The sequence below is a fragment of the Arabidopsis lyrata genome, assembly GCF_000004255.2.
Source record: "Arabidopsis lyrata subsp. lyrata unplaced genomic scaffold ARALYscaffold_4, whole genome shotgun sequence".
Taxonomy (NCBI): domain Eukaryota; kingdom Viridiplantae; phylum Streptophyta; class Magnoliopsida; order Brassicales; family Brassicaceae; genus Arabidopsis; species Arabidopsis lyrata.
In genome coordinates, this window is record NW_003302552.1 from 4,814,503 (window position 1) to 4,886,591 (window position 72,089).

General features: G+C 38.8%; 4 protein-coding genes across 5 annotated transcripts in view; 2 read left to right on the top strand and 2 right to left on the bottom strand.

Annotated features, from left to right (window-relative positions):
• The window catches only part of LOC9316768, a 17,420-nt gene extending 15,101 nt beyond the window's left edge, over positions 1 to 2,319 (bottom strand). For both annotated transcript variants that reach the window (XM_021027366.1, XM_021027367.1), the window contains exons 1-4: positions 1,339 to 2,319; positions 1,059 to 1,203; positions 384 to 662; positions 84 to 251 (exon numbers count right to left, since the gene is read on the bottom strand). In XM_021027366.1, coding sequence (XP_020883025.1) covers positions 84 to 251; positions 384 to 662; positions 1,059 to 1,203; positions 1,339 to 2,165 — 1,419 coding nt within the window. In that variant the 5' untranslated portion in view covers positions 2,166 to 2,319. The remainder of the gene's footprint in view (positions 1 to 83; positions 252 to 383; positions 663 to 1,058; positions 1,204 to 1,338) is intronic.
• A 30,701-nt stretch (positions 2,320 to 33,020) lies between these two features.
• Positions 33,021 to 34,682, top strand: LOC9316769. The gene is made up of 4 exons (XM_021027918.1): positions 33,021 to 33,852; positions 34,184 to 34,211; positions 34,288 to 34,360; positions 34,471 to 34,682. Exons 1-4 carry the CDS (start codon positions 33,788 to 33,790, stop codon positions 34,680 to 34,682), a joined length of 378 nt encoding a protein of 125 aa, XP_020883577.1. The 5' UTR covers positions 33,021 to 33,787.
• Positions 34,683 to 53,545: 18,863 nt separating this feature from the next.
• Positions 53,546 to 55,196, top strand: LOC110229562 (non-functional pseudokinase ZED1-like). The gene has a single exon (XM_021030132.1). It carries the CDS (start codon positions 53,586 to 53,588, stop codon positions 54,642 to 54,644), a length of 1,059 nt encoding a protein of 352 aa, XP_020885791.1. The 5' UTR covers positions 53,546 to 53,585; the 3' UTR covers positions 54,645 to 55,196.
• LOC9314947 lies at positions 55,096 to 55,768 on the bottom strand. The gene has a single exon (XM_002880657.2). The coding sequence runs from the start codon at positions 55,559 to 55,561 to the stop codon at positions 55,208 to 55,210; it is 354 nt and encodes a 117-aa protein (XP_002880703.1). The 5' UTR covers positions 55,562 to 55,768; the 3' UTR covers positions 55,096 to 55,207.
• Between the last annotated feature and the right edge of the window lie 16,321 nt (positions 55,769 to 72,089).

Here is a 72,089-nt window from a genome sequence, read left to right on the forward strand (position 1 = left end):
ATTGTGTCCTGTTAGACTTTCACTGTCATCTTCTAAATATAATAGATCCAAATAGTAGTTTTTGTGAAGGAAAAAAAAGTTACTTCATCTGTCTGGTTTCCATAAAGAGAAGATTCTTCTAACCGAATTGCTTGCGAGTCACTAGTCGAAAGTAGCCGCATCAATTTTCTACGTGTTGCAGTTTTGCCCGGCAACAGATCCCAACCCATGGAGGCTACTAATGGGCGAAGTCGGGGAAACAATGTAAGAACCTGAAACATATGAGCAGAAGAGGTTTCAGATCCCAACAGAAACAGGGAAGTCAAATGGGGTAGCAGCCAATCAACAATACTGCGGTAAGGTAATAAGTACGAAAATATGTAACTTTATTCTATTCCACCTACATCATTAGCCTCCTGAATCTTCTCTTTCTTTACAGACGACAAAGCAGCACACATCACACACTCAAGGACATGTGATCCAGAAATACGAGCATAATGATACATATCTCTGAGACAAGAATTAATCGCCCTCCTCATAGGGGAACTTTTGTCCTCTATATTTCTCTCAGTTTTCAAGTCTACAAGATATCGCTGGAAATACTCAAGAGGGAGTGGAATTTGTTCATTGTCGAGAGATAAATGTAGCTGGCTCTCTGGGAGGAGAATATCATCTTGAATACCCTGCAGAGGAAAACATTGTAATCACATAACAGCTTATAGTACAAAATAACTTAATCAAAGCCATGCATATACATATTTTAATCTGCACATATAAGTAAACCATTCAACGCAGACCGACCACTTAACTAAACTACCTCCAGTGTAAATATTCACAAAGTATATAGAAGAAAAATGCCAATTGAATATACAAGCTTCAAATGCCAGCATAATCAACTAAGTTCCTAATCACAACAAATATTAGCTATAGTACATTTACATATTAGCAGGTTCTGTAAACAACTTGTTTATTTTTGCAGTTCAGCAATCTGTACCAAATATAGTTGTTTCTTACATGTGAAACCTCAGTTTTTAATGAGAACGATCCCCTATATCAGCTTTTATAAAAATTATACCAACCTGGATCATCTGAACAAGATCTCCGCAATTCGATGAGAGAGCTTCTTTATAAATAAACAGCAAGTTCTGGCGCACCATGTGCCAGGAGTCACCATATTCATCCTTTTTCTCCATACCTCGTGAAAGGAGAGCTTTTAGAACAGCACTATCAGAAAAGAAGAAAACAGAATAATTGAAGTAAGTTCTCTTTAGTAATCCTAAACCCTCAGACTTTAGTAAGCAAACAGTTATGATACATAAACTCATGTATTTGCGGACTGAATATAAATCAAGCACATACTGATAATTCTCTTTCTCTACTCCATAATCAAGGTGGAGATAACGTATGCGATCAGCTGCTCCACGCACATCCCCTTCATCCAACTTTGTCTTCATAGCATCCAACTGTGCTAACTGAACATTTCTCTGTATCAAAGCAAACACGTTGATGTTATCCAACTCCGGAGAACCAATGCATGTAGCCTCATTTATCCCCTTTCCCTGTTCTTCTCCCTGAACTTCCTCCACCAAACATGTATCGTAACTCTCGCAACGCGCAAGTTGCCTCTGTATATTACAACATAAAGCATCGAAAACATCGGAGTAGTCTAATACTATACTCCTCAAAGAAACAACAGCATCTTCCTCAATCTTATTACTTCCTTCACTACTACTAGTATCAACATCAAATTTCAACCTCTCAACACCTAACTCCAAAACACCTTGCAAAACCCTTAAACAATTCCCTAATCCACCATTTTCATCCTCACTCTCCTGATCTTCCTTAATCCTCTCTGTAACCCTATCGATCAAAACCTGAACCATCAACAAGAAATCCGCTCGCAAACTAAGAGTCTCCGAATCAAATCCCCAAGGAGAAGTAGGATTTTCGAATCTCAGAAGTTCAATCGTGGAGAGGAACGAGAGAAGAGACGGTGAAGGACAAGAGCGTGACCAAAGGACATTATCGAATCTTCCAGCGTTAGAGACGATGGTTTGGAGAATCGTGAGTGCGAGGTCAGGGTTACGAACCCTGAGAGCGAGTAACGTAGCCTTCAATGGCTCGAATTGAGCCAAATGGAGGTGGTTCGCCGCGAGACGGGAGAGAATCTCCGTTTCTGAATCCATGGCCGTCACGAATTCCGATCACTGAAGCTAGTACATACCGATTAATCTTAAAGCTCTTTGCTCTGAAATTTCCGTAGAATCTGAAATATCTCGTGTGATTTTTCAGATATTTTGTTTGTGAAGAATTTTGGTCTGGAATTGTCAAACTTAGCTGAGAACCGTCGCGTAATCGAGCAGACCATTAAGGCTGGTATAGTAAATAGATTAAACCGCTTGATTAAATCGGTTAGGTTTCCCGTTTCTGACTTGTTAACCAATGGTTTTTGTTTTTCATTTCCTTTTTCTTTCTTTTTTTTGTTTTTGTTTTTGCAAACCAAAAAAAAAAATTAACTTTGGAGTTCCATTTCCACAATCAGCTTCATGGTGGAGACATGTATCAGTAGGCTCTAATATAACTCCAAGGATTGAAGATGATACATTTGGATAGTCCCACGGTATGAATAACAAAGATGGAAAGCAAAAACAAAACGTTCACGATGCCAAAATACGAATATTTTCTAAAACCTCCCAAAAAAGAGATAGTATCACTCTATTAACCTTTATCAAGAAGTTTTAGGATCTTGCATTTGGTAACTGCATGTTAAGAAATGGGTGTAAAATAATAATTTAGAACATTTGTTACGGTTATTTTGTTCTCCGTTTAGGATTCATATTTATGGTTTGTTTCTCTCAACTTTGATTCATAGTTCTTTACAAAATGTTGTCTTAGTGTCTGTATTTAGTATTTACTGGTTTTGTAGCTTCTTTTGGATGGTTTAGTGTTTCGTATCTTTTGATGGTAATATAAATTCTTTTTTTCCGCTAAGTTGATGGTAATATAAATTCATCAGTTGACAAAAATATATATATATATATATATATATATATATATATATATATATATATATATATATATATATATATATCTCTATTATTCAAGTCTTCTCTCGGCCCATAACTCATCCTTGTCCGGCGGCCGGTTCGTTATTTTTGGAGGTTTTAAAGACTTGTTTACCGACCCTACAAATCACCACGTGATTTTTTTTTTCTGTGTTTTGTCCTCACTCAAACGATACCAACAATCACTTTCTGATAGGTCACCAATCATGAACTTGCTCTAGCTCAAGTACGCTTAACTGTAGAGTTCTCTAAGAATGTTAAACGAAAATATATGTGCACTTTGGTGACATAAGACTGTTGTTGGTACCGGATCACACACCCCCGATCATTTTAGTACTTTGGAAGCCCATCTACTTACGAAGCCCATGAATGCCCATTTTGCATAAAGGAGGTGGTCAAATCTTGACATTAATGTGTGATTCAATTCATAGATTAATTGTCATGGTCAAAGGAATAAACTTGCCATTCAAGTTTATATATAAGTGAATATTGTTACAACTATTTTTGTCACAATATATAAATATTTGGTCACAAATTTTTTATTGTGACAAAAATGATACGAATTCTAAAATGTCACAATAAAATGATCACAAATTCATTTAAGTCTCAAAAATGTCACAAAATTTGGTGACATAAGACTGTTGTTGGTACCGGATCACACACCCCCGATCATTTTAGTACTTTGGAAGCCCATCTACTTACGAAGCCCATGAATGCCCATTTTGTATAAAGGAGGTGGTCAAATCTTGACATTAATGTGTGATTCAATTCATGGATTAATTGTCATGGTCAAAGGAATAAACTTGCCATTCAAGTTTATATATAAGTGAATATTGTTACAACTATTTTTGTCACAATATATAAATATTTGGTCACAAATTTTTTATTGTGACAAAAATGATACGAATTCTAAAATGTCACAATAAAATGGTCACAAATTCATTTAAGTCTCAAAAATGTCACAAAATTTTGTGACGATTGACATGGTAACAATTTGTCACTATTTGTGACGTTATGAAAACAGTCACAGAAACGACACAATTCGTGACGAAAAATAATGTAACAAATATGCCACAAATAGTGACAAGATAATCGTCACTTTTCTGTCATAAATTGTTACCACTTGATCCGACTTGTTACCAAAATAATGTCACGATCGATCATTATTAGCGACTGAATTACAGTCACAAAAAGGTCACAATTTGATTTTATTTGTGACGTTTTCCTCCTACTAAATACGTAATAAATTGCTACGAAATTTGGAATATGAAAACCATAAAAATTTAGTCACAAGTTGTTACAAAAATGTTTACCTAACTAGATTTTATCCCGCGGTATACCGCGGATCGATTTTTTAACTAAAAAATAAATTTTAAATTGTATTTTTAATATTGTTTATTTTGTTAAGTGTTTACAATTGTATAATTGTATTTTGATTGTTAATTTTAAGATTTCATCTGTGATATTAATACTGTCTCGTATTATTATCGATCCAAACCCGTCCCACTATATAACCCGTCCCGTAAAATTAAACATCATTTTGTTATTTTTAATAATATTTTATTTAATAGACATATAATTCGAGTCAATTTAAAAGTTTGATTTTATACATATATTTTTAAATTTTAGTTAATAATAATTAATTATATATAATGATTTTATGCTAATATCTTTGATTTAATTTTGAAAATCTAAATAATTAATGTCAATGGCATTTGATCGTAAATAAGTTGGAACTCCATGATTTATTTCATAAATGTCTCCAAAAATGTATATATAGATTGAAGGCACCACGTTTTTTATTTAAAAATGTTAATAATAAAATAAAACATTAAACTGAGATCGATGATGCATATTGAGTATTGACAAATATTTTGCTGTTTACTTAAATTGAAAAATAAAAAGAAATCAAATTTCCAATTCAGGGAACTGTAGAAACATTTTAACAATCATGGATAGCATAAGAATTTAACCTAAATAACAAATCATAATGACTCAATTTGTATACTTTCTAATATGCTTCATCATCCATCCTTGTCACTCATAAGATGAAGAAAGTCAGTAGCATGATTAGCTTCAATGGGCTTTAAGTGACATGATGCATATTGTAATAATCTAATTCATTAATCTCTCCACAATGGATTCTGGATGGGTCATGTCTGATGCCTACCTAAGACAAAGTTGAAGACTTCGTTAATGAGGAAACCAAGCAAGGCAAAAATATGATAGATAGTAGAAGAGCAATTAGTCAATTACCTTTGATATTATTCATGAAAAAATCTTGTCAACGTTAGAGAAAGTACACCACTATGGCAGTATATGAGATTACAATCTATAAAATGATTGACACAAAAAAAAAAAACACAGAGGTAGATGAAGAATATAGGGAGATAAAGAACAACATGTTGCAAAAGATATATATCCTTTATACTATAAAGCAGAAGTCACCTGACCAATAAGACTTTGCCACATAGATTTTTTTGTAATTTTAAATTTCATAAAGAAAATTTTAAAATAAAATTGAGATCGTTCAAAAAAGAAAAAACAAAAACTTCTTAAATATCCCTAAATTTTCTCCCACACCATCACCACGTTTTCACGATCTCTAGATCGTAGAAACTGTCTCATCTTCTTCTATAAATTTAACCCACTGTAAACTGAAAACTCATTTGTTTCATCTCGCAAAATTTTTTAACTTTAACTTCTCGCCAACAGTCGACGTGGTTGCTATTAGAGCATCGCTTATATTTCCAGAAAATCTCAGAGATAGTTGTCTCGACCCACTTCGTCTCCAGCTCTAACACGTCTTCAACCTCCTCCAATTCCTATGCCATCGCTGCCACTGGAGATTGGAGATTGTTAAGGCTAATCTTTCCCTATCCATATTACCTTGTGAATCCATCGGTAGATTTTTCAACGGTTCTTATATATGATAAAGATGCCGACGCAATATCCGGAGATCAGTCAAATGTTATCAATCCATTGGTCGCATATCCCTCGAGCACGTACAAGTCCGACTAATGCGACTTCTATCCTGTGTGTAATTTTTTCCAGTCATCCTACTTTATATCCCGTCTAAAAAGCCTTATTTTTCTATGTCACCATGATTCTCATAAAGTTTATCCTCATCTTATGAACTTAAGTGAGCCACATCAGAGATGACAAAGAGTGAAAGATGTTCAATCATCAAATGCCAAGGAAATGCAAGGTAATCACTAATTCTTCTATCTCTTTCCTTTTTGTTAATATTTTAAGCAAATTTTCAACTTCTATGCATCTAAGACATTTTAACTCTCTGCTTTGTTTTAGGAAGAATAAAACACAATTCAGTGACCAATACCAACGAGCATCACAAAATATTTTTTTGTTCTCATACCATTAGAAGAAGGTGTAATTTTGTCCATGCATGTTCTCATGCGATACAAATCGTGTATGGTCTTTTTTTCATATGAGATCCTTGGTTATTTGAAAGTCTTTGCTAATGATTGAATGTGATTGTAATTGGCGTTGAAAATGCAAGATGTATATCCTTTTATGAGAACAAGAGCTATAATTCTCCCAGAAAATATTTCTTTTGCAATGTTTTTTATGTAAGTATATATATTGTGAACATATGCGTTTATCTTTTTTTTTTTTTTTTTTTTTTTTTTTTTTTTTTGAATCTAATGTTAAATTATATTCAAAAGAAAAAATAAACGGTTTTACAACTTGTGCAACGGTTTGCTTAAAGAGAAAAGTTGAGTGAACAGAAATTTAAAAAAAAAAACCCTTAAGGTTTAGCTTTGATCCAAGTTTGGTAGGCTGCTTCGAATCACATGTCACCTTTGATGCGAATCGCCGAGATCCGATTCCTTACTTGCTTATCAATCCATGCAATTAGGCATTCTTCCGAGTGCGGGCTCTCCCCATGTCGTCTCCCATTCCTTTCCTTCCATATCATGTAGACAGCGACTTGAAGAACGTATCGAATAAGGAATCCTTCTACGCGTTCAAGTCGTTGGTTTGAAATGTAGTCGAGAATGAGTGACCAGTCTGTTGTGTACCTTGCTTTTAGAAGCCCCTTTGCTAGGGCTGCCCAGATTTTTGAACCGTACTGACATGAGAAATAAAGGTGATCTCGAGTCTCCAAATGGTGCTGACAGAGGATGCAATTTCCCGGAGCTCCGTGGTTCCATTTAATCATACGATCCCCCGTTGAAAGTCTATTGTGGGCTGCCAACCACATGCAGAATGAATATTTTGGTGTTGCGTGTGCAAACCAAACTCCTCGATGCCACGAGACTGTGGTGGCTGTTGTTCGAATATGGTTCCAAGTATCCTTTGTTGAGAACTTTGGCCTGAATGTGTCATTTTTTCCCCTCCAAAGAAATCGATCCTCATTTCCATTCCTCTGTTGACGTTGCAGGTGCAATTCATCTTCAATGATGTTTAAAAGGCATGTGCGGTGTCTACGCCGTCTATGGTTTGTCCAAACATTCGCCAGAGAGCTTTTCTTGCTTATTCCCATGTCGATAAAGCCCCGAGATCCTACATTTTCCAGTAGACTGCCCATTGATGACCAATTATCATACCAGAAAAAAGTTTTCTCCCCATTACATACTTCTACTCGACAAAAAGGTTTTGCCATAGTTCTGTATTTGAGAAGCTTTCTCCATATCCATGAACCCACTGTGGTACCATTGGTAAGCGACCATAGAGAATCCTGCTTGAGTATGAATGTCTGAATCCAGTTAACCCATAGAGAATTGCTGTGCGAGACTATACGCCAGATGAGCTTTAAACAACAAACGGTGTTAGCCTCTTTGAGTGATCGCAGTCCCAAACCACCTTCCTGTTTTGGCCTGCAAACTTGTTCCCATGAAATCTTAGCTTTATGTGAATTTAGATCAGTTCCCGACCAAAGAAAAGCAGAACAGAGTTTTTCAACTTCCCGGATACATGCGTTTGGTAGTCGATAGGCTGCTAACCAAAAATTGCAGATGCTCCATAGGATTGAGGAGATTAGATTCAGTCGTCCTGCAAAAGAGAGGAAACGTGAGGTCCACGACTCTATTCTCTTCCGGATTTGTTCAACCAATGGTCTATAATCTGCAGCTGAAAGCCTCTTCGTGACTAATGGAAGTCCAAGATAACGGACAGGGAGATGACCTATTTCAAAAGGGAAGCGTGATGCAATCTGACCAGTAGGTGCAACCGTGCTGCCTGCCAAGTAAAGAGTAGACTTTTCCATACTTATTTTCAATCCCGAGTATTTAGCGAAGTCACCAAAAACCTTAACGATGCCTTCAACAGAGCGAACCTGTCCATCCGATAAAACCATAAGATCATCCGCAAAACTCAAGTGAGTGAGGCCCAACTTTTTACACCGTGGGTGGTATCCAAATTTTTTTTCTTCTGCGGCTCTATCAAGCAGTTTTGAAAGCACATCCATACTGATTACAAATAGGTATGGTGAAAGCGAACAGCCTTGTCTTAAACCTCGAGAACTTCTAAAATATCCTGCTAACTCTCCATTAACTTGAACCGAGAAAGAAGCCGTAGAAACACAAAGCATAATCCAATGAATAAACGTTGGCGGGAAGTTTAGAGCTGAGAGGACCTTACTCAAAAATGACCATTGAACAGAATCAAAGGCTTTTGAAATGTCGATCTTTATGGCACAACGAGAAGAAATGGAGTCCTTATGGTAGTCTTTGACCAGTTCTGTGGCAAGAAGCACATTTTCAATCAAAAGGCGGTCTTGGACAAATGCCGATTGGTTCGCAGCAATAAACCGTGGTAGAACAACCTTGAGCCGGTTTGCAATGATTTTGGAGATCACTTTGTATAGTACATTACAGCAAGAAATAGGCCTAAAATCCTTCATCTCCTTAGCACCTTTCTTTTTAGGAATGAGTGCTAGAATGGTAGAATTAATTCCCTTTGGTAAGAATCCTTTTGCAAAAAAAGATTGGACCGCCAAGATAAATTCTGTACCGATCAGCTCCCAAGCTGCTTTATAAAATTCCGAGGTATAACCGTCCGGGCCAGGAGATTTGTCATTCGGCATTGAAAACAAAACCTTCTTGATTTCTTCCCCTGATACAACACGGGTGAGGTTTTGGTGGTCCAAATCAGAACAGCGGAAATGCAATAGATGTTGAAGCTCCTCAACAGTTGTTCCTTCAAAATCGTGTGGGACGTGTTGCAAGAAATCCCGAAAATGATTTTCAGCCTCAGCTTTTATGTCGTCTTCATGTATAAGGACCCGACCATCCGGACATAGAACTTCCTTTATACTGTTTGTTGCTTCCCGTATGACAGCTGCTCTATGAAACATTTTGTTGTTCTGGTCACCCACATTTAGCCAATGTAGCTTAGATTTCTGCTTGAGATACTTCTCTTCAAGTCCTGCCACTAGTTCCCATCTTTTGTAAGCCTCATTTTCTTCTTCCATCAAAATGGTGCTTGGATTCATCAAGTTTGCTTGCTGCTTTTGACAGAGAATGTCATATGCCTCCTTTGCCTTTTTTACCAAATCTCTGACCCGTTCTTTTGCAAGAATCCACAGCTTCGGTTTGAGTCCTTTTAGTTTCTTGGAAAACCGAAACAGAGTTGATGTAGACAAAAAAAGTTCTTCGGACTCTTTCCAATGATTCTCCACCATTGGTAAAAATTCGGGCATCTCTGTGAGTACATTTACGAATTTGAATGGTTTTCGGCGGCGAGTAACCCTACTTACTTCCCCGATTTGCATTATCCGACCTCGTAAATGATCCGAGCAACCTCCTGCTTCGAATACATTATACGCTTGCGGAAATGCTCTTAACCATGCATCATTCATTAATACTCTATCCAATTTCTTCAAAATTAGATCATTTTCTCGCTTGTTACACCAAGTGTACAAAGGGCCATGAGATGCCATATCGGATATTGAGCAATAATTCACCAACGCCTGAAAGTCCCTCATCCCCAATGTGACCAGCGGGTTATTATCCACTTTAGAATGTTCTGCCATGTCTAGTGTCACGTTAAAATCACCAATAATTAACCAAGGCTTATGGTGAATAATAGGTGAATCTGCATGATCTCTTAGTTCCTGCCATAATACTCTTCTTTCCTCAACTTGATTCGAAGCATACACAAATGAGGCGAAGAACTCCTCCTCTTGGTTCTCCAACTTCACCGAACAAGTAATTACTTGATCACTCTTATAAAAAGGACTTAGTCTCCCATTATGCTGCCATAATACCCATATGCGACCTCTTGCATTATACTCATAGTTTGTTAAAATGGACCAGTCTCGAAATAAATGGTGCCCCAACCTCTGCGCCTTCCCCTCCCTAACTCTCGTTTCCAACAAGCAACCAAACTGAAAGTTATTACCATCAACCCACTTTTTTATTACGGAATGTTTTGAAGTTTTGTTGAGGCCACGAACATTCCATAAGAAACCCGACATTTAAGAGTGCTTGGGGGGAATCCTCTTACTCTGATCTCTAGAGGAGTCTCTAGTCGATGGAGCTTGAAGGTGAGATAGTGTTTTATGGGCTGTTTTCGATTCCCTCGGCAAAGATGGTCGCAAAGATCCCTCCTTTTGAGAACGACTCTTTGCAGCTGCACCTTGTTTTTGAGTAGACACATTGACTATATTTGCTGAAGTTATGGGATTAGTCACAGAATTCTTTCCCACAAGGTCCTCTGTTTTGTCTATCTCTGTTTCTTCTCCTTCCAGATCCAAAACAGAGTATGTATTGGTTAGGAGAGAGACTTCCCCAAATCGTAATCCATCCTTTTTCTTTCCCGGGCTGCTTCTTCCTCCCGACTTTGGAGTGACCCACCCTTCAGTCTCCTCCACAATCTTCTCTACAGCTACCGCCTTGTTTTTTTCCTCCTCAGTAGCACAGTCTATTATAGTCGTAACTGTTTCAGTTTCCGGTATAATAGGGCTAGCATTGGTCTCCTTTTCCTTGATAATCTCTTGAGCTTTGATTGAGTTTGGCACATCTATATCTTTCCTTGCTAGGCAGTTAGAATATAGATGGCCCCATTTCTTACAACAAGTACACCGTGGAGGTAACCACGGGTATGAATATTGGATGATAGTGTCCAATTCCCCTTCCTCTTCTCCTGTGAACAAGTATTCCTTTGGAAGCTCTTTTGTCAAATCCGCTTCAACCAATATTTGCGCCTCATCAAAACTGACACAATTCTCTGTCTTAGGATGCAGTCTACTTGGCTTGCCCACTGCACTCGCCAAGAACTCCAACCCTTTGTCCGTAAACAGAGTTGGCGGTACATTCAACAAAGTGACCCATAGTGGAATTGATTTCATCGCTGGTTGAGCTTCGTCTGCAAATGGTGTCCATTTGGATACTATCATAGGTATATCCATGATATTCCACATGCCTCTGTTAAGAATTATGTGTCTCATGCCTTCGTTTCGAATACGAAACTTGACTGTCGACTCATTCACCGCAAATACATCTATCAAAGAAGTTCTGTCTCCCAACCTCCATATCTTATTCACTATCATATGAATCTTACCCACGTGTGGAGCTTTCTCATTCAAGAACTTTCCAATCAAAAAATCCTCCCAAAGCGGTTTTGCTCCGACGAACACATCCTTTGGAACCACAACCTTTTCACAGCCATCAACTTCGGAAACCACAAACTTTTGCTGAGTAAAGACACGCTTCTGTGCCACTTGAAGAAACGATCTCTTAGTATTCTGATTCACCATCGTTTGGCTTGATGATGACACTTCCTGAACTTTTTTTGAATGACTTGATAATGAAATCTCTTCTCCTTCGCCTCTTTTCAACTCCGGAAACTCCTCTGACTGACTCACTACAACCACCTGTGAAAGCACTCCATCCTCCAGCACCGGAGATCCCCCCTGACGGCCACATATGCGTTTATCAGCATATATCCTTTTTTATATATCAATCTATATGACTTTTAATATTTGTTTGCATTCTCATGTTTTTATTGTGTCTTTGGGTTCTTTCCATCGCTTGCTAAGGCCCTTTTTTACTTCTTAATGTTGGCTAACAGGTGAATTAGAAGAAACCAGAACATAATGAATAACATATAAATTAGACGAGCCCGAAGATAATGATTAGAAAAAAGCAGCTAACCTAGAAAAAAAACTGAACATGAAGACGGGGAAAACTAAGGTGGAGATGAGGAGTGTAGACAAGTGACAAACCAAGAAACATGACGAATGAGGAATGAGGAACGAGGAAAAAAAAAACATGAGGAACGAAGAATCCAGTAGAACACGAAATAGCTTTAGAAGATGAAATAGAACATAAGACACAGTAAGTCAGCCTCATTAGGATAAATTTTGTGTCTAACACCTTGAATATTAATCTAAATTATGCTTTGTATTACTAATTCTTTAAATAAAAATATTCTTTTACTACTTTTGTATATATTCTCTAAATCAGCATTGAATTTTACGGTTAGAAACTATTTATAAATCTTTGGAAGACTAATAATTTTGTGTGCATTCAACTACAATTCTATCACTATATCAAGTAATAAAACCATGAAACAATACTCCTCCCCCCCTCCCCCCCCATGAATACTTTGTTTCTACTTGGTTAATATAGAAAAAATACACAATAATAATTGTCATAAATATTTTTAATATAGATAGAGATAAAATGTAACCGAATATTATTTTTCGGTGCGTAGCACCGGGTATAACACTAGTTCCCTAATAAAAAGGAAGAGGAAAACAGTATTCAAAAGAACATCTGAAAAAATTATAATATTGTGACCAAATACTAACAATTTTGTAAGTAAATAAATTTGTCACAGTTTCATATATAAATTGTCATAATAATGTGACCAAAAAAAATAGTCACAATTTTTTTCATAATATTCACTTTTTACTGTAGTTATTATTGTTACAATTTGGTTTATTCTTCTTACAAAAATGGTAACAATTATGCCACAATCTATAACCAAACGCAAAAGTTACAAAAATAGTGACAAATTGTGACATGATAGTTACAAAACTCTTGTAACTAGATGTGACATAAATTTGGTCACAAAAATCGTATAATTTAGTTACCATATTTGGTCGCAAATCCGTACTTATATTTGTGACTATATATTTTGTAACAAATTCGACATAATTAGTGACAAAAATTGGTTACTTTCAATTCAGTCACAATATTATAACGAAATTGTAACGTTTTTATGACGAAATAAATACGTCACAATTTAGTATGTAAATGGTCACAATCTTCTGACGAAAAAAATGGTCACAATTTTTTCGTAAGAATATTGACTTTTTATTACCATGGGAGTTAGTTATTTTGTGAGTTAATCTATAATTAATGGCCAAGTAATGACACATTGGAAGGAGGAAAAAAGCTATAAAAGAGAGGTGAAAACTCCAAGAATGAAGACCTCCCATCTTCTATATTAGACACCCTCCAAGAATATTATTTGATACAAAATCACTCAATACTTTCTCTTTTTTATAATCGAACTACGTTTAGGCTTGATCCCATTTCGGATACGTAGGCAACTCATCTCTTGAGTCCAGTTATTTGTAGAAATTATACTATTTTTGAAGACATCGAATTTTTGTTAAAAAGCTAATATTATATTGTTTTCTCCCTACATTTTTACTTACATTTTCATAATATTTCATATACTTTTGTGTCTTGAATTTTGATCTTGAGAGCTTTAGCCCACGAATAAATAAATACTTGAGAGTGTGTGAATCCGACATCCACATTTTGGCGTCGTCTGTGGGGATCCGAAGTTTTCAAGCCCTTCAGAAGTTTCAAGACGCGAACAAGTCATCATGGCCGAACAAGCTGTCACTAACGCCCTTAAGAAGTTAATTGACTCCATGACTAACATGTCTGATTGGTTTGGAAATTTAGAGAAGCCAGTAGCTGATCTACATGCAGCCCATGTAACACTTACTAAAAATCAAAATCTTGTTTTTACTCTTGTGGAATCTTTGAGTGCAGGAACAAGCCAGAGATTCCTCCAAAGTCAACAACTCAGTTCTACTAGTTTGTGTGCTCACATCACTCCCGAAGCCAACAAGACACCGACAACTGGAGACCAAGGAGAAACCCGAGCTCATCCCCGACAGGAGAACCCCGATGGGCTCGGAGATGAAGTTGTCTGAGATGAAGAAGAGCTCAAGCGAGATGGAGGCAATCATATCTCTTTGGCACCTACTTCGACCTACGAAAATGTCCACCACGAGCTAAGGGAAATAAAGTCAAAATCCCATCAAGCCATCAGTTCGGCTCCTGACATCAACATGGTGATTGAAGAAACGAGGCGAAATCCGTTCACCTTGCGAATTGCGAACCTCCGAATTAGGGATTCTCGCAAAGTCAACCTACCAACCTACGAAGGAAAAGGCGATCCGAAGAGTCATTTGGCAACAATTAGAAAAAATATTTTTAAAGAAAAGCTTTATTTCGTGGATTATTGAAACATACTAGAAAATGACCTACGCGTTGTGTGGGTTTAGTAATATATTATGTTTTTATAGATGTCAAATATTTATAATCATAACAGATGAAGACAATTCTAAATGTTGAAAATTTGACTAATATCTATGATGTATTTCTTTTAAAAAAATGCATAATTGATTTTTTTTTAGAATATTTTTTTTTAAGATTGCATAATCTAATGTTTAAATGCATTTAAAAGTTTCTATGAAAATAGTATAGTTATTTTTTTTTTGTTTTTCAAAACACTTACACATCCAACACTCTAGAGACTTCATCTATAATAGTGTCATTGTGATTTCAGACCACTCTTTAACCTACCGCTTTTTATGATTTCAAACCACTATTTAGTTTACCAATTTTTGTTATTTTTAGATGTTAATCTTGTGATGCAACTTTAACATCATCTTGTCAAATAAAAACATAATATACGTTATATATGTTTTTCACCAATTTTTTGGGTTAAAAATATTTGATTTAAATGAACTCTCTGACGTGTTTTTCTATTAGATTATGTTATATAGTTTTAGTTCCACTTGAGATATATGTTACATAATTTACATATCACTATTTTTTGTTAACAACTTACATATCAGTTTATGTATATTTTGATATACAACTCATGAATAATATAATCATTGTTTTATTATATTTTTAGAAGATAGATTATAACAAATTTGAATTTTCATGATTTGTTTCTATAGTTTCACAAAAAAGTGTGACTCTTTCAATGTCTTTGTCTTAAATTAAAAAATTTAAGTTGGGTTTAGTAATTTTTCTTAAGTGAACATTTAATAATAAAGAAAACTCTTTGTAGTATATTTCTCTTACAATTTAATGTTTCACTTTAAATTTTAATTTTTTAAAAAATTTTTTTAGAAACACGGTTACATAGATTGTTTTTTACTCTACCATGAATTTAAATTTTACTTCCATACTAAAACTCATTAACATATTCAAAAATTGAAGTATGATCATTTTTAATTTTCTTTATGTTTTATGGTTTGGATTTATTAATTTTCTTTATATTAAAAGTTGAATTATATTATTATTACTGATAATTTTTTCATAGTATTATTTCTACTATTTTCAAATTTTATTTATTTTGTTTAATTTGTTTGTATTTAATTAAAATTTTTGTCAATTCTAGTTAACATCAATATAAACAAATATGAATTAACAGGATAAAGATAGCCTCTGGGCAAAGGTCTTACGCGGTATATACAAAGTTGGGGACCCTCATGATAAGTCGTGGACAGTAGTGAAAGGTAACTGGTCTTCGACGTGGCGCAGCATAGGAAGTGGTTTACGGGAAGTGGTTCTACCAAAACTCGGGTGGGTACTTGGTGATGGTTCGAAAATTCAATTTTGGACAGATAAGTGGTTGGGACAAATGTCTATCATTGAATCAGTGATAATGGAAGTACCGGAGGAGCTAGCCGCGGCTAAGGTCAGAGATCTTTGGAGCCATGAGAGAGGCTGGGATCTTATGCGAATAATGCCATACATTTCAGAGAATACAAGGCTGATGTTATCCGCTATTGCGGTAGATGTTGTGACAGGTGCTCAGGATAGACTCTCATAGAGAGACAGCCCGGATGGTAAGTTCACAGTGAAAACTGCGTATTCGGCAATTACTAGAGATGAGGCAGCATGTCAAGACTCGGGGAAGCTGTTCCATCGGGTCTGGAGGGCGATGGTACCGGAATGTGTGAGGATATTTTTCTGGTTGGTTGTAAACCAGGCTATTATGACTAATGCGGAAAGGAAGAGGAGGCACCTTTGTGACACGGATTTATGTCAAGTTTGTAAAAGCGGTGAAGAGACTATCCTACACATCTTACGGGATTGCCCGACAATGGCTGGCATATGGACTCGCTTACTTCCTCCTAGGCGTTTGCATGTGTTCTTCACACAATCATTGCTTGAATGGGTTTACAGTAACTTGGGAGAGCAGGAACTGATCAGTGGCTACCCTTGATCCATAGTTTTTGCATTGGCAGCTTGGTGGGGATGGAAATGGCGATGTGGAAATGTTTTTGGGGAGAACGGAAAGTGTCGAGATAGGGTTTGATTTATGAAGGATCTAGCAAAGGAGGTTGTAGAGGCTCATTCGGTAGTTGGGAGTAAGAACCGGACTGTGACTAGGGTGGAGAGACAGATCGCATGGGTTCCACCACGTGAGGGATGGCTGAAGTTGAACACGGATGGAGCGTCTCGTGGTAATCCGGGCCGAGCTACAGCTGGTGGAGTGTTACGGGATAATAATGGTACATGGTGTGGAGGTTTTGCGGTGAACATAGGATTGTGTTCGGCTCCTTTGGCTGAGTTATGGGGTGTCTACTACGGGCTGTTCATAGCCTGGGAAAAAAGAGCTACGCGGGTGTTGGTGTCGGATCCCGCACCAGAAGTCCGAGACCAACCAAAGATTGCCACGTAGTCAAGATAATGGCCCATAAAGGATGAAGCCCATTGGACCCATGAGCCAAAGGAACGGTCGAAGTGGTTGTCACCACTTCGAGAATCCGAAGTGACTGCATTGTGACATGGGTTCGGTGTAGAAGACACGGGTAAGTCGGTTCAAGGACACTTGGGCCGAAAAGGCGAGGCCCACGAAGATCAGAGTCAACTCAAATTCAAACGTTGAGCATTAAAGTCAAGGAATCAAAACGGACACATTTAAGAAGGAATAATTGTACTTAATTACTCATTTTAATGTCGTTTCTCTATGTATAAATATAAAGGCCAATGGCCATGTAAAGGGGATCCTCCTCTCAAGAAAGAAATACTATAGCAATTTTCGTAGCAATTCATAAGTTTTTACATATTCATTTTTGTCCCTCAAGAATAATCTTTCCTACTTAATAAAATACTTGAGTGTGTGAATCCGACATCCACATTTTGGCGCCGTCTGTGGGGATAGAGGATTCTTGAGTGGTCAGATTTTTTCTTTACTACATTTCCGAGATAAGCAACAATGTCCGGAGGAGACGCCGTTGAGACATCATTGGCCGAAACCCTCAAAGCTATGCAGCAAACCATGTCGGACATATCACAAAAGTTCTCGGATGTGGAAAAGGCCGTCGATACGTTGCAAACATCCCAGGTATCTCTTAGTCAAAACGTCAATACTATACAAACTCGTGTTCGCTCTTTAAGTGCAGGAAACCTTGTGGGAATCCGAAGAGGGATATTCAATTCGCCAAGTTCCGCTGCACGAAATGAAACCAGCGGACAAACAACTCCCGGTGATACTAATAATGTAGCTCAGACGTTGGAAGAAGAGACACAGCTCGGGGATGAAGAACAACTTGCAGCTCAGTACGAGCAGGAGAACCTCGACCAGTTCGAGACCATGAGGAAGGTTAGCCAGGAATTAAAAGAAATGAAATCAAAATTTCATCAAGCTACAAGTTCGGAGCCAGACATCAATCGAGTCATTGAAGAAGCTAGGCGAACACCTTTCATCTCGCGAATTGCAAGTTTGAGGATCAAAGATTCCCGGAAGCTCAAGTTGGACCCTTACAGCGGATTGGAGGATCCAAAAAGCTATCTCGCAGCTTTTCTGATCGCTGCTAGAAGAGTCGAATTGGATGAAGCTGATGAGGACGCAGGCTACTGCAAGCTTTTTTCGGAGAATCTATGCGGCCAAGCTCTAATGTGGTTCACCCAATTAGAGCCGGGTTCGATCAGCAATTTCGACGAACTATCAGCCGTATTCTTAAAGCAATACTCCATTCTTATGGATAAAAGTGTTTCGGATGCCGATCTTTGGAACTTATCGCAAGGCTCTAATGAGTCACTTCGAGTTTTCATCACCAAATTCAAAGGAGTGCTGTCAAAACTCCCAAGAATCTCGCAGCAATCAGCTTTATCTGCCCTACGAAAAGGATTGCGACATGATTCAAGGTTTAAAGAAGACTTAATACTTCATAAACCAGACACAATTCAGGATGCACTCTTCCGCGCGAACAACTGGATGGAGGTAGAGGACGAAAAAGAAAGTTTTGCCAAAAGAAATAAGCAAGAAAAGCCGACAATCACCGTCCCTACCAAGAAGTTCGAGCCTAGGGAGAGCAAAGGACCAAGGAAATTTGGGTCGCAACCCTTCAACAGTACCGTCGGAAAGCAATTCCAAGGGAAAGGAAGATCAAATACTTGGGTCCGTGATGAAAGTCTATATTGCGACATTCATAAAGTAACCGGACATTTAACCAAGGATTGCAGCGTTCTTAAAAGGCACCTCGCAGAACTTTGGGCCAGTGGAGATCTTTCCAAATTCGATATAAAAGATTTTGTGAAGGAATACCACGAAGCAAGGGAAAACTCCAAAGATCAAGATTCCAAAAGACCAAGGTTAACCAACGAGGAAGAACCAAGGAATTCAAAGGGTAAGATCAATGTTATTCTAGGAGGTTCCAGATTTTGCGGAGATTCGATAAGTTCCATCAAGAAACATAGACGAAATATCCTACTCAAAGCAAGCTTAAGCGAAGAAGTCGATTTTCAAGGTGCTTCAATATCATTTAATGAAGAAGAAACGCGGTACCTCGAAAGACCTCATGATGATGCTCTAGTCATTACCCTCGACGTTGCCAACTTCGAGGTATCAAGGATCCTTATAGATACAGGCAGTTCGGTCGACTTGATCTTTTTAAGTACTTTAGAAAGGATGGGAATCAGCCGAGCAGACATAGTGGGGCCTCCGTCTCCATTAGTTGCATTCACAAGTGAATCAGCCATGTCTCTCGGGACAATCAAGCTACCGGTCCTTGCCAAAAAAGTATCGAAGATCGTGGACTTCGTTGTCTTCGATAAGCCCGCAGCTTACAACATCATCCTTGGTACTCCCTGGATCTATCAAATGAAAGCAGTCCCCTCTACATATCATCAATGTATCAAATTTCCAACGTCAAGAGGAGTGGAAACAATTCGGGGAGATCAAGAAGCTTCACGGACGTGTTATCTAGCTAGCCACCGTATGAAGATTCAATAGCAATTAACGAAGCCCGCAAAAGAGGGACTAAGAAAAAAATTTCCTAGCGGGCAGAAGAAAGATGATGTAGTAATCGAAGTGGTGTTGGAAGAAGACAAGCCGGACCGGAAAATTCGAATTGGAGCAACTTTGACTGGCCAAATAAAAGAAGCTTTGATCGAACTCTTAAGGAAAAACAAAACATCGTTTGCATGGTCAGCAGCAGACATGCCTGGTATAGATCCAAATATAATTTGTCACGAGCTAAACGTGGATCCAAGCTTCAAGCCGGTGAAACAGAAAAGAAGAAAGCTCGGAGTGGAGCGAGCCAAAGTGGTAAATGACGAAGTGGATAAACTTTTGAAGATAGGGTCCATAAGAGAAGTGCAATACCCGGAATGGGTAGCAAACACTGTCGTCGTCAAAAAGAAGAATGGGAAAGATAGGGTTTGCATCGATTTTACAGACCTAAATAAAGCATGTCCCAAAGATAGTTTCCCGCTCCCGCATATAGATCGACTTGTAGAGTCCACCGCTGGAAACGAGCTGTTAACGTTCATGGACGCCTTCTCGGGTTATAATCAGATAATGATGAACCCCGAAGATCAAGAAAAGACGTCATTTATCACAGATAGAGGTATCTACTGTTACAAGGTAATGCCTTTTGGTTTGAAAAATGCAGGAGCAACTTATCAACGGTTGGTCAACAAAATGTTCCATAATCATCTCGGGAAAACAATGGAAGTCTACATAGATGATATGTTGGTTAAATCGTTAAAGAAAGAAGATCACGTTAAACATTTGGAGGAATGTTTTGATATTCTCGATAAATATCAAATGAAGCTGAACCCGGCGAAGTGCACATTTGGAGTCCCATCCGGAGAATTTCTTGGCTATATCGTGACAGAAAGAGGGATTGAAGCCAATCCAAATCAAATTAACGCCTTTCTAAACATGCCATCTCCAAGAAACTTCAAAGAAGTACAACGGTTGACTGGGCGGATTGCGGCTTTGAATCGTTTTATCTCGAGATCAACAGATAAGTTGTTGCCTTTCTACCAAATTCTAAAAGGGAACAAAGGATTCCTTTGGGATGAGAAGTGTGAAGAAGCTTTTGGGCAGCTTAAGGCATACTTAACCACTCCACCTATACTGTCCAAACCGGAAGTGGATGAAAAACTTTATTTGTACGTGTCAGTTTCAAACCACGCGGTTAGTGGAGTCTTGGTTCGGGAAGACCGTGGGGAGCAGAAACCAATTTACTACGTAAGCAAGTCAATGACGGATCCGGAAACCAGATACACAATGATGGAAAAGCTTGCACTCGCGGTGGTAACTTCGGCTCGGAAGCTGCGCCCATATTTTCAATCCCATCCGGTTGAAGTATTAACTAACCAACCACTCCGAACAATACTTCATAGTCCAAGTCAGTCCGGACGTTTGGCGAAATGGGCGGTGGAGTTAAGCGAGTACGATATAGAATTCAAAAGCAGGATCAGTATGAAAGCTCAGGTTCTAGCAGATTTCTTAACCGAGCTACCAATACCTGGAACGATAGAGCATTCGGAGAACCAAACTTGGAAGTTACACGTAGATGGGTCTTCAACAAAGCAAGGATCCGGAGTGGGAATCAAGTTGGAATCTCCAACATCAGAAGTTCTGGAACAATCATTCCGGTTGTTATTCAATGCCTCCAACAACGAGGCAGAATACGAAGCCCTGATTGCCGGACTTCGATTGGCACAAGGAGTTGGAGCTAAGGAAATATTGGCTTATTGCGATTCGCAATTAGTAGTTAACCAATTTAATGGAGACTATGAAGCCAAAGATTCAAGAATGGAAGCGTACCTCGAAGTGGTGAAGGATTTATCTAAAAATTTCTCGAAATTCGAATTAATCCGCATACCTCGGGGAGAGAATTCAACTGCGGATGCACTTGCTGCATTGGCATCAACATCAGATCTTGAGTTAAAGAGAGTTATTCCGGTGGAATGCATTTCCGAGCGAAGCATTCAAGACAACAAAGAAACCCTCGTCGTTACAAGATCTCGAGCAGCGGCACGCGACCGTGGAGAACCAGATATCGAACCACCATCCAACAAACGAAGGAAGTCAAAAGGATCAAATACATCTAACAAGGAACCCGTTGTCTTAGCTGAAGAAGTGGTTCCAAAAACTATGTTAGAAACCGAGCCGTTAATCGAGGAGGATGTTCTTGAACCAAACGAACATCCCGAGCCAGAGCCACGAGTATTTCACAAGGTTGACCAAATTCCGGCTAAAGACTGGGGGGCTGACTGGAGGGAGCCAATAAAGCACTACATTATGACATGCGAGCTCCCAAAGAATAAGTGGCAAGCCAGGAAAATGAGAATCGTTAGCGCGAAATTTTGTCTGTCAAAAGACACATTGTATAGAAGAGGTGTCAGTGACCCTTACCTATTATGCATTTTTGGGCCCGAAGTCGAAATCGTTATGAGCGAGGTGCATGAAGGATTATGTGGGAGTCATTCATCAGGAAGGGCTATGGCTTTTAAAGTGAAAAGAATGGGGTATTTTTGGCCCACTATGATCACAGATTGTGTTAAGTTCGCCCAAAGATGCAAGCGCTGCCAACTCCATGCACCATTGATCCATCAACCGTCGGAATTATTCTCCTCCATTTCCGCCCCATACCCGTTTATGAGGTGGTCAATGGACATCATTGGGCCATTGCACAAATCAACTCGAGGTGTACAGTACCTTTTAGTCCTTACGGACTACTTTTCAAAATGGATTGAAGCTGAGGCGTATGTCGGTATCAAGGATTCGGCGGTGAAGACCTTTATTTGGAAAAACATTATATGTCGACATGGAGTTCCATACGAAATAGTCACTGATAATGGACCGCAATTCATTTCCCACGAGTTTGATGCCTTTTGTGCGGACTGGGAATCAAAGTTAGTTATTCTACTCCACGATATCCGCAAGGAAACGGTCAAGCTGAAGCCGCGAACAAGACAATATTAAGCAACCTCAAGAAACGCTTAAGTCATCTAAAGGGAGGATGGTATGAAGAACTCCAGCCCGTCCTGTGGGCCTATCGTACAACCCCTAGGCGACCTACAGGAGAAACTCCATTCTCTTTGGTTTACGGCATGGAGGCGGTAGTACCAGCTGAACTCAATGTGCCCGGACTTCGCCGAACAGAAGCACCGTTAAATGAGGAAGAAAATTCAGCAATGCTTAATGATTCACTGGATACCATAAATGAAAGGCGTGATCAAGCTCTAATTCGGATCCAGAATTACCAGCAGGCAGCAGCCCGGTATTACAATTCTAAGGTTAAAAGTAGGCCGTTCTTTGTGGGAGATTATGTATTAAGGCGCGTCTTTGACAACAAAAAAGAAGAAGGCGCCGGTAAACTCGGTATTAATTGGGAAGGACCTTACATTATTACCGAAGTGGTTCGGAACGGTGTTTATAGGTTGAGAGACTTAGAAGACAATCCGGTCAAGCGACCTTGGAATGTGATCAACCTGAAGAAGTTTTATGTTTAAAACTACATACATTGTTTATGTACATGAACTACGGTGTGGCTTGATCCCGAGATGGGTACGTAGGCAGCTCGAAAACGAGTTCAGCTATTAATAAAAATTTGTTTTATTTCTTTATTAAAGGAAAAAGGTTCGATTGTGCGAACAAGTGAAGCAAATAAAGGTTCGGCTATGCGAACATACAAGAGATTGGAAATAGAGCGTTATTTAAAAGAACGGAATGTCCCTCATCGTACACTTCGGACTAAGAAAACCTTGTTGACGAGCAGAACACTTCAACTCCTTGACCAGCAAGATCGAGGATGGGCATCATGCAGTCCGGAATTCGAGCAAAGTCAGAAATTCCAAGCTCAATCCACTCTCCGGGGTGAGATTCAAGGATGTGAAGATCTCTTGACACCGTAGTAAGCCTGCGTTGCATCCGGTTAATCCTCTTCCGAAGTCTCCTCTTTTCCGACATAAGCTTCCGGTGTTGAAGCTCGAGTGCCTCTATGAACGCCGTCGCTGTTCCTTGGTCTCTGATTGGGAGATCCCTGATCAAAGCACATGGGGCTCGGATCTGAGATCTCAAGAAGCCGCGAAGTAGAGGAGGCTGCCTGCTTGGCTCATTTGGAACATCTTCGTTTATCATTCCGATTCTGGAGAAGTCGGGCATAGATTCTGAACAGCGAAGATTGAACTCCATACCTACTAAAATGAAAAGAATGGTGAGGAGTAAAGGGAAATTGAGACTACAATTTATAGGAACGTCATATCCCTAACAAGCTGCGGATTCTATCCAAGGAATGGAGTGACTCGCGGAGAGATTTATGCCCTCGAACAGATCCTGCATTAAAAGACGCATCTCCGAGAATATTTGAAAAGAAAGGAAAGTTGCAAATGTTTCCATAGATAAAAGGGGGCCGAAGCCCATTACGAGTTTAAAATAAGGGAAGAAGTTAAAGAACATTTATGGAAGAGGCTCAGGAACAGCTCCTTCATCGCCGGTTTAGTCTTCAAAGTGGACGCCTTGTTCTTGGCATCCACTTCGGGATGATCCCGAACGCGTTTCCGACAGGTGCTGGCCTCCTCCTCGTCTTCTTCTTCGCTGTCAGATGGAACGGCGTAGACGGGGGCGTTCACGGGACCCGGGACTCCTTTAGCGCGGAGATACATCCGAAGCATCTTCGGGATCTCAGCAACAGAATCGAAATTCCGCCATTCCCATTGAAAGGGATCACTTTCCAAGGCCCGTATCTTCCTCTCCACCCGAGCGATGCGAGTCTCGAGCGTTTGCCTTTTAAGGCCCAGCCGTTGCCTCTCTTCACACAAGCGACGGTGCTTGTCGGCGACCTAGCATAAAGATGAATGAATAAGATAAAACAAAAAGTTTTTTTCAAAAACTTTAAATATTTACCTTGTCGATAAAGTCGCAAGCCTCTTTCTTCTCCTTTGAAGGAAAGTGAAAGACGGCGTGAGGGAAGAGAACGCCGGCCGGTTCAAAGCCGTCGCCGGACAAGAAAAGTGGGCTGCCGGGATCGATGGGGGCTACTTTTTCGTTTTCCATTCTCAAAATATTTCTTAAGTAAGATTCTAAAATCGTGTTTAAAATAAAGCTTAGAAGTAGGTAAGCCTTTATTTATAATGATTTAGGGTTTGTCTTGGAACCATAAATCCAATAATGGTAGTGTGTCCGAGTGGTTTAAACCATTTTTGGAAATCGAGAAAAGGCAGTTATCGCATTAAAGACGAGCCGTTTTCCTTACTTAAAAGAAGGGAAAGCGCAACCGTCGCATTAACTACAAAAGTTTCTAAGGCCCAAGCCCAATAAGTTTATCGAGTTGACTAAACCCGAAGTGGGGAACTCGCTTTAAGCCGAGCTCAGTTCTCGCATTCTAAAGAGAAAGGTCTGATCAGCCTAAAAATCTCAAAAGCATAACCACAAGGCCACAAAAGGTTAAAAGCGGACTTTGCAAACCCGCATATAATTTTAACCAAACCCCCTTGGGTCGTAACCTAGAAAAGGTTTAAAAGCCTCCTCAGGCAAATATCTTGTTCAAAAGGAATTATAAAGCCTCCTTAGGCCAAAAACAAGTTCCAAATTGAGTTTAAACTAAATGGGACAATCCCAGTTTAAAGTTGACACAGCCACTACGGATTGACCTCCACCTCGGACCCCGGCTCAGCTTGATCAGATGAAGCTCCCTGACCACCCTCCGCGGTACAACCAACCTCCGGAATCACCTCCGGTACCATAGGAGCTACGGGCGGGACAATGTTTTCCGTCTCACTTGAGCCTAGAAATAATAATTCCAGTCAATCAAAGGTACAAGGAAAGAAAAGGTAAGCGTAAGGAGCCAAGCGTTACCTGCCCAGTCTAAACCCGATTCACTTATAGGAGGTGATTCAGTAAAGAATTCCTCGAAGTCAAGCGGGTTGAAGGTCGAAGTGGGAAGAGCTGCCAAGCGACTCCGTTTTTCAGAAAGATTAGTTGACAGCTCGGTCCTTTCTTGCTCCTCGGAGAAATCTGCTTCATGGATTTGATCCAGCAGAATCAGGTTGCTTTCATGCTCCTTGATGTCTGACTCCAAGTCCGACCTAGCCTTCTCGGTTTGCATGAAGCGAATGGCCCCTTGGATCAATTCCATCCCGCGTCCCTTAACCTCCTTTCTGGCCTTCGATGCCGACCTTGCTAACTCGGAATCACGCAACTTGGCTAGCGCCTTGTACTTCGCGTCAAGCTCGATAAGTTGGTTGTTCAGGGTATCGGCGGTTGATTCGGATTCATGAAGTCTACCCTGAACACCAGAAAGTTCGTCCTGGAGTTTGTAATTCCGGTCATAGTAGTCTTGCAGCTCCCCCTTTACCTGCGCCAGCTCGGATGTTAACTTGTCGACCTTGTCCTCCAGATCGTGCTTGGAGCCAGCAGAAGAATTGAGTTCAGCCTCAAGAGCTGAGAATTTCTTTTTCCACATGTCAATCTCCTTCTCCCGTCCAATGACCAGCCCTTCGTAATGTTCGATCATATCGTTAAGTTCGCTATGAGCCTGGCATTATAAACCCGGGATGGCGAGTCAGTTTGAAGAATGGCAATACATAAAAAAAAACAACAAAAAAAAAAAAAAAAAAAAAAAAAAAACGGAATTAACCCGAGATGAATGATAAGCGTGAAGCAAATAGCGTTCACGAATCGCAGGACGCCATTTGTTGAAATCTGGCAAGATCGAACCCGATCGGGTCTTGAAGCATCGGAAGACGCTGCCTTCTTTCTCCATAGCTGCGAAGAAGGAAGAATTGTAAAAATTGGAATTTTAATAGAAACAAAAAGTTTAAATATGTGTAAGTCACCAAACCTGAAAGCGATTTGACTTGAGGGACAAGAGCAGGCTTCAACCTCGAGGAAGCATCTCGAGATTCAGAATCTCCACTTTTAGGGGATGCACTCCGAGCAGTCTTTTCGCTGACGGGCTGGGAAGAAGAAGACATGTCAACAGGTCGGGGAGGACCCATTGGTTCAGTAGGAGGGGATGATCGAGGTGAACGGTCAGTCCGGGCCCTTGATTTCTCCCTTCGCGGAGACGAGTCATCACGGGACGACTTGTCCCTCTTCTTACGAACCAAATTCTTAAGTGGTTCGTTGCTGAAATCGTCTCGGGGAGGACGAGGAGAATCACGACGAGGAGACCGCTCTCTCCGAGGAGAACGTTCGTCGCGGCGTTCGCGACGAGGTGTTAACCTATAAGCAGCAACGGATCTGGCTCCCTCGGAGCTGTTATCATCAACCAGCAGGGTCCTGCTGTAATCTTTTTTGTCAATGGCGGCCGTAAGGAACGCCTTGTTTTCATCACAAGCCTCTGCTATCGGCTTGGAGAGTTTCTTACGCTGGGCAGTAAGGGCCCGAGCTGACATGCCTTGAGTTGAGGGAGGAGGCGGAAGACGGTGAAGTAGATTGGGAGGACTCATCCTGAGTTTTCGGTTGGCCTCAATAAACCGATCGAGGGTGAAAGAATTCCAAAGGGTTTCCCCTTCAAGGATTGTTTTGAAGAACTTGACAAATTCTTCAGTCGGGAGAGTTGAAGCGATGAGAGCTGCGAAATGAAACAACGAATTTGGTCAGTAAAAAATAATAATGAACGATAAAGGAATATACGACCTAGTCTCTACCAGGTTTCGCAGACCACTTCGATGGGAGTACATCGGAAAGATTCCCAATCGAAGCAGGAGTTTTCTTAATCAGAAACCAAGGATGGTGCCAGTTCTCATCCTTGTTCGGGAGGTGCGAGATGACGTTTCTATTGGCATTTGGATACGCCGAGAAGTACCCAGTTTTCTTTGATGAACTCCTTACGCTTAGGAGTTCATTCAGCTCGGGGACTCCAATGACGTAGCCAGCCTCCGCTGCAACGGTTATAATCCCGAGGATGGTTCGGAGGAGATTGGGGGTTAACTGAGGTAAAGCGACCTCGAGAGCCGCCAAGAATCGAACTAGGGCTTCGGGAAGGGGGAAGGTCAATCCGCAGCCCTTGAAGTAAATTTCGTAAACGCAAAAGTAGCCGACACGGTGGTTCTCCGGGGATTCCGTAGGGTCAGCTATTTGCGCCTCCGCTATGATTCCAGGAGGAATTTGACAGAGCCCCTTTAATCGCTCAAGGGACTGAAGGGTGCAGGTGGATTTGTAATGAGGACCGGCAATATCGTTAGGACGAGTGCATTCATCATTACTAGATCGCCTCTCATCGTAAGAAGGAGATTCAGGTCTCTCAGAATCGGAATTCATCGGAGAAAAATGAAAAATTCAAGATCCGGCGAAGAGAGGTTTTGTGAAGAAAAGTAGAGAGAAGTTTTGATTAAAGCACAAAAGTAAAAGAAGAGAGTAATGGTGAAAAGAAGTTACCTCAAGCTAATGATGAAACCGCCTCGGAAGTTGTGTGGGAAGTGGGAAGGTTTTTTCCCGTTTTAATAGTAATTAATCAATATACGGTCATAATGATGACAAATGTCACTCGGTTAAAAATGGCTAGTGCCGAAATTAAAGGAGTGATGAGATTTTCGGCGGGAAATCAGAAAGATTCTCGAGCGCAATCTTTGGCCACTTGAGCATTTAAAGTCCTCCGAATTGGAATAGCACTTCGAAGAACTTGGGGGGCTAATTGTTGGTGTCGGATCCCGCACCAGAAGTCCGAGACCAACCAAAGATTGCCACGTAGTCAAGATAATGGCCCATAAAGGATGAAGCCCATTGGACCCATGAGCCTAAGGAACGGTCGAAGTGGTTGTCACCATGGGTTCGGTGTAGAAGACACGGGTAAGTCGGTTCAAGGACACTTGGGCCGAAAAGGCGAGGCCCACGAAGATCAGAGTCAACTCAAATTCAAACGTTGAGCATTAAAGTCAAGGAATCAAAACGGACACATTTAAGAAGGAATAATTGTACTTAATTATTCATTTTAATGTCGTTTCTCTATGTATAAATATAAAGGCCAATGGCCATGTAAAGGGGATCCTCCTCTCAAGAAAGAAATACTATAGCAATTTTCGTAGCAATTCATAAGTTTTTACATATTCATTTTTGTCCCTCAAGAATAATCTTTCCTACTTAATAAAATACTTGAGTGTGTGAATCCGACATCCACAGCGGGTAGAGTTGGAGGTGGACTCAGAGATGGTAGTGGGTTTCCTTACGACAGGGATCAGCGATTCGCATCCCTTATCATTTCTAGTATGACTGTGTTATGGCTTCATTTCGAAGGACTGGATTGTCCGTATCTCTCACGTGTATAGGGAGGCTAATCGTCTTGCCGACAAGTTAGCTAACTATGCATTTTCTTTGCCTTTAGGTTTTCATAGTTTTTACCGTAGGTCTGATTTGCTACTTCGATTATTTTGAGGATGCTAGTGGTGCTACACGCCCACGGAATGTTTCTGTGTAATTTTTTAAATTTATTTTTCAATAATATGGGAGACTAGTCTCTCTCATTCTACCAAAAAAAAAAACAAATATGAAATAAATGACCATTTTAATTAGACTTTAATGTAAAAATAAATTGTTTTGACTAATGACATGGCTTTGATTTATTGGATGTTTAACATGATGATGTGCACCAGGAGATAAAACTCTTTCATTATATATATAGATTCTCTGGTGGTTAAAGAGATCACTAACACAGATCATCATTACTCACATTCACCACACCAATTACACATAAGTTACCAAAATTTTCAAAAACAACAATTTTTTACTACTAACTTTACTTTTCGAATGGTAAAATATATATGAAAATATTTTTGTTAGGTGAAATAGGTAACCTATATACCAAAAACAAAATAGATTTTACCAATTTTTATATAAAAATTTACATTTTTGTTCTTGTTTTTATTCATTATTTCAACTTTTTGTGTTCTCGTCCATTTTTAAAAAATACATAAATAAAAATTATATGATCAAACTTTATATAATAAGATCATTTGTTCACCACAACAATTGGAAAAAAAAATTTAAAGAAAGGCTTTATTTCATGGACTATTGAAACACATTCTCTGGTGGTTAGAGAGATCTCTAACACACATCATCATTACTCACTTCGTAGCGTTTATCCCATGGTGGTTTAGAGCATAATTGATCTCGCTGGGTTTAGCAAAATGAGAGGACAAAACGAATAAATATGCTAGACCCTTTTCTACAAAAGAAGAAGGGGTTTGATCGGAAGAAGAAGCCATAAGAGAAAGAATAAACCATTAGGAGAAGCCATAATTTTTTTCCAATCTTCTACGAATTTTTCTACGGCTATATACTTTGTAAAATTCTCGTAGAAATTTTCCTACGACTTTCTCTTGATTACTTTTCGTTGAAATCTTTCTTTTAATTTCCTACGACAACAGTTTTTCGTAAAAATAAACCGTAGGTATGTGGTACGAAATTTGTCCTTTTATGGTAGGATATTACTATGTTTTCTTGTATTATCTTTAAAACTTATATGAACTAGAGTCATCAATATTTAAAGTGTTTCAACTCAAATCACTAAATCGTTGAAAAAAACTCAAACTACTATATTCATTAAAATATAATTTCATGTCATAATGTTGTGCTTTAGAGCTGTTTAGGAATGTCTACAATCAATATTTAGTTGTAGAAAAACTTCCTAAATAAGAGCAAAATATTCACTATATCAACAACTAATGCTAATTTTGGAAGTTTGTGGAATGTATGTTATGATTGTCCACAAAACTTGTTTTGATGCTATTTTAGGGTATTTTTCTTTATTAATTTATAATAGTTTTACTATATTAAATAAAATATAGTTATTTAGATTATTTATTTATTTAATTTTGTTTAATTTAAAATCCCAAGAGATTTTATTAACTTATCAATTGTAAGGGTATGAGTGCTAATATATGTTAGAGATAATGTTTTACGCTCGTTCCCTCTATTATTTAGCCAATCAGATTTAAAATATGAGAGAAAATAGTCTATTCACTTTAGCTGAAAAAAGAAGAAGAAAATAGTAAAAAAATTCCTCCAAGTTTTAGTAGAGTATACATGTCTGCGCTGGTTTCATTTTTCTTCAACATTTTTTCACTTTTTGTTTCGTCCATTTTACTCCAAAACTTACCACTGACACCCTAAATCTTCCAAAATTAATTGAATGATACCCCAATTACACATAAATTACCAAAACTTTTTAACACAATAATTTTCTACAACTTACTTTTTGAATGGTAAAATATAAAAAATAGTTTTGTTAGGTGAATAGGTAACCTATACACCAAAAACAAAATAGATTTTAACAATTTCTATAAACGAATTTATAATTTATTTAGTTTTTTATTCATTATTTTCTATTTTTGTCTTCTCGTCCATTTTTAACAAATACATTAATAAAAGTTAAATGTTCAAATATTCTATAATAAGATAATTTGTTCACCGCAACAATTGGAAAAAATGATTTAAATTTTTTTATTTCGTGGACCATGTGCAAAGTACATAAGTATAGTAATTGTTGAAGATTGCTTATTAATACTCACAAATCGTTGTTAGTTAGAATCAGTTACCAACACGTAATTTTGGAATTTATTTTGACAAGTTGCGTTGATCTATTTTAAGGTAATTTTTACAAATTAAAACTCATTTTAAGTGAGAAATGAGTGTCAAAATGGTTGTTTGAAATGCAAAAATTAGAAAATGAGAAAAAAATCTCACATTAGAAACATGGAAAATTTCCTTAGTATATAAGGGAGGATGTTTGTATCTACGTTCAAAACCTTAAAACTAAAGTATGGTGTAAATGAGAGAAAGCATGCCTATACCAAATCGGGTCTTGCTCGGGTTTGCGTTTGAATAATTGTGTTGGAGGCTTAAAGGGCCTACCTTTTTACTATAATTTGTTAAAATTTATGAATGAATATTTAGTCAAAATAACAAAAAAATATCTCTTCTTTTAAATTATGAAAACCGACAGACTAATAGCCATAAATCTGGCACTAAATCTACGTCTCCACTCATTTTAATGGAGTGGTTTTGCTTTTACAAATAAAAGGTAGAAGAAAAAGTTTCATTCTATACTAAAACTCATTCATTCACATACACAACAAATCAAATTCCCTTCATGTATTTTTTGAACGTACATACATCATTAGTTTTTATAAGATGGCGCAGTTGTATCTTGAGATTATAATTGCATCAAACCATCACACTACATATAATGAAAAAATTATAGAAAGAGTGTCTCCTCTCCGCATAGACCGTTTCTTTATTAATCAAATTTTGGTATTTAATGTTATATCTTCACTCTGTTTTGCATCATCTATCGCAATTATTTAGTTTTAATTACCATATCGTAGAAATCATGGTCTTACACCGATAATGTAATGATTATGACTTGTATGATTTCACGATATGGTTTGTAACATAGTCATCAATACATCTTTGCTATAGTTATATTATCGTTGTGGACGTTGCTTGATTTTTTGACATTAACAAATGGTTTAACTAGTTCTTTAAAAGTTTAGATTTTCTCCCAAACAACTTTCAAACTGTTTGCTTCACTTGTTCCGTGGAATTCTAAAGTGGATTAAAGAGAATAATGAAGGATCAAATTAAGATGATGATCTGAATTTCCATCAAACAAGTATTTACAATAGCAACCAAAAGACTCTTTACTTAATTCAAGTGAATCATTGCATGCATCATCAATGGCAAAAAAAAAGGACTAAAAGTAGTTGGTCCATCCTTTTTTGGATTTTAATTCTGGAACCATACAACAAGTAATACAAAATAACACAATACACATTTTCAATGCATATATTTAGCTTTAACCGTTATGCAAGTTGTTTCAATAATTGTTAGAGCTCAATCACATGTTAATAAAAGGACATGTGCCAAGGACACACCAAGGTCCTGAAGAGAACTAGAGAGTGTTTCCTAAACACTTTATGTTGCTCTAGTCAGAGAATATCAAAGAAATAATTAGAAAGTATATCATGCATATCTATGAGATTCACTACAAGAAAACAGGCGATTACCGACTACAGTCGGCGACTAATTGTGTAGTCGCTAATTTATACGACTAAAATACGACTACTCTGCGACTAATGTTACGACTACAAGTATATAGTCGTATAATAGTCGCTAATTAACGACTACATACTGTAGTCATTAAAATAGTCGTAATATAACAACTATTATACGACTAACATATAAGACCCCGACTATAGTCGTATCGTAGTCGCTAAATAGGCGACTATTTTGAATGACTATTGATTGTAGTCGCTAAATAGGCGACTACTTTATGACTACATTGCATACGGAAAAAAGTAGTCACAAAAAGTCGCTAATTTGGTGACTAATATGTGACTACAAAACATAGTCACCTTATGGTGGTTTTGTAGTGACTATTTAGTCTCCATAACTGTTTATATAATCAAACTTCACCATTTTTTCTAAAACCTAAATACAAAACTTTAAATCTCAAAACTCAAAAAAATTATCTAGTTACAATAATATATCCATAAACTGAAAACTAACACTTATAAAAATTATAGTTTTCCAAATCTTATTTTTAATCAAAACTTAACCCCAAATCTTAAACTTAAACCCCAAATCCTATACTTCAAACCCTAAACTTAACTACTAAATTCCGACTAATAAAAATAACTAGGCTAATGGATCCAGCGAAACCAAGCCCAACTAAAACGAAGTCGGCCCAGGCCCAACTAAACTCACCTCCACCCTGAGAATTCCTAAGTCATCTTCCTCATTCTTCTTCTCGATTCTTACTCTTTCTCTCAAACAAATTAAACCCTAATTCCTCGATTCTTCCTCTTCCGCTTCCTCAAATCGAACCCTAATCTCCATTTCTTCCCCAAAACTTCCTCAAATCAAACCATAATTCCTCGATTCGCGAAGCAATTCGTCTGACCCTTCGTCTCTTCACTCTGTTTCCTGCAAATCCGGAACAAGATGACTGGTAAGCGAGGCCGGAAGAGAAGAAATGCTCCCAACGCGTCTCAGAGAGCCGTTGGTTCCACCGCTGCAAACCGTAGACCTAAAAATCTGCGCCTCGTCAGCGACGGCGTCCACAACAAACGCCTCAACACCGACAGCCTCTTTCTCCGCAGCAGGATCCTCCTCTGTCTCCACAGCAGGATCCTCCTCCGTCTCCACATCAGAACTCTGAGGCTCAGAGTCACGCGTTTGGTTGTTCCTCTCAAGGTAACAACTTCCAAAACGAATTGCCGGATCTCCAGGAGGATACGCTTGAGGCTCTGACTGCTCTGCTTATGGTGCCGGACCGTCATCTGTTTACAACCGTTCTCTCTCCAACACCGTTGCCAGACCCGACGTGGTATGACTCTTGGTCCCTTCTATAGTGGTTTTTTCTGATTGCTTTGTGTGTTTTAGGATAGAAGAAGTCTGATTGTTTTCAAAATGTTTTGTGTGTTTGACTGTTTGCTTGTTCTTATTGTTTTGTGTGGCTTAGGATAGAAGTCTGATTGTGTGTCTGTCTTAGGATAGATTGTTTTTAAGAAGTCTGATTCTTTTTAAGAAGAAGTCTGATTCTTTGTTTGATTGTTTTAAAAAGAAGTCTGATTGGTTGAATGTTAAAAAGAAGTCTGATTGTGTGATGTCGTATCAGTCTTCATGCTGTGTTTGAGATGTTATCACATATGTTGCAGGTTTGATTGGGACGAGAAATCAAGACTGGTAAGGAGGATTACCAAAGTTTTTACAAACAATTATGTGTATAATTGCTTAAATGTAGTTTTGTTTAATCACTTAGGACTTGTTCAAGAGGCACATGGTCGTGTTTGCAGTTGGAACTTCTTTAGCATCTGTTGCTACTGCTTGGATTGGTAAGTTTTGATATTTGCTTACTTTATCTCGATTTCTCTTGTAGGCTAGGGATTGGACATCTTTTTCCATCTGACCAATAAATTTACATATGTTTCTCTGGATAATGTAGATATTCAAGTTCTTGATTGTGATGTCCGGAGATTAAGTTGCCTAAATGATGCTTGCTTAAGAACTGTTTTGGCGTATCTCGTCAAGTTCTTTGCTGTTTTAATTTCAGCTCATATTGATATAGCCTTTGATGCTTTGGTCTTGTGTGTTTGTATTGTAGAGTTGGATAATAGAAATAACCATGAGGCAGTTTTTGGAGCAGAAAAAGCATGAAAGAGTAAGACAAGGAAGAAGAATTGAAATCAAAAGAGTTAATTAAGCCAAGTTCTTTCTTAAAAATTGTTATCTGCTTTGTGTTAATTATGTTTTTAGGAGGATGATGTAATTTTATTTTCAATAATGTTTTTAGTTTTATTTGTAATATGGTTTTCTTTTAAATGTATAATTTTTATTACTAATAGCAGTACCTTCCAAAAACATATTATAAAATAATTAGTAAAAATATTTAAATACCTAAATACTGTATAAATACATAAATACTGTATAAATACATAAATATTGTATAAATACATAAATACTGTATAAATAAATACAATACTGTATAAATATATAAATACATAATTAAGACCAAAGTCACAATATAGTCGTCAATTAGTCACTAAATTTGGCGACTACTCTACGACTACATTTACGACTACGAATATTAGTCGTAAAGTAGTCGCTAAATGGCGACTAATTTAACGACTATTAATTTTAGCGACTCTCGATTTACGACTACACGTTTTAGTCGCTATTTAGTCGTAACCCACCATTTAGCGACTATTTAGCGACTTTTAGTGTAGTCGCTAAAATCCAGTTTTCTTGTAGTGATTACATAGATGCATTAATGAGTGGAATCTAATAATTTTTTTTCTCATGCGTGGATTATGGGTTTTCTACTAGTTGAGTTCGAAGGAGATTGTTGTAGCCTAAATCGTATTTTGATGGGCGAAGAAACTTATATTGAAATTGAACAATATATTCTCATATATATCGATGTCGGATTCACATACTCAAGTGTTTATTTATTGGGTTAAAGCTCTCAAGATCAAAATACAAGACATAAAATGTATTGAAAAACGTATGAAAATGTATTCAAAATGTAGAGAGAAAATAAAATAGTATTAGCTTTGTAGCAAGATTTTGATGCACCCAAAAATAGTATAATTTCTACAAATAGCTGGACTCGAGAGATGAGTTGACTATGTACCCGAAATGGGATAAAGCCTGGACGTAGTTTGATTATAAAAAAAAAAAAGAGAAAATATTTAGTTATTTGTACCAAATAACATTCTTAGAGGATGTCTACTATAAAATATGGAGTCCCTTTTTGGAGTTTTCACCTTTCTTTTATAGCCTTTATTCTCTTTACAAGATGCCATTAGTTGGCCATTAATTCTATAATAACTCACAAAATAATCCACATGGTAATTATTTGATAAAATTGAATGGCAAGTTTGTTCCTTTGACCATGATAAATAATTCATGCATTGAATCACACATTAATGTCAGGATTTGACCATTGGGCTTCGTAAGTCAATGGACCTCCGATGTACTAAAATGATCTGGAGAGCGGGATCTGGTACCAACAACATAAAGGTTTTGTCCGCACAAAAATTAATAAATAAGAAGTAATATGACAAATAATTTATGACTTCCTCAGAAACAAATCAATTAATTCAATATATATACTAATATTTTTCTTACATTTCTTACAATGCTAAGGGACATGATCTCATTATTTAAAAACAAAGTTTAAGAAAGAATTTTTGTTTTAGAAATGATAAAAATTAGAAGAAAGAAAAGTAAACTTATACAAGAGTAAGTATGTTGCCCGGATCCGAGTGGGATCAGCGAAGCGAAAAAGAGAAAGACCAAGAAAGATTCTTAGGTCATCGTGGTTGACGTGCCATCCTTGACCTTGATCGAAATTCAAAGAGTAATCGTAAGGCTCATAAGCCATGACAAAGAAGAAGGAGAAACCAATAGCTTGAGCTTCCTCATAATCTCATACTTGGGTAAGAGTTTATCTTTTCATTGTTGCTTCTGATTTCTGCAACTCTTGCTGTATTTTCCAAGTACACAGTACAAGTGTACAACTGTCTCTCTGTAAGATGAAGCTGGTGATGACACGTTCCATCTCTTCTAGTCTTCTTGCTTAGAGATTCAAACATCATTTCTATTCTGTCCTTTTTTAGTGTTGGTCAAACCTTCTGTCTATGTGAATATCTTGGCTGTGTTATATATATATATATATATACTAGATCATGACCCGCACGTACGTGCGGAGTTTTATATTTTAAAAAATGTGTTGTAATAAAGTTTTAGTAAATATAGATTATTTTGTTGTTTTGGTGATATATATTGTAGTATATACATTATAATGTACCCAAAAAAGTGTAGAATGTTATTTATGTTGTTTATGACACAATAACTATTGTTGTGAACCATATTTCAAATTTTGGAGTTTGAAACTGAAGAGTAGATTAGAAAAAATCTTAGTTTGAAATATAATATAAGTTAGATTGAAGTAAACAAATATATTTTATTTAGTATTTATAACCCAAACTCATATCAGTTGGGTATATTTAGTTTAATTTTCAGTTTGGTTTTAATCTAGCTTATTAATATTTGAATATTTAAAATAATAATGGTTTCAGCAGTATTTTAAAATTCGTAACAACTTAGCGGTCGGACAATCTGGCACGAAAAGTTCGTACGGAACCGCTACATATCACTTTTGTAAACAACATTCCTCAGGAATGGCTCTTTTGAGCTCTATTTAATTTCGGATGACAAAAAAAAAAAAAAAACTTAGCTGTCGGACCGGAATGAGTTAAAACGGAGTAATGGTTAGTTAGATTTTTATTAACCTTGTGAACTATCAAACCGTATATAAAACCGTTAAAAATGATTAAACAAATACAAATATTTAGAAGTGGACGTAATTCCGTTTGGTTTCGCCATGTTTCATTATATCCTGTGCCGTTCCCCAATTCATGTCGCATAAGAGAATGCATTTCTAATATGAGACAAATTTATTCAATATAGATATTTTAACTTTATTTGATAAACTTGCTCCATAATTTTTAAAAAACAATCCTATCAAAATCTTAAAAAGAAGAGAGGGTTTAATGTGAATAAATTGGGGAAATTGTTAAAAATACCCCTTTTGGTGTGCCCTTTTTCAAAAATGCCCCTTTTAGATGTCCATTTTCAAAAATGCCCCTTTTTAAATCTGAAACTTTTATAAAGTTTTATTAGGTTTATAAGGTACTTATGGATTGTAACTACTACTTGAAGACTCGATCCAAGTATTTATAAGGTTTTATAAGGTGTTTTTAAAGGTTTTACAAGTTATTTTAAAGGATTTTTAAGGTTTTACAAGATATTTTAAAGGTTTTTATTTAAAATGCATTTATAAGGTATTTATAAAGTATTTATAAGATTTTAGATACATAGAAATGTAGTTTGTGAATGTTTTAATAAAATTACATACATATTTGGGTAAATCTTATATTTTTAAGAGCATTTTTTATAGAGAAATTGTTAAAAATGCCCCTTTTTCAATACCCCTTTTCAAAAATGCCCCATTTGAGAGTCCATTTTTAAGTTTGCCCTCTTTTAATTTTTAATGACCATTTTACCCTTATTTGAAACAAAATTAGGTCCACAAAATACAAAATATTTTTTGGCAGGAAAAGTGATCCCACAATTTTCCCGCCAAAACACTTGTAAAAAATCTTTAAAATACCTTGTAAAATTTTCCCGTAAAAATTTTTCCCGCCAAAAATTTTTTTTTGCGGGAAACGTGATTCCGCAATTTTTTTGGCGGGAAAAATTTACAAGGTATTTTAAAGGTTTTACGAAGTATTTACAAGTGTTTTGTAAGGTTTTACATATGTATTTTAAAAGGTTTTACAAGGTACTTATAAAGTTTTACAATGTATTTTAAAAGGTTTTACAAGGTACTTATAAAGTTTTATAAGGAATTTATAACTTGTAAAAAACTTGTAAAACCTTATAAAAAACTTGTAAAATCTTATAACTTGTAAAACCTTATAAAATAGCTTGTAAAATCTTATAATATCTTATAAATACCTTATAAATACGTTGTAAAACCTTTTAAAATACATTGTAAAACCTTATAAATACACTGTAAAAAACCTTTAAAATACCTTGTAAATTTTTCCCGCCAAAAATTTTCCCGCCAAAAATTTAACGCCAAAAAAATTATGGAATCACTTTTCCCGCATAAAAAATTTTTTGGCGGGAAAAAATTTTACGGGAAAATTTTACAAGGTATTTTAAAGGTTTTACAAGTTTTTACAAGTGTTTTGGCGAGAAAAATTGAGGGATCACTTTTCCCGCCAAAAAATATTTTGTATTTTGTGGACCTAATTTTGTTATATTTCCTTATATATTTGTGATATCTTTTATTAAAAGAAGGGTAATTTAGTCATTTTGTACATAAAAGGGGTATTTTTAAAAATGGACAGTCAAAGGGGGCATTTTTGAAAAGGGGTATTGAAAAAGGGGCATTTTTGTGAGTCTCCCTTTTTTATAAGATTTTAAAAAGGGGTATTTTTGAAAAGTGGCATTTTTGCAAAAGCCCTGAATAAATTTTAGATAATCATTTTAAATTAATTGTAATTAATGTGTAAATCTTTTAACAGCTTGTAATTTAAATTAGTTATTTTGGACGTTTGCATATAAGCATAATATTTATATACACAGAATTAGGTTTTAATTTGTGGATTCAATCTTTACCAAAAAAACTAATCTTAATTGTATATTTTAAATTTATGATGACGAAAATATTAAAAAAAAATCTAAAATTTTCTATGATCTCAAAGATTTTGGTATTTTTCCATTAAACTTATACTTATGTCATTTTTCAAATATGCTAATTATGATTGTTCAAATACAATTAATGAGCCGTTAAAAAAATCTTATTAATGTTTCTTTCCAAAAAAAAAGCTATTCAAATTTAAAAGAAAAAAAAAAGAATATTGGTGTGAATAATATTTTCTCATTTTAAATATTTTCATTGAAAATTTTAAAAAATGTTATTTAAATTATATTTTAATGTTTTTATGAAAAAGAAAATAATCGAATTTAGAAGAATGTATATTCCAAAAGTGTGTAACTATTTGATACGAAATAAAATAATTTATTTGATATGAAATATATTAATTTATTTGGCTTTAAATAAAATAATTTGGAGATAGAGTAGCTATTATTATTCAAAATTAGTTTAGTAATATATATTTAAAATAATGAAAACGACCCTTTTTTTTTTGTCAACCGCACATTAATTAATAAATAACTCTTTGATTGGTTGCCCACCTAGGAGGAGAAGTGTTTACAAAAGTAACTTCAGAAAATAAAAATTTAGAAGATCGGGCTAAACAGTCCGCTTTAACATTACATAAACGAGAAATAAGAGAAAGCGAGAACAAGGGAAAGTAGACACGGAGCAAACCAAACTCATATAGCAGATTGGAGAAAACGACCCGTTTAAAATAAAGATATTTCAATATTTATATCATTTAAATTCTAATTAAAATGTAAAATATTTTAATCTATACTGGAAAAATTTTCTAGATATTTACAAATCTAAAATCCAAAAATTATTTGTTGGATATGCTATATTTTTAAAAATGGAAGTATTTAGTTTAGATTATATATGATAAATATATTAAATGTTTTTTCATATTTGGAAAATCAAATTTTAAAATCGTTTTTTTCATGTGTACTAATCGGAATTAATTAGCATTTTTTTATTAAGGAAATGTTTTAAAATCTAAACTACCCGTTTTAAAAAAAAAAAGATATTTTAAAATTTATATCATTTAAATTCTAATTAAAATGTAAAATCTTTTAATCTTTCTTCAAATTAAAAAAAACGAATGGCATCATATGTAATATTCTACAACTTAAAAGATTTTTCATTATCTAGTGATTCTCAATTAATAGTATACTAGATCCTGACCCGCACATACGTACGGGATTTCAAATTTTAAGAAAATGTGTTGTAATAAACTTTTTGTAAATATAGAATATTTTGTTGTTTTGGTGATATATATTGTTGTATATATATTATAATATACGTATAAAACCGTAGAATGCTATTTATTAATTTATATTGTTTATGACACAATAATTAATGTTGTGAACCATACGTCAAATTTGGGAGTTTGAAACTGAAGTAAATTAGAAAAAAAAATCTTATTAGATTAGAATATAATATAGGTTAGATTGATGTAAACAAATATTTATTTTATATAGTATTTATAAACCAATCTTAGATTAATTGTGAGATAATCAACGACGTGGATGTATGTATAATATTTATAGGAAATAGATTGTACATGAAATTAGATTTTTATTTGTGGATGATGACGAAAAATACTAATCTTAATTGCATATTTTAAATTTATGATGACCAAAATATTAAAAAAAAAACTAAAATTTCCTATGATCCTTATGCATTATCGCAAATATGGTGATTATGATTGTTCAAATACAAGTAATGAGCTCTTAATAAAATTCTATTAATGTTTGTTTCCAGAAAAGAAACTATTCAAGTTTGATAGAAAAATAAGAATATTGGTGTGAATGAATATTTTCTCATTTTGAAGTATTTGCTTTGAAAATTTAAACATTGGTATTTAAATTATATTTTAATTTTTTCTGAAAAAAATAAAATAATCGAAAATTTAAACATTGCATATTTTGGACAGTCAAAATCTATATATTAATTCACAGATAAGAAAAAATATATATATATAGATATATATATATATATATAATTATATATTATAGTACTTTATTAAGTCAACTCAGTGTGGAAGTCGAAACTAACACAATCGAGATTTGTCTTGGGTTTTAATTTAGGGATACGATTTGCGAGAATTCTCAAAGAACGACAGAATCAATTGATACCAAAGATGGTGTTCTTGATATTATTAAGAAAAAGATGACTTTGATCGTACAAGAGTTTGATCGTAAAAGAAAAAGGTGTTTGCGCTGTGAGAGCTTTGCGTAGTGTAAATTCTAGAGTGATATTGCTTGCGCCTCCGCTTGAGCCTTGAGTCTCTTTATATAGGGGTGATAAACCGCCTCTCCAGCGATATTCTCGGAAAATTTCCATTTATCTCGAAGTCGGCTTAGAATATCGCGGAATAAGGATAATTTTCTTATTCTTCGGAGTTTCTTGGAAGATTTCCTGATTTGAGTTGATCCTTTGAGATTCTTCCTTATCATTTCTGGGTCTATCGGAAATGATCCTTCTTTTTCGGAAATGACGACTCGCTTGGAAATGGTACTTTGAAGATGAATATTTTACTAAGTCTTTGCCTCGGGTGACTTGTGCAATCGGCTCGGGGACAGGAGAGGCATGGCCCAGGCTCCCGAGGGAAATCGGCTCGGGTCCACGGAAGGAGCCAGCTCGGGCGTCCTGGCACGAACCGGCTCGGATTCCTGGAGTGAACCGGCTCGGGCGCTTGAAGAGAGCCGGCTCGGGTTCACAAGCTTGCTGACAGACCCCGAGCAGGCTATGGGCGTTCCCCGAGGCAACCGGTGCAGTGACCCGAGGTGAATGGCACTTTGCACCGAGGTGAATGGCTCGCTTCCTATGAAATAGTTGGTATGCTTCCCCGAGGTGTCTTCAGAAGTTCCCTGAGGCGTCCAAAGTCCGGCTCGGTGCTAAGGGATGAAATCCGACCCTAACAGTTAGCCCCCCAGCTCGTTGATTTGAGGAGCGAGCAATGAGCTTTACGATTGTTAGTCCGAGCCGTTTTAAACTTTGTTCCGAGCCCATCCTTGTATGCCGCGAAGTTTTTCCATGTTTCAAAGATGGTTCGTATCCTTCGATGATTCTTATTCTCTTGACGATTCGAATCCCCTTGACGTTTCGTCTTCTTCTAGCGTGTGACGGTTGAGTTTCCTTCTCGAGAAGCAGAAAGGTCTTTGATGATTCCCGAGGTTCGTGCGGATGCGAAGCATCCTGATATTGCTCACGCGCACCCGACGCGCTCGAGACTTGGGCGGATGCGAAATATTCTTCAACTCGGCCGTACCCGACGCGCCGAAGCATTCTATAAATATCCGACTCCCACTTCATTTTCTCATTTCGCGATCTGCAAGGAAAAATTCTAAGGTTCGCTTCTTTTCTCTCTGATCTTGATCTCTTTAATTTCCTCTGCTTTGTTTTACTTTCCGTCGTTCCTCCGCCGTGCTAGATCTTAGATTTGGTTTTTCCGATTTCAAATCTTGTTTCTACGATTCTTTTCGATTTACCCGAGCCGAAAGATGTCACTTTCCGATTCGAGCGATTCATCCCGAGGCAGAAACATTCCTGTTCACGAAAGGAAGATGGTTTGGAGCAGTCCCTCGGAAGGACCCGAGGCTAGTCTTTCAGATCGCTCCGAGCCAAACGAAGATAGCGCAGCGGAATCGTCATCCAAGGGCCGAGATTTGAGCCGATTTGTGGCTCGGGAAGATTCTTTTGCGAACGTGGCTCGGGATGAAGATTTGCCTGATGACCCAAGGCGACGTTAAACGAAAGGAAGATGCGCCCTCCGGCTACGGATGAAGCTGGGGGTTCTCGCTGGAAGGATGTTCCCGAGCCGCCTTTGCTCCTAGTTAAGGCCGAAGCGATCCATTATGACTCGGACGCGGAGGCAAGAATGCTTCGGGCCAGGGTGCAAGCGGCCAAGGCTCAGCAGCAGAAGGTGAAACGAGCCAGAAAGGTGAAAATGCCTGACCCTCCTGGTTCTACGCTATCTACAGAGGACTCCCTTAGAGATTTGAGAGCTCGGTTCGGTTTTAGTGAGGGAGTCACTATGAGGCTTCCGACCCCGAGCGAACGAGCCGATAATCCTCCCGAGGGGTTCTTCACGTTGTACGAGGGGTTTTTCCATTTTTGTTTCCTGTGGTTCCCTCTCCCGAGGCTAATCGTGGAGTACTTGTGGTCGTATAAGATTACGTTAGCTCAGATCTCAACTCGTGGACTGCGGCATATTATTGGGATCTTAGTTAGGAGTTTCGAGGCGGATAAAACCTTGTCCCTCGGGCATTTAAGGAATTTCTTGGAGGTTCGTCGTAGCCCGGGTCCTTTGGAAAGATATTACATCTCGCCGAGCAAGAATAAAAAGATCATTGGCGGGTTCCCGAGCAAGGATGAGAAATATACTGATCACTTCTTCTTCGTCGCGATTGACGAAGACTCTGTCCCCGAGGGATGCCTTGATAAAATTGTTGCGAAATGGGGCAAAATCGGTAGTTTACCCGAAGCGTTTGAATTTCCTTTCTGTTGTGACTTGATTGATTTATTCTAACCACTTTTGTTTTCGTTTGCAGATCGTGATCCGACGTTTCTTGAGCTCATCCCTGAAGATCTTTTGGAAACGTACGAAGAGTTGGCTTCCCGGAAGTGTCATTGGACCAAGCACTTCAGACTTAAAAGGGTCGAAAAAGCGTTGAGGCTTCGTGGTGTTTCTTGCTCTTCGTCATCATCCTCTTCGGATCACCGATTAAGCGGTTTCGTAGAGATGCAGAAAGCAAAAATGACGCTAAGGGAGAAGAAGGCTGCAGAGAGGGAAGCAGCCGAGCAGAGAAGAACCATCGAGGCAATTTTCAAACCTTTGCCCGAGGCGATTGACGCGCCTGAGGGGTCTGGACGACCCGAGGTGTCTGGTCTGCCCGAGGCGTCAAACAGGCCCGAGGTGACAGATGATTCCGGAGGGTCAAGGATCGGTTTAACTGTGACTTCGGTTCCTCCCGAAGCATCCGAGGACGTCCTGGCTGGGACCGGTGGAGCTCGTGCTCCCGAGGTGGAAAGTACCGAGGTCGTGGTTGGGCTGGCCGCTGGTGGACAGGCTAAGTCCAAGGGGAAACGTTCTCGGGGCGAGCGTTCTACCGACAAGAGGAAGAGGTCGAAGAGCGATCACAGTAGCTCTCGGCTGATTTACAAGGACAAGGTGGCTTCGGCCAACCTTGTTGCTTCGTGTGCATGGCCGCTGCTGACGGCCCCTGAGAATTTGGCCGAGGCAGAACGATACGCCGAGACTTCTGCCAACTTTCTAAAGGTAAATGTTCTTTGAATTTTTCGTTCCGAAATACTTTGTTCTCGACGCGTTTTTGTTGTCTTATTCCCAGGCTTTCTCCTCGATGAACACACTGGTTCGTTCTTACGAGTCCACGAATCGCTAGCACGAAGCTGCCAACGAGCAGTTTGAGATAGCCCGCGTGGAATCGGAGAGGAGAGTGGCCGAGGCGACTGCAGCGAGGGAAAAGGCCGAGGCCTTGGTCGCGGGTGAGCGAGAAGCGAGGCTGAAAGAGGTCGAGGAGAATGCTCGAATTCGGCAAAAAGCCGAAGCGGAGATTGAGCGCATCAACCGCTTGTTTGCCGAGGAGAAGTCCCTTCGGGAGGCCGAGGTTGCCCGAGCCAGGAAGGCTGCAAAAAGGGAGGTTACCGAAGAGTTCGCCAAGCAGATCAAAACGATCGAGGCGAAGCTGGAGCAGTTCGACCAGGTCGCTGATCGATACATGTACTTCTCCCAGGCTAAGGCTAACGCCGAGCTGATTGCCGAGCTTGAGGAGGGCAAGACGATCGAGGACGAGAAGAAAGAAGTGGAGGCATGGAAAGAAGAGTTTGGGGATGCCGAGGCGGAGTACTCTCAGCTCGCAGTCGAGCTGCTCGAAACTTTGAAGATTCCTCCGGTGTCGCCTGACTCTGTTCATGATAGCCTTGGGAATAGGTCGGTGGAAGGTGAAGCGATCGAAGTTGGAGTTATCGATCAAGCGGGTACGAACCTAGGCTCCGAGGCTGCACTTGTTCGAGACGAGGAGCAGGACAAGTGATCCCGAGGCGTCCTTTATGTTTAGGACTTTATTATTTTTTTTTGTAAAATTTATGCCTGGATGGCTTTATCCATTTAATATGAATGCTCTTCCCAAGTGCCTGATTTGTTATTGTTTACCTTGAGATGTTTCCGAACCAGATCTGGTACCAGTGTTGAGTAACTGGGTTTTCGTAGATCTGACTTGTTTATTGGGAAGTTAGTCTTTTCCGAACCGTTTTGACTTCCGAGGTGAAAGTGCAATGGATCGTTCACCAGTGTTAAGAGATAACTGGGTTCCGGTCATGTGGACTAATCTTTATCGGTTGCGACCCGAGCTGATATAGTCGAAGCCAGTGCTTAGAAGCAAACTAGGGTACCAGTGTTGAAGTCAACTGGGTTTTCTGAAGACAATTTCTTTGTGGCCAGATATCTCCGACCGAATTGTCTTGAATACTTATATAGCGCGCTGTAACCGAGGCGGTGATATAGTCGAAGCCAGTGCTTAGAAGCAAACTAGGCGTCCGAGGACGAGCTGCCTACGTACCCCTTTCAGGGATCAAGCCACCCCGTAGTTCGAGTACATGCGTACCTTAGGTTTTTAGCGGTAGTATTTCCTTAGATGCATTGCGTTCCAGGATCTAGGTACCGCTTTGCCGTTCATGTTGATGAGTTCGTAGATGCCGGGACGGATTACCTTTGCGATCGTGTAAGGTCCCCCCCAATTCGCGCCGAGCTTACCTGCGTTCTGCTCGGCGGTATTCTGGAAAACTTTGCGCAGTACGAGATCTCCTTCGTGGAAACGGCGATGCTTAACGTGAGAATTGTAGTACCGAGCCGTTGCATTCTGATAGTTCTGCATACGGATCAAAGCCGAATCTCTTCTTTCGTCTATTAAGTCCAGCTCGTCTAGCATCATCTGAGTGTTGGAATTTTCCTGCTCGGGGAGAAAACGTCTTCTTAGTCCCGGGATCTCGGCTTCGGTGGGAATCACACACTCCGCGCCGTAGACAAGGGCGAAAGGCGTTTCTCCCGTGGCCCGCCGTGGCGTGGTTCTGTGCGACTATAGTACTCCTTCCAATTCGTCGGCCCAGCGGCTTTTCTTTGCGTCGAGGCACTTTTTTATTCCGTCGAGAATCGTCTTGTTTACCGCTTCGGCCTGTCCGTTTCCCTGAGGGTACCGAGGCGTAGATTTGCTGGGGCGAATTCCCCATTTCTCGAAGAATCATTCGAACCGAGCCGAAATAAACTGCGATCCGTTGTCTGTAACGATCTCGTAAGGTATCCCGTGGCGGCATATGATGTTCTTCCAGACAAAGCTCTCGACCTGCGCGTTTTTTATGCTGGCGTAGGAGTCTGCCTCGATCCATTTGGAGAAGTAGTCTGTCAGTACGAGGACGAGTTTCTTCTGCTTGGAGTTGTGTAGAGGTCCAATGATGTCCATGGACCATCACATGAATGGATAAGGCGAAGTGATGGAAGAGAGGAGTTCTGCGGGTTGATGAATGGTTGGTGCGTGCCTTTGGCATTTATCACACCGTTGAGAAAACTTCTCGCAGTCTTTGACCATTGTCGGCCAAAAATATCTGTGGCGTTTGATCTTTATAGCTAGGGCTCTCCCGCCAGAATGGTTTCCGCAAGATCCGCCGTGTATTTCTTCCATGACCTTCCGAGCTTCATTTCCTTCGACACAGATAAGGAGGGGACCGGAAAATCGCCATTTAAAGAGTTCTCCGTCGATCAGAGTATACCGAGCCGCTTTTGCCTTAAGTTTCCGAGCTGCCCATTTTTCAGTAGGAACTTCTCCATCGGCTATGTAGCTTCGGATGGCTCCGATCCATTTGGCGTCGCTTCCGTATTCGGGCTCAGTTGCGTCCGTAGTTTGCTGGTTTAGCAGTTCGATGTCCATTTCTTCTGGTTCTTCTGTCTCCCGAGCTGTTAGAACTTGATCCTTGCTATCATCTTCAATGCTCGGCTTTTCGATGAACTCAACCGGTATGATTCTCTTCATATTTGGGTCGGAGGTTGAAGCTAGAGCCGCTAAGGCATCGGCCGATGTGTTCTCACCTCGTGGGATTCTGGTTAACTCGAACTCTCCGAACTGTTTCGCCAAGTCTTGCGTGAGAGCAAGATACGCTTCCATTCGTTCGTCGCGAGCCGCGTATTCTCCATTGAATTGATTAGCCACGAGCTGGGAGTCGCAAAAGGCTCGCAGCTTGTTGATCTTAAGTCCCCGAGCCAGCTTAAGTCCTGCTATTAGCGCTTCATACTCAGGCACGTTGTTAGTCGCGTCGAAATTTAGCCGAAAGGATTGTTCTAGGATTTCACCCTCTGGTGATGCTAGGCGGATTCCGACGCCAGAACCTTGTTTTGAGGATGAGCCGTCGACGTGGAGGATCCAAACAGCGTTGGGTGACTCTTCTCGGGCGTTCTCTGTTGGCAGCTCGATGATAAAATCGGCCAGGACTTGAGATTTCGCGCATGTTTTGTTCCTGTATTCGATGTCATACTCGCTGAGCTCTACTGCCCACTTGGCCAGGCGTCCCGATTGGCTCGGACTATGCAGGATAGTTCGGAGTGATACGGGCGCCATGACGACAATTGAGTGAGACTGGAAGTATGGCCGTAGCTTCCGAGCTGACATTACTACGGCGAGGGCGAGCTTTTCAGTTTGCGGGTAGCGTGTTTCCACGTCGGGGAAAGTTTGCGAGACATAAAATATCGGCTTCTGCTCTCCTCTGTCTTCCCTGACTATGACTCCACTTATTGCTGTATCAGAGACTGCGATGTACAGAAATAACGGCTCGCCCGGGACTGGTTTTGCCAAAACCGGTGGATTAGCCAGATACTTCTTCAGCTCCTGGAAAGCTTCTTCACAACGATCAGTCAATTCGAATTTCTTGTTTCCGCGCAGAGTATCGTAGAAAGCCAGGCATTTGTCAGTGGACCGCGAGATGAATCGGTTCAAGGCTGCGACTCTCCCTGTGAGACGTTGGACTTCGCGCTTGTTCTGTGGTGAGGGCATGTTTAGTTGAGCATCGATTTGCTTCGGGTTTGCTTCGATGCCTCGGTGAGTTACGAGATATCCCAAGAATTCACCCGACTTTACCGCGAAACGACATTTTGCCGGGTTGAGCTTCATGTTGTGCTTGTTGAGCTGGTGAAAACAGTCGCGTAGATGGGCTATGTGATCGTTTTCTTCAAGGGATTTGACTAGCATGTCATCGATGTAAACTTCCATCGTTTTCCCGAGCTGCTCGGAGAACATCCTGTTGACGAGCCGTTGATACATTGCGCCAGTGATATGTCTATATTTTACTTGTTTTGAGCATCCATTTAGCATCACTTTATCATCATTTCGTCATTGTTTCATACCATTCTTCATCATTTTTCATCACTTTGCATGATTAGGATAGTTTTGCATGCATGTTGCATATTTGAGTTGTTTTCAGGTGATTTGGAGCTGTTGGTGAGCAAATTGGAAGAAGTGGACCAGAACCCATCAGTATGCTCGACCACGAGGTCGAGCACCATCATCATGACCTTCCAAATGCACTCGACCACGACCAAGTCGAGCACCAAGTCGATCACCAACTCGATCACCAACTCGATCACCAAGTCGAGCACCAAGTCGATCACCAACTCGATCACCAACTCGATCACCAAGTCGAGCACCTAGTCGATCACTAACTCGATCGCCAACTCGAGCACCAAGTCGATCACCAAGTCGATCACCAAGTCGAGTACCCTCTTCTTCAGCCACTCGACTGGATGCTCGATCTCCACTCCCCACAGCCACTTAATCACAAGCTTCAGAGTCTTCTCAGATCCCAACTCAACCAGAGACTGAGCATAAGGAAGAGAAGAGGATGAAGCACTACTCGACTCACCACTCGACCTAGGTACTCGATTGCATCACGACCAGATCAAGAAACCGCAAAGGCACCAGCTTTACTCGACCTCTCTACTCGATTGCACGAGCCGAATGTCTCCGTAAACCGCCTTAATACTTTGTCGTCTTGTGATTTAGGGTTTCCTAGTATTTACTATAAATAGGTTGTTTCTCTTAATTTTCAGAACTAAGTTTTATTCTGTCTAAGTTATTTTTCTGCAGAACAATTAGTGCTTTCTTCATCTTTGTAATCCAGATTTCTCTTAATCTATTGAGTATTTGCTTTTGATTTCTTTTACAAAGTTGTTCATCTTGTTGAGATCTTGCTAATATGAAGTTTTTATGTATTTCTGGGTTTGTGTTCTTGGTTATGAATTTTGAGTAGTTATTAGGGTTCTTGAGGATGGGTTAGAGTAGTTTAGAATCCTTGATCTGCTAGGTGGTTGAGTTTGATTGGTAGATCCCTTCTGGATTAGTTGTTCTTAATGTTGATTGCTTTCTGATCAACTGGAATCTGTGCCCAGACATTTCCGCACCCAAAAGGTGTTCGATGAAATGTCTGAACCACTAATTCCAGAGATTCGTGGCTCTGTACCAAGGTATTGGTTACAGGGAGCGTTTTGGCTTAGACTTGTTGTTTCGTAATGCCTGTTAGGTTAGCTCTCGTCAATGGTGATTGAGTCTGGGACTAGCTTTGCTTGAGGATCTCTGTTGCGGTAGCACTTTGGTTTGGTTATTGAACTTGTTGTCTAGGGATAGTTTGTTGAGCATGTTAACCACCTGTTAGATTAAGGAGACTTCACTACTCGATTACCCCATCCTCAGGAATTTCTCTTCCAATTGATTTCTTTGTTCACATCGCTATTGATTGCTTGATCTCGTTACTTGTTGCTTAGTTTTTGCATTTTTACTTATTTCACTTGAATTACTCGACCACACCCAGCGGTTTGGAAACGGACTGTGTGGTAGAGTAGTTTTACTGCAGTTTCCATTTGGTACTCGACCTGGCACTCGACCACATCCAGTGCTTGGCATCAAGCTGTGTGATCGAGTGTGTTGTCTGTTTCTGTTAGAATTATTGTTTTCTGCATGATCACTGGAACTGTTAACAACCTCAAAACCTGTTATTGCTTGGCTTGACTCTGTGAAATCTGATTGCATCTTGATTGCTAGCATCACACCCATTTGGATTGACACCTTAAATACTACAACGACATGATAGTAATTTAAGGATAATTGATCTTAGTCAAAATCCTACTATCAATTTGGCGCCGTTGCCGGGGATCGAACCCGGGTCACCCGCGTGACAGGCGGGAATACTTACCACTATACTTACCACCTCGGTCTGTGATGAAGGCTGTCTTCTCGCGGTCGTCGGGGTGCATGAGAATCTGGTTGTATCCCGCAAAAGCATCCATGAACGATAGCAACTTATTTCCCGCAGTTGCTTCTACTAAACGATCGATATGTGGGAGCAGAAAACTGTCTTTGGGACAAGCTTTGTTAAGATCAGTGAAGTCGACGCAAACTCTCCACTTGCCGTTCTTCTTTTTAACCACGACAGGATTTGCGAACCAGTCTGGATATCTTGCTTCGGAGATTGAACCGATCTTCAGGAGTTTTTCTACTTCTGCATTTACGGCATCCGCGCGATCCCGACCCAATTTTCTTCGCTTCTGCTTGATGGGCTTGAAAGATGGGTCAACATTCAACTCGTGGCAGATTACGTCGATGCTTACTTCAGGTAGATCTTCAGCCGACCAGGCGAAGGTGTCAATGTTCTCCTTGAGGAATGAGATGAGCTCGGTCTTGATCTCCTCGGTTAAGTCGCTGCCGATTTCCACGCACCGTTCAGGCCGTTCCTCGTCGAGGCTAATGGAGATTACAGGATTTAAGGTAGGCTTCTTCTCCTCGCGTGCCTCCTCGATCTGTAATTGCTATAACTGTTTAGATATAGCCTTCTCTTCGCTCCGGCCGAGTTTCGATTTTTTGTGGTCAGATTCGGCCTTGGCTTCAGTGACCGGGTTTCGGAGCTTGTGTGCTGCCATGAAGCACATCCGTGAATTTTTCTGACTTCCCCAAATCGTTTTCACGCCATTGGGGGTCGGGAATTTGACACAGAGATGATACGTTGATGCGACAGCTCGCATTAGATTTAGCCATGGCGTCCCCATTATGACGTTGTAGATGGTAGGTTGGTCGGTGACCGAGAAGTTGACTATCTTTGTTATCCCGCCGGCTCGGACTGGTAATTGGATGGTTCCAAGCGTCATTAAAGTTTCTCCTGAAAACCCAAGGACTGGCCTCGGGGTCGGAGTTACCTGTGACATGTCGATGTTCATTTGTCGGAGCGTTTCACGAAAGATTACGTCGATGGTGCTGCCGGTGTCAATTAATACTCGGTAAATATCATGGTCTCCTATCGCTAATGTGACGACGATTGGATCGTTATGAGGCATGTCGAGCCCGTTTGTCTCGCTTTCTTCGAAAGTGATCACGTCGTTAGGTCGATCGAAGGGTCTTGTCCAGTTGCTAGGCGTTTCGGCTCGGCGTTGATAAGCCTTGATTGCCGCTACGGTGTCAGGACAGTATGGCGATCCACCCATTATGGTGAGAACCTTCTGCCGCGTACCATCTCGGTCTTCGTCTTCCGTCCTCCGGGTTCTTTTCTGAGACTCCTGGTTCCTCGGCTCGGGGTCTCTCCCCGGGTTGGTCTGCTCGCGCTCTGGCTCTGGTTCGAGGTCCTTAAGAGTGACGTTCGTTCCGAGCTCTCCAGCTAGGAATTTGGTTGCTAACTTAGCGCCGAGGCTTCGGCATCTCGAGGTATGGTGGCCGAAAATTTTGTGGTGTTCGCAATATTCTTGATCATTGCTCGGTGGCTGATCCCTTGTCCAGGTGAAGGACTCTCTTCCTCGCCCACGGCCTCGGCCTCTGCCGCGGCCTCGGCCTCGCGGCGTGTCAATCTGGTAGTTATGGTATCCTGAGAAAAAAAAGGAATGAAAAGGAACAAAAAGGAAAAGAAAATGATCAAAACCAGGAACCAAAAGGAACATAAGAATTGAACAAATGATTATGGTAAATGGTAACCAAAAAATTGAACAAATATTTAACATAATAATTATTAAAAATTATTTATTTTATTTAGTTTATAAATTTTATTTAAAATTAATGTTTTATTTTAATTTGAAACGAAATATAGTATAATTCAAATATTTTATTTTAAAATAATATAAATTTCACTTGAAAGCATTTATTTATTTATTTTAGTATAAATACTAATTTAAAACAAAGTCATAAGATTCATTTAAATTAAAGTTTTGATAAAAGTTTTTTTATACATAAATATATAATAAAAATATAGGAATTATTTATGTATAAAAATGTAAATATTATCAAAAAAAGCTATTTTAAAATTATTTAAAAATTAAAAACGAATTTTAAATTTTTGTTCCTTGTTGTTCCTCTACAATTTTGGGGAGGAACAATTTTGTTCTATCATTCTTTTTTTTTTTGAGGAATGAAGAGAAAAATGTAGGACCCACATGTCTGCAAATGGAACAAAAATTCCTTATAAATGGTAAAAAAAAATGAGGAACAAAAAGAACATGACATTCATACTCACATCAAGCTATGATAAATTGATGAGAGTAAGAACAAAAAAGTGTTTAGGAAGAATTATAATAGACTCTCATCAGAATAAATTTATAATCTTATATAGAAATGAGATTTTCTAATTTAAGATAAATATAAATGTAAATAATATATTTAGAGATAATGTTAAACTTCCTAAACTTAAGATATGATAACTTTTAGATCCTTCTCGATCTTCATGATTTTCATAATCTTGGGCGATCATCTCGACTGTTGATCTCAGTCGATCTTCGGTTCTCCCGATAAGCTATAGTGGATTTATTGAGAATGATCAAACCAAGACGTAGAAGTATTCCTTTCTTTTTTTTGGACAATAAAGACGTAGAAGTATTCCATGACCTTAAACTCGTAAAACTTGGTTTGTTTTTCTGTGTTTGCTCTGTTCTTGGTGTTTTTGTGTTTGCATATAATCGCGTAGTTGAGTGTGATACATAATGAGCTTTGATTATATTCGAGTGTGGTGAGTTTGTGTTCGATATAGCACCAAGAAGGAAGACATATAATAATTAAGAAAACATGTCACGAGAAGGAAACACATATTAACTAAGAAGTCTGGCTTCTTTTGTTGACCATTTGCTAGATATATATATGTCATATTTGACTAACTAGCGTAGAAACTTGACAAAGTTACCACTCCAGAGTTGACAAATTAAAGTTGACTATCTCTTTCCCATTATGCATTTAAAGATCGATATGGACTCAAGCTTAATAATACATATAGGCAGTAAAACGAAATGCATTCCTTTGATGTTTAGAAAAATGAATCTTTGGAGAAATAATAAGGGTAAACAGAGACGGAAGCAATGGTTCTTAGACAATGGAAGCATTTTTCTCAAAGAGCTCATCGCTGGCTGCAACGGTCAAACCAATCCTATCCGCAGCTTTTCCTCTGACCAGATCCTCAAGGCCACAAATCATTTCGACCCGAGCCTTTATGTCACTGAAGACCTATACTATACATGTTTCAAAGGTACTATTGAAGATAGATCTTACATTATCAAGAGATTTCCTGAGGAAAAAGTTAGAGGAGATGGAGATGGAGTTAGAGCTGTTTATAATGATATTGTCATATCTGCTCGTGTTACCAATCACACTAACTTCCTCAAGCTATTGGGATGTTGTCTTGAGTTCCCTTTCCCGGTTCTTGTGTTTGAAAACGCGGTGAATGGAGCGTTAGGCCACCAAGGAGGCATTGGTTCTAAGGATAGAACGTTCTTGCCTTGGGATATAAGACTCAAGATCGCAAAGGAGATTGCTAATGCTGTGACTTATCTTCACACGGCATTCCCTAGGATCATTGTTCATAGAAACATAACTCCTATGAGTGTTTTCTTAGATGAGAACTGGACAGCTAAGTTGTCTGATTTTTCGCTTTCTTTAACGCTTCCGGAAGGAAAATCACAGATGGAGGATTTGGTGATGGGATGGCCAGGATACTTAGATCCTTCTTATTTCCATACGAGTATAGTGACAGAATATGCTGATGTGTATAGCTTTGGAATTTTTATGATGGTTCTTCTGATTGGTAGACCGGGTAAGGTGCCTCGATCTGATGTTCGTTTCATCGATATCCATAGGTATGTGAGAGTTTTGCAGGAAAATGGTGAGTTCATTGAGACCATATATCAAGTTGGGGTCAGAGACATTACAGTTTCTGAAAGAATGAAGGTGGATGCGTTCGTTGAGCTAGCGTTCAAATGCTGCGAGAGAAGTATCGAGAACAGACCAAAGATGATCAAGGTAGCCAAGGAGCTTAAGCGGATAGAGCGGTCAATTGTTTCTACAGCATCTATTGGTTTGGTCTAAAGATTATGATCATACTAAGAAATTAAACATGAATATATAAACATATATCTGTTGTTGTTTTTGATTTCTTCAACATATATGTAGGTTCTTGGAAGGACATGCAATAAAGTGTTTGGAGAATCTTTAGGCTGATAGACTTAGACATCTCATAAGACCATCAACAGACAAATGGTCTTCTTGTTTTATGAGTCTATAAATGTCAAATATGCGAGATACTTGGTAAGCAACTTCTCATTGGATTGGATTAGCATCATCACTGCTCTTCAAGTAGTAAACTCTCATTATTCATATTTGAAACTGCGACTCCACACTTTTTTCTTCACCAAACTATTTTACTGTAAACAAAATCATCAAGAGGAGAGCGATTTTCCGGGAAAATTGTGACATATATAGATCAAAACTATAAATGTATGGGCTACATCTTCTTCACCAAATATATATACTAATTCAATGATCTAAACTTGTTTTCTTTCATTTTTTACAATGCTAAGCGACATGATCTCATCATTTAAAAGAAGGTTTAAAGAAATAGAAGTAAAGAAGAAAAAAAAAGAAAAGTAAACTTAATACAAGAGCAAGCGTGTTGCTCGAATCCGAGTAGGATCAGCGAACCGAGAAGAGAAAGACCGAGAAAGATTCTCAGGCTCATCGTAGTCGTGCCATCCTGGACCTTGATCAAAATTCAAAGAGTAATCGCAAGGCTCATAAGCCACGACCTTAGTGGAAGAAGAACGAGAAGGTAAGAGCTTAAGCTTCATCAACAAAACCTTCCACTTGGGAAAGAGTCTTGCTCTTCGTTGTTGTTGCTTCTGTTCTCTACAACTCTTGCTATATCTTCCAAGTACAATTGTCTCTCTGTAAGATGAAGCTGATGACAACACGTTCCATCTCTTCTTGCTTGGAGATTCAAACATCATTTTTTTTTTTTCTTCTGTTCTGTTTTTTCGTTGGTCGAATATTTTGTCTTCTGTCTTTGTGAATATCTTAGCTGTGTTATTTATAAATTTTTGTAGTAGATGAATGGATAAGGAGACGTAAAAGAGAGACTAATTCAAAGTCATCTTTGAAAGGCTTGTGAAACTGCGTTAGCCAACTTGTATGAATAATTAATTGGTGAAAGGGAGCATTTTAAATGCCGGTATCTGACTGGATTACAAAACAATAGTCAAAGTAGACCATTTTTTGTCTTTAAATCTGAGTTCGTTTTGGTACTGACAACTAAATATGCAATTAGTGAACATTAGAGTAATTAGAGTAACTGAGTTTTGGTCTTATAACTTTTTGTTTTTTTCTGCGTCTTATAACTATGATGTATGTGCATGTAGACATATATTTCTGCGTAAAACATCCAAATTGCTGCTGAAATATTATGAAAATTATTACATATATTTCTGTTGAATATTTCCAACTTTTGACAAAAATAATCTGTTGAAAATTTCAGACAAAAAAAATAGGCGAAAATTTGTCGGAAATCTTTTGATGAACAAAAGTGTCAAGAAAGAATAGATGGTATACAACGACTATTTTTCAAAAGATTTATAATTGGTGATCCATCAGAAAATATTATTGTTAAATGTAATAAACTAGGATTTAACCCGCGGTACACCGCAGGGCAAAATTGTATTTTATGTATTTTATATAATAATTTATAATTTATTGTATTTTTAAATTGATATTATAAAAAAAAATCTCATTTAATTATTTTATATTATAATTAATATAGTTGAAATATGTGTACTTAGAAGATTTGTAGGTGTATAAATGATAGTGTTAATATTGGCAAGTATTTATAATCATGAACTATAATAATAATTTGATATTATTTTGTATCAAAAAAATTTACCCCGCGGTATATCGCGGGTCGATTTTTTTAAACTAAAATTTTTAAATTTTAAGTTATATTTTTTTTGTTAATATTGTTTGGTTTGTTTAATATTTAAGATTATATAACTATATTTTTATTTTTTATTCTAGGTTTCACCCGTTGTATACCGTCACGTATTAATATCGACTCAAACCCGTCCCACCATATAACCCCGGTTTGTATTCAAAATCATTTTGGACCTTTTTATAGCATGACTCTGAACCATTGTCCAATTTTAAGCAATATGCGACATTGTACACATACTTTTTCTTTATCGATTGAGTAATATATGTCCGTTTTTTAAAATTTAAATCACATTATATGCAGAAAAATCTATTATTTTATTAATTATATGTATTTTATATAAATTCAAAATAAATTACTATAAAATCATATAAAAGTGAAAGAAGAATTATATATTAATGTTTAAATTTGGTAGAGATGTTTTAAGAAAATTTAGAAACGAAATCAATTTGTTACCATATTTGGAAGCCACACTTTCTAAAATATTTTTTTGAAAATATTTTGTAATATTAATTAATATATAAACATTTATGACAATGGCATTCTATTGTAAATACTTCTCAACTTCAGGATTTATTTGCTAAATGTACTTCAAAAATGTATATATAGATTTTATATATACCAAATATCAATAGCTCAATTGATCAAGATTTTTAGGCAAAACCTAGAGATCGTGTGTTCGATCAATATCTGCTATAGTAAAATTATGGTTTAATCAAATTAAATTTAAAAAAACCCCTATTTTCTTTTCCTCCTACAAGTTTTACAAGTTGATGCCACCTTCACTTCTTCTCCTGTGTCGTGAACTGCAAACAAAAAAAAAAAAAGAGAAAAGAGAGCTAAGTTTAGTGTGAGGTAGAGGGAGAAGTTGAAGCTTTGGTGAAGAGAGGGAGAGACAGAATTGTCAAGGTCTGGTAGAAAAGAGATTCAACCTAGCAAATTGTTGGTAAAGGTAACGAAATTTTCTGGGATTGTAGCTAAGACATTTTTTCTAGATGTGAAACTTTGCGGATATTGATTTGAGTCAATATTCTTAGAATTATCTGCGTTTTCGTGAGCTGTTCTGTTTAAGATGCGATTTGGATCAGCGTGTATTCAAAGAGAGATCGCGAGCGAACCTTCTGTCTGATCGTCACGAAATTTTTTGGGTAGCTTTAGGACATCTAGGGGAACATTTTCAACGGTGAGATTTGAAAGTGGACGGTTAGATTTTTGTTTCATGATCCCATCTATCAGGCTGAGGGTTCTGTTTTTTTTTATCTATGCGTTTTTATCAATTAATAATCTAAATGCATCAACGATCTATCGCGGAAGTATTTTAGATGTCGAACCACAAGGAATAAAGATTGCAACACTAAAGATGCGAGATTCAAACTAATCTAGAGGAAATGATTTTTATGTTTAGTTGATATCTTATGATTTTAACGATTTTTGAGCCTTGTTTTACCTTCAAATCCTTGCATTTTCATGTCATTTAGATTGTTTAGATTGCATTTGCATCAAGTTCTTTGTCTTTAGGTGTTTGGAGTAGAGACATGAAGAATGGAGCTAAAAGAAGAGTTTTGGACCATAAGAAGCCAAGAAAAGACCAAGGGAATTGAAGAAGTAAAGAGAGACCAAAGGAAGAAAGAAGAGCCATAGCGACCAACTGTAGCAGGGTATCTTGCTTGCTACGGATTAAGGTAGATTAGGATGGTTTAGTTATTGGGTTATGGAGTTTAGGACTAGATTACTTAAGATCCTTACTTATTGGTTGTTTATAAAGCTAGATTAGCCTTGATCATGTTGATTTAGACTTTAGGAATTTCATGCCCGGAAGGTGTTCAATGAAATTCCCGAACCAAAACCTTTAAGTGCTTTACATTCCTTACCTTTGGAAATTGTTGACTAGGGTGTTAAGTGGCTAGATAGACTTGTTTATAATGCTTATTAGTCAATTGATTGCCTTTGGAAGAAGTTGATGATTAATTGATTAGTAAATGGACTAATGTCATGGAAATGTGTTAGTGTTGCTTACTGTTCTATGGCCTAGGGATCATCGCTTATTAGAAGTTATTTGAAGCTCCATAATCCACTTCTTAATCATTCCTAATCAATTCTCTTTAACCCGAGAATTCGCCTTTAGTTATCATTTAGTAACTCGTTAATTTTCTGCTTTGTTTACTTTCGAAACTTGTTAGTCTTTTGCATTTTACTTTCATTTGTCTTGTTTTGCATTGTTTGATTGTTGTTTACTTTGTTAGTAACGTTTACAAAACCAAATCATCTTATTAGCCTAGATTAAGCTTTTGCGTGTATTCCTAGTGAGTTGATCAATTACAAATTGTGGTTCGATATTTAATTGAGTAAAAATACTACATCAATTTGGCGCCGTTGCCAGTTTGCAATCTACATTAACCATTAGGATTTTGTTTTATTGCTTGAGACTAGGCATTTTCTTTATATTGTTAGTTAACCTTCTTCTCTTAGTGTTTTGATCTTTCTCTTTCTAAGGTGTATGCACTTGAGGAGTCACGGTCAAGAACATTTGGTTGAGCGGATTGAAGATATTGGACGATTTGAGAGAGAGAATTCACGGGCAAGAAGAGAAAGGGAACGCATTGAACATCTAACACGGTTAAGAATGGATCAACAACCTCCACCGGTGGTCGATGGAGATAATATGGTCATAATGGAAATGACCAACACAATGTTGAGCAAGTTCCTCGTCATGCACCACGAGCTCTTCATCCAATCAGAGCATTTGATGCACCGAACATACATGGAAATAGGAACGGTATTCGCGCTCCTCCGGTTGAGAACAACAACTTTGAGATTAAGTCAAGCCTCATCAACATGGGTCAAGGCTCTAAGTTTCATGGATTATCAATGGAGGATCCTTTAGATCATCTCGACCAATTTGATATGTTGTGTAGCACGGTGAAGATCAATGAAATCTCGGAAGATGCATTCAAACTTAGACCCTTCCCGTTTTCTCTTGGAGATCGAGCTCGTATTTGGGAGAAGAATTTACCTCAAGGCTCTATCACCTCTTGGGATCAATGCAAAAGAGCCTTCCTCTCAAAGTTTTTCTCCACAACAAGAAGGCAAGGTTGAGAAATGAGATATCTAGCTTCACTCAAAAGAACAATGAGAGGTTTTGTGAAGCTTGGGAACGGTTCAAGGGATACAAAATGCAATGTCCTCACCATGGTTTCTCTAATGAGTCTCTACTAAGCACCTTGTATAGAGGAGTTCTCCCCAAATTTCAGATGTTGTTAGACACGACGAGTAATGAAAACTTCTTGGGCCAAGATGTTGAGGATGGTATGTCTTTGGTAGAGAATCTAGCTCAAAGTGATGGTAACTATGGTGAAGATTATGGCCGCACTTCAAGAGAAAGTAATGAGATGAGCGATCTACACCGCAAAGAAATCAAAGCTTTGAATGACAAGATGGACAAGATGATTCTTGCTAATCAAAAACCGGTCCACTTTGTATCCGAGAGTGATGTCTACCAAGGCTATCAAGAAAACATGGAAGGTTTTGTAGAGGGACAAGAGGAAGTCAACTATGTTGGAGGACAAGGCTACAACAAGTTCAACCCCAACTATAGAAACCATCCTAACCTCTCTTACCGGAGCACTAATGTGGAGAACCCACAAGATCAAAGCTACCCATCCTTTAAACCTCTCGGTTTCACCCAACAACCCAACTATCCACCTAAACCTCAAGGGAACTTCCAACCAAAGCCTCAAGCCTACCACCAAACCCAACACCAAGGGAGTTCATCGAATCCTCTACCTCAAGTGGATGACACAAATGCTCTTCTTAGACAACTTCTAGATGGGCAAGGAAGAGGCGCAATCGAACTTGCCACCCAAATGAAAGGCATGCACACCAAGGTTGATGACCTGTATGGTGAGCTCAATGCCAAAATAGAGCGTTTGAATGCTCATGTTTATAGCCAATCATCATCCACTTCCAAGCATCCCATGGGAACTTTACCGGGTAAACCGGAACCAAATCCCAAGGAGTTTTGCAATGCTATTTTCATAAATGATTTGGATATGGTTGAAAGCTACAAACAATCAAGAGAGGATGGTAGACTTGATGAGAATGAAAAGGTAATAGAAGAGATCTCTAAACTTCTATACGGTCCTAATGTTGAGAACATAGTGGTTGATAGTGATGCGAAGAACAAGAATAGTACTAATGGAAATGATGTGGTAACCAAGAGGATTGAAAAGAAAGATGGATCTAGAGTTGAGTCTTCTCCTTATGAGCCTCCACTTCCATTTCCCGGGCGAGTTCTCACCAAAGCTCGAAAGAAAGTTCTCTCAAGTTTCAAAGCCAACATGAGAAGAGTTGGAGCACCTTTACCTTGTGTGGTGATAGTAGGATTTTAACTAAGATCAATTATCCTTAAAGTACTATCATGTCATTGCAGTATTTAAGGTGTCAATCCAAATGGGTGTGATGCTAGCAATCAAGATGCAATCAGATATCACAGAGTCAAGCCAAGCAATAACAGGTTTTGGTGTTGTTAACAGCTCTAGCGATCATGCAGATAACATAAATTCTAACAATAACAGGTTTTGGTGTTGAAACCATGGTGTGGACACTGTATAGTGTAGCCTTTGAATCTCTCCCAGGCTTCACAAATGGATTCAGACTGCTTTTGGGTAAAACTGGAGATTTCATTCCTAAGCCTTGCAGTTCTTGAATTTGAGAAGAACTTTGTTAAGAAGGCCTTCTTGCAATCGTCCCAAGATGTGATGGAGCCAGCAGGTAATGTCTTTTCCCATTGGTGTGCTTTGTCTCCCAGTGAGAAGGGAAACAGGCGCAGCTTGAAACTGTCCTCACTAACACCGTTTATCTTGGTTAGGCTGCAGAGCCTGTCGAAGTTATCCAAGTGGTCTAAGGGATCTTCCAGAGGCAGACCATGGAACTTGTTTCCTTGAATCATCGAGATGAGACCACTTTTAATCTCGAAGTTGTTGTTTTGGACAGCATGAGGCACAATTCCTTGCCTCTGATGGTGGTTTCTTGGTGCATCTCCAGCACCAATGTTTGCAGGCAGATTGTTGACATCTTGTTCATCAGCCATTCTGAAAGGATGGTTGTGTTCAAGGTCTGTAGTGTCTCTCCTTTCCCTTAGTTCTCTGTCAATACGGTCAATGTTATCGTTGAAAAGGAGGTTCTGGTTGCCTTTTGATCGAGTTTGCATACAGCAGGGTTGTACCTGGATCAAGAAGACAACAAGAAAAACAAAAAGTTAGTAACCTAAGTGAAAATTGAAATAGAACTTGATCTAAGCAAGTCTGAAATCTCAAATGTAACAAACAAACACCCAAATGGCAACGGCGCCAAATTGATAGTAGGATTTTAACTAAGATCAATTATCCTTAAAGTACTATCATGTCATTGCAGTATTTAAGGTGTCAATCCAAATGGGTGTGATGCTAGCAATCAAGATGCAATCAGATATCACAGAGTCAAGCCAAGCAATAACAGGTTTTGGTGTTGTTAACAGCTCTAGCGATCATGCAGATAACATAAATTCTAACAATAACAGGCAATATACTCGATCACACAGCTTGATGCCAAGCACTGGATGTGGTCGAGTAATTTAACAGAAACTGTAAACAGGGTACTCGACTGCACAGTTTGTTACCAAACTACTGGGTGTGGTCGAGTACTTCAAATGAAACAGGGTAGAAATGATAAAACTGAGCAACAAGTAACAAGATCAAGCAATCAATAGCGATGTAAACAAGGAAATCAAATGGAAGAGAAATTCCCGAGGATGGGGTGATCGAGTAGTGAAGTCTCCTTAATCTAACAGGTGGTTAACATGCTCAACAAACTATCCCTAGACAACAAGTTCAATAGCCAAATCAAAGTGCTACCGCAACAGAGATCCTCAAGCAAAGCTAGTCCCAGACTCAATCACCATTGACGAGAGCTAACCTAACAGGCATTACGAAACAACAAGTCTAAGCCAAAACGCTCCATGTAACCAATACCTTGGTACAGAGCCACGAATCTCTGGAATTAGTGGTTCAGACATTTCATCGAACACCTTTTGGGTGCGGAAATGTCTGGGCTCAGATTCCAGTTGATCAGAAAGCAATCAGCATTAAGAACAACTAATCCAGAAGGGATCTACCAATCAAACTCAAGCACCTAGCAGATCAAGGATTCTAAACTACTCTAACCCATCCTCAAGAACCCTAATCACTACTCAAAATTCATAACCAAGAACACAAACCCAAAAATACATAAAAACTTCATATTAGCAAGATCTCAACAAGATGAACAACTTTGTAGAAGAAATCAAAAGCAAATACTCAATAGATTAAGAGAAATCTGGATTACAAATATGAAGAAAGCACTAATTGTTCTGCAGAATAAAACTTAGACAGAATAAAACTTAGTCTGAAAATTATGAGAAACAACCTATTTATAGCAAATACTAGGAAACCCTAAATCACAAGACGACAAAGTATTAAGGCGGTTTACGGAGACACTCGGCTTCGTGCAATCGAGTGAAGAGGTCGAGCAAAGCTGGCTCCTTTGCGGTTTCTTGATCTGGTCGTGATGCGATCGAGTGACTAGGTCGAGTATGCACTCGAGTCCCGCTTCATCTTCTTCTCTTCCTTATGCTCAGTGTCTGGTTGAGTTGGGATCTGAGAAGCCTCTGAAGCGTGCAGTCGAGTGCTTGGTCGAGTAAGTTGGTGGAGGATACTCGACTGCGTGCTCGAGTCGTGATCTGGAGTCGTGGTCTACTTGGTGAAAGAGCTGGTACTCGACCATGAGGTCGAGTGGTAGGTCGAGTTGGTGATCGACTTGGTGCTCGAGTTGGTGATCGACTTGGTGCTCGACTTGGTGCTCGACTTGGTTCTCGACTTGGTCGTGGTCGAGTGCATTTGGAAGGTCATGATGATGGTGCTCGACCTCGTGGTCGAGCATACTGATGGGTTCTGGTCCACTTCTTCCAATTTGCTCACCAACAGCTCCAAATCACCTGAAAACAACTCAAATATGCAACATGCATGCAAAACTATCCTAATCATGCAAAGTGATGACAAATGATGAAGAATGGTATGAAACAATGACGAAATGATGATAAAGTGATGCTAAATGGATGCTCAAAACAAGTAAAATATAGACATATCAACTCCTCCAAACTTAGTCTTTGCTTGCCCTCAAGCAAACAATTAAGAACAAGCTGGAGGAGAGGTTTGAAAGCGGGGACTCAGAACCAAAGCATGTAGGCAAAGCAAATGAACTCAATGTCCAAGTTAGTAATTGTGGAATGCTTAGAGACCAAACTCTACTTAAAAACTTTAGCCATATTCATCACAAGACAACCTAACATTTGTTCCAATCTACACACACCTTCAGATCATCAATTCCCTTTAACATTGATTAAGCTCAAACCATGAATCAAGCAAAACATTGTTGAAGAACTCATTTGGTTTAAAGGACAAGGCTGAGAAACAAAGATGGTTCCTCTGTAAATGGTTTCAGACTTTTTCACAGTAACAGGGAACTCTCATGAATGGACAGAGCTTTAGTAGAATGCTAAAGGTTAGAACCAACCTACGCATACAAGAATAGACCCCATCTACCCAAATAACCATAAGTATATCAAACTCCATAGATGGTCCTATCTCTAAACCCCAGAAATGATCTTAATTCTACCCTTTTGCACTCAAGGCATGTTCCAATAATCTCTTGGATCAACCCATTCTTTCTTTTTGGTTTTGTTCTAAGGAGAGGTTTTCTTTTAGACTTTCTAGTGGATTGGGACTTTGTTTAACAACTAAGGCTCTTCTTCTCATCTCATGACTTAAGACAACTCTAGGCTTTTGCCTTTCTTTTTACTTTGCACAGAGCCTAACTTCTTTTATTTTCAAGCTTCCCAAATCCTTTACTAGACTAACAAGATATTCTTTTCTGTTTCACTTCCATCTCCTAAGAACAATAACACTTGTCTTTCTTTCTCATTTTCTTTCCAAACAAATTCCAAAACCCAAAGTAAAACTCCCACCTAGTCCTATCTAGCCCAAAAAGCGTGGACTAGAACTACATGGGATACTATTCTTGTCGGTTCATACCTAACACTTTCTACCAAGCTCAATCCGGAAATAGGCCTCACACACACACAAATTTATTCAGGGCTTGAAAGAAAGGTTAGATTCAGGGTGGGGGAAACTGTTCCAATGATGGGAATCACCTACTTGGATTAGCAAGAGTGGTAGAAGGTTAAAGAAAATCCAAGTATGTGTATTGGTAGCCACAAGTTCAACAATAATGCAAAGACATGATAATTATAAGTCAAGTTCAGGTTCTAATAGATAGGGAAAAGAATCACATCAAGCATGCTTCAATTAAAACAAGAGAGTCAAGTTGTGAATTCCAAATATGGTGCTGTCTTACTTCAAGTTTTATCACAAGCATTAAACAACTAACAACGAGGGCATTGAATTCATTCAGTAAATGAGCAAGCTTACAAGGTTATCTCATCATCATCCCCTATGCATATGCAACAATCCTATATGACACATTCTAGACTCAATCCTAAAATGACAATGCAGCTACATGAACACTCTGCTTTTGTGAAATCTTTTTCAGAAATTTTTCAAACTTTTAGGGTTTTTTTCAATGACATAAATGAATGCAGACAATATGCACAATGCAAGAAAAATTTGAAAACAAGAACAAAGCAAACACATCAGATACTTCCTGAGCCCTCCCCCAAACTTAAATCACACAGTCCGCTGTGTAACCAAATTTGGAAGAGAGTACTCAGGACAAATAAATAAAGAAAGAAAACATGAGATGGTATAAACAATGGGGAAGTGGAGTTGTTACCTCAACTGAAGAAGGAGTTGATGTTCTCATCAATGCTTGCTTGTGTAAACATCATACTCGACCATGTTTCTTCATCAGCATGTGGCCTCGCATGATAGAGTGACATGTTGAAACTTCAAAAATCTTGAGACTAAAACCCCATTGATACTCGATCACATAGCTTCACTTGCTCTTTGCCCTTGTGGTCGAGTATTCTATTGCACTCTGAGCTAGAATCCACTTCACTTTGCACTTGACACACATTTCATGAAAACCAAAACACTACCAAAACGCATTAAAATAACAAGGAAATAAAAATATGTACATGGATAGACATGGGACTTCCTCCCAAGTGAGCTTGTTTTAAGTCTCTAAGCTTGACTCCTCACACTCATTAGGCTTAGGGTGGTTTGCAGAGAGGAAATGAGGTCTCCTCTTCTCCTTGAGTGGAGTGATCATCATACTCAGCAAGCTTTTTTGACGGGTTTGCGATTGGATACTCAGTGGTCCTTTTCTCGAAGTAAGTTTCTTTTTTATCAGGAGAATAGTCTTCTTCTCTAGACAAGTCCAATGTGAATTCACATCCTTCTTTGCTAAGCTGAGTAGTTGCTCCATCATTTGGGACGTCTTTGATGTTGAGTGGCACTTGGTTGGCTTTTCCATGGAGCTCTTTGATTTGATCCTTCAGCTCTTTCACAATGTCTGCTAACTCCCTTATGGCTTTGTCCTGCCATTTGGACCTCTCCTTGAGTTCCAACCAATCATTTGATGCCAGAGTGCTTGCTTTAAGCTGTTGCTCGAGCTGTTCAGTCGAGCATGAGCTCTCAGGGCCAGTTGGAGGCTTCTTCGAGTTGTTGGTGGAATCAGTTGGTCGAGCATGTGTTGAACTTACTTCATTAGCTCTCATAACCTTTGTTTCAGACCCCATCAATCCCTTGTGTAAGTCTAAGGACTTCTCCGAACTCAAAGTCTCACTAGGGAGATACCCAGCTTTACCACTCTTGGTCAAAACAGTTTTTAAGTAATTTTCTTCAGCAAGTTCCTCTAGCAGTTCATCAGCTAGCCGATCCATTTCCTCAACTAAGAAGGTCTGTCCTTCTATTGTCGGCTTTTGCATATCATCATTGATGTCAAACTTCATTTTTAAATCCTTCCCCATATTAAGATCAATCTTCCCTTGCTTAACATCTATGATTGCTCCAGCTGTAGCCAAGAAGGGCCTTCCTAAGATCAAGGGATCTTTTGGTTCTTCATCCATGTCCAACACTACGAAGTCTGTATGCACCTCCAGATTTCCAATCTTGATAGGCAAATCTTCTAATAACCCATGAGGTAGTCTAACAGACCTATCAGCCAAGATCAAGGAGATGTTGCAGTATTTATACTTGTTAAAACCCAACCTCTTAGCTACTGAGAGTGGCATGAGACTTACTGATGCTCCTAGGTCACAAAGGCATTTATTGAAAGTCAATGGACGTAGGGAGCATGGTAGAGTAAATGAACCAGGGTCTCCTAGCTTTTCTGGGACAACCTTCTTCTGTATGATGGCACTGCACTCATGGCGCACAACTGTTGTTCTCTGAACCTCTTGAATTCTCTCCCTGATCAATTCTTTCAGAAACTTGTGGGAATCCGGAATAAGCGCGAGAGCATCAACAAGAGGTATCCTGGCTTCAACGTTTTTAATGTTCTCTGCAAACATTGCTCTGTACTTATCTACCAACGTTTTCTTTTGTCTACCAGGAAATGGAAGTGGGTAAGGAGGAGGAACAAAAACCTTCTCGCTGGTTTGTCAACTTGATCTTCATTGAGACTGAAATCCTGCCCATCTTGGTCTGCACTGTCCTCAGTGACTGGCTTGGGTCCCTCTCGGGTGGATAACTCTCTTCCACTCCTTAGGGTGATAGCATGAACATTAGCATACTCCTTTGGATTCTGAATTGCTTTCCCTGCGAGTTGCCCTAGAGGTTTCGGAGCAGAAGTGGATGCAGATTGTCCCTCTAAGTATCGGACCTTGGAGCTCAATGCTTCCACTTTTACATTCAGGTCATTGTAGCTACAATCCAACTTATGGTGTAATTCAGATATCTTCTTAGCAATCTCCATGGAGCCAGAGGCTTGTCCTTGGAGAAGCTGTTGTAGCATTTGCTTCATGTCAGAATCAGGAACAACAAGACCTTGGTGTTGTTGAGGTGCATACCCAGGTGGTGGTTGCTGCTGGTAGTTCCCCTGAAATTGTTGCTTGAGAGCAAAACCTTGGTTGTATGGAACAAAAGGTTTATGCTGACCCTGCTGTTGTTGTGGAGGATACACTTGATCCTGTGGATTAGCAACGTTGGTGCTGCGGTAAGAAAGGTTGGGGTTGTTAGTCTTGAAGTTGTTATACCCTTTGTAGCCACCTTGATTGTTGATGTAGCTGACCTCTTCAAACTGGTTCCCCTCCCCATCTTGGACTTGATACTGGTCGTCATCAACTAGGAAGTGCACATGCTTCTGCTGGCCAAGGAGAATCCTATCCATTTTCTCATTAAGAGCTTTCATCTCTTTCCTGTGTTTATCATCCGAGTCTCCAATAACTCTGTTAGAGCGATCAAAATCCTCGTTATAATTACCATCGGATTGAGCTAAGTTCTCAATTAATTCCCAGCCTTCTTCAACATCCTTATTCAAGAAATTCCCATTAGAAGCAGTGTCCAGCAACATTCTGATCTTGGGCAAAACTCCCAAATTCTAACAATAACAGGTTTTGGTGTTGAAACCATGGTGTGGACACTGTATAGTGTAGCCTTTGAATCTCTCCCAGGCTTCACAAATGGATTCAGACTGCTTTTGGGTAAAACTGGAGATTTCATTCCTAAGCCTTGCAGTTCTTGAATTTGAGAAGAACTTTGTTAAGAAGGCCTTCTTGCAATCGTCCCAAGATGTGATGGAGCCAGCAGGTAATGTCTTTTCCCATTGGTGTGCTTTGTCTCCCAGTGAGAAGGGAAACAGGCGCAGCTTGAAACTGTCCTCACTAACACCGTTTATCTTGGTTAGGCTGCAGAGCCTGTCGAAGTTATCCAAGTGGTCTAAGGGATCTTCCAGAGGCAGACCATGGAACTTGTTTCCTTGAATCATCGAGATGAGACCACTTTTAATCTCGAAGTTGTTGTTTTGGACAGCATGAGGCACAATTCCTTGCCTCTGATGGTGGTTTCTTGGTGCATCTCCAGCACCAATGTTTGCAGGCAGATTGTTGACATCTTGTTCATCAGCCATTCTGAAAGGATGGTTGTGTTCAAGGTCTGTAGTGTCTCTCCTTTCCCTTAGTTCTCTGTCAATACGGTCAATGTTATCGTTGAAAAGGAGGTTCTGGTTGCCTTTTGATCGAGTTTGCATACAGCAGGGTTGTACCTGGATCAAGAAGACAACAAGAAAAACAAAAAGTTAGTAACCTAAGTGAAAATTGAAATAGAACTTGATCTAAGCAAGTCTGAAATCTCAAATGTAACAAACAAACACCCAAATGGCAACGGCGCCAAATTGATAGTAGGATTTTAACTAAGATCAATTATCCTTAAAGTACTATCATGTCATTGCAGTATTTAAGGTGTCAATCCAAATGGGTGTGATGCTAGCAATCAAGATGCAATCAGATATCACAGAGTCAAGCCAAGCAATAACAGGTTTTGGTGTTGTTAACAGCTCTAGCGATCATGCAGATAACATAAATTCTAACAATAACAGGCAATATACTCGATCACACAGCTTGATGCCAAGCACTGGATGTGGTCGAGTATCAGGTCGAGTAATTTAACAGAAACTGTAAACAGGGTACTCGACTGCACAGTTTGTTACCAAACTACTGGGTGTGGTCGAGTACTTCAAATGAAACAGGGTAGAAATGATAAAACTGAGCAACAAGTAACAAGATCAAGCAATCAATAGCGATGTAAACAAGGAAATCAAATGGAAGAGAAATTCCCGAGGATGGGGTGATCGAGTAGTGAAGTCTCCTTAATCTAACAGGTGGTTAACATGCTCAACAAACTATCCCTAGACAACAAGTTCAATAGCCAAATCAAAGTGCTACCGCAACAGAGATCCTCAAGCAAAGCTAGTCCCAGACTCAATCACCATTGACGAGAGCTAACCTAACAGGCATTACGAAACAACAAGTCTAAGCCAAAACGCTCCCTGTAACCAATACCTTGGTACAGAGCCACGAATCTCTGGAATTAGTGGTTCAGACATTTCATCGAACACCTTTTGGGTGCGGAAATGTCTGGGCTCAGATTCCAGTTGATCAGAAAGCAATCAGCATTAAGAACAACTAATCCAGAAGGGATCTACCAATCAAACTCAAGCACCTAGCAGATCAAGGATTCTAAACTACTCTAACCCATCCTCAAGAACCCTAATCACTACTCAAAATTCATAACCAAGAACACAAACCCAGAAATACATAAAAACTTCATATTAGCAAGATCTCAACAAGATGAACAACTTTGTAGAAGAAATCAAAAGCAAATACTCAATAGATTAAGAGAAATCTGGATTACAAATATGAAGAAAGCACTAATTGTTCTTCAGAATAAAACTTAGACAGAATAAAACTTAGACAGAATAAAACTTAGACAGAATAAAACTTAGTCTGAAAATTATGAGAAACAACCTATTTATAGCAAATACTAGGAAACCCTAAATCACAAGACGACAAAGTATTAAGGCGGTTTACGGAGACACTCGGCTTCGTGCAATCGAGTGAAGAGGTCGAGCAAAGCTGGCTCCTTTGCGGTTTCTTGATCTGGTCGTGATGCGATCGAGTGACTAGGTCGAGTATGCACTTGAGTCCCGCTTCATCTTCTTCTCTTCCTTATGCTCAGTGTCTGGTTGAGTTGGGATCTGAGAAGCCTCTGAAGCGTGCAGTCGAGTGCTTGGTCGAGTAAGTTGGTGGAGGATACTCGACTGCGTGCTCGAGTCGTGATCTGGAGTCGTGGTCTACTTGGTGAAAGAGCTGGTACTCGACCATGAGGTCGAGTGGTAGGTCGAGTTGGTGATCGACTTGGTGCTCGAGTTGGTGATCGACTTGGTGCTCGACTTGGTGCTCGACTTGGTTCTCGACTTGGTCGTGGTCGAGTGCATTTGGAAGGTCATGATGATGGTGCTCGACCTCGTGGTCGAGCATACTGATGGGTTCTGGTCCACTTCTTCCAATTTGCTCACCAACAGCTCCAAATCACCTGAAAACAACTCAAATATGCAACATGCATGCAAAACTATCCTAATCATGCAAAGTGATGACAAATGATGAAGAATGGTATGAAACAATGACGAAATGATGATAAAGTGATGCTAAATGATTGCTCAAAACAAGTAAAATATAGACATATCATGTGGAAAACTTGTCTCAAGTTCCTCTTCATTTTAAGTTCATCGAAGACATTCTAGCAAACCGAGAGAAAGTGAAAGAGATCATGGGAGCTTTTGATTCACCAATCCCGCTACAAACGAAATCGAAATCTATTCTCAAGCTTGGAGATCCGGGTAAATTCACCATACCTTGCTCACTTGGTGATTTACAACTTGATGATTCCTTATGTGATTCGGGAGCAAGCGTGAATGTGATGTCACTTGAGATGGTAAAGACTCTAGGGGTTAAAGATATGAAGCACCACTCCTCCTCCATCATGTTTGGAGATGCTTCTTCGAAATCTCCCCTTGGTTTGATTGAAGACTACCCACTCAAAGTTGGTGATTGCATGGTCCCAACGGATTTCATGGTAGTGGAGATGAAAGAAACCCACAAGCTTCCTCTCATTCTAGGAACTCCATCTCTAAACACCGTGGGAGCAAGCATCGACTTCCCAAACAAGAGAGTTACTCTTCACCACGTGAATGCTAAGGTCTCCTATCCAATCAAGCCTTCCTCTACAAAGTTTTGTGGAACAATCACTATTGAAGGAGTGAAAACCAAGGAAAAGCCTAAAAATTTGAAGGATCAACATAAAGAGATCAAATTTATGAATGTGAAGAATAGAGAGGCTCTAATAGTTGATGAGAAAATATTGGATGGTGAATGTCTACCCATCTTGTTTGATGAGCACGATGGAAGTGCTAAAGAGGAGGAGGTGGGTAAAGCTGAGAAGGCTCTTGAGAAGAACAAGATGACGATGAAAACAACTCACCCTCCCACCTTTGAAAATTCACCAAAACCTACCTCTTCAATGACGTTAACGCCTTTGCGGTATAGTAATGGAATGGTAGAGTATAAAGTCAAGTTCAAGGGTCGATCCAACCCTTTTTCATCGGTTAAAGCGATTCTCACACCGGAGTTCAAAGAAAAAGGTTCAAAAGGTGTTGAAAAGTTAATGAAAGAGGTCCTCACACTTGCTTTCAAAGACTCTCCATGGAGCTGCACTACTCCTCCTTTCAATCCTCTCCCTAAGACTCGCGACTAGGGCCAAGGTATGGTTCTATCTATCCTTTGTATATACCATTTTGTTCTATTTTCTCTTTGTTTTTTGTTAGTCTTTTTCTCAGAATTATTCTCACACCGAGACGGAGTGAAATAAGTTTGGGGGAGAGACTAACCGTCTAATGTTGTGTTTTGTTTTGATTTTATTTCTTTGAGTCTTGCATTGTTAATAGTTATGTATTGAGAAAATCAAAAAAATTTGAAAATTTTGAAAAATCCAAAAAGAATCATGTAGCTTTGCATATTCATTTTTTTTGTT

Excerpts from the sequence above, each read along its gene's own strand:
- LOC9316769 (XM_021027918.1), top strand. The coding sequence starts at position 33,788 with ATGGTGCCGGACCGTCATCTGTTTACAACCGTTCTCTCTCCAACACCG. Across the intron at positions 33,853-34,183 it reads CCGTTGCCAGACCCGACGTG|GTTTGATTGGGACGAGAAAT; the intron begins GTATGACTCTTG and ends CATATGTTGCAG. Across the intron at positions 34,212-34,287 it reads GGGACGAGAAATCAAGACTG|GACTTGTTCAAGAGGCACAT; the intron begins GTAAGGAGGATT and ends TTAATCACTTAG.
- LOC110229562 (XM_021030132.1), top strand. The coding sequence starts at position 53,586 with ATGTTTAGAAAAATGAATCTTTGGAGAAATAATAAGGGTAAACAGAGA.
- LOC9314947 (XM_002880657.2), bottom strand. The coding sequence starts at position 55,561 with ATGATGTTTGAATCTCCAAGCAAGAAGAGATGGAACGTGTTGTCATCA.